Source organism: Zeugodacus cucurbitae, chromosome 4 (assembly GCF_028554725.1).
Source record: "Zeugodacus cucurbitae isolate PBARC_wt_2022May chromosome 4, idZeuCucr1.2, whole genome shotgun sequence".
In the NCBI taxonomy this organism is placed as follows: domain Eukaryota; kingdom Metazoa; phylum Arthropoda; class Insecta; order Diptera; family Tephritidae; genus Zeugodacus; species Zeugodacus cucurbitae.
The window spans coordinates 73,420,079-73,478,090 of record NC_071669.1 but is presented as its reverse complement, the minus strand read 5'-3'; the positions used below and the strand labels follow the sequence as shown (position 1 = coordinate 73,478,090).

The 58,012-nt window shown below is 39.7% G+C and overlaps 4 protein-coding genes across 4 annotated transcripts; 3 read left to right on the top strand and 1 right to left on the bottom strand.

The window, feature by feature from the left end:
- Positions 1 to 3,331: 3,331 nt before the first annotated feature.
- LOC105211228 (uncharacterized) lies at positions 3,332 to 10,845 on the top strand. The gene is made up of 3 exons (XM_054229108.1): positions 3,332 to 3,598; positions 7,944 to 8,015; positions 8,132 to 10,845. Exons 1-3 carry the CDS (start codon positions 3,596 to 3,598, stop codon positions 10,433 to 10,435), a joined length of 2,379 nt encoding a protein of 792 aa, XP_054085083.1. The 5' UTR covers positions 3,332 to 3,595; the 3' UTR covers positions 10,436 to 10,845.
- A 952-nt stretch (positions 10,846 to 11,797) lies between these two features.
- Positions 11,798 to 15,780, top strand: LOC105211236 (uncharacterized). The gene is made up of 2 exons (XM_011182583.3): positions 11,798 to 12,566; positions 13,201 to 15,780. The coding sequence occupies exons 1-2, from the start codon at positions 12,435 to 12,437 to the stop codon at positions 15,490 to 15,492; spliced, it is 2,424 nt and encodes an 807-aa protein (XP_011180885.1). The 5' UTR covers positions 11,798 to 12,434; the 3' UTR covers positions 15,493 to 15,780.
- A 1,167-nt stretch (positions 15,781 to 16,947) lies between these two features.
- Positions 16,948 to 36,329, top strand: LOC105211247 (cadherin-23). The gene is made up of 9 exons (XM_011182594.3): positions 16,948 to 17,110; positions 20,407 to 20,641; positions 30,169 to 30,533; positions 30,619 to 32,116; positions 32,174 to 32,435; positions 32,520 to 34,134; positions 34,218 to 34,520; positions 34,595 to 35,727; positions 35,798 to 36,329. The coding sequence occupies exons 2-9, from the start codon at positions 20,419 to 20,421 to the stop codon at positions 35,916 to 35,918; spliced, it is 5,520 nt and encodes a 1,839-aa protein (XP_011180896.1). The 5' UTR covers positions 16,948 to 17,110; positions 20,407 to 20,418; the 3' UTR covers positions 35,919 to 36,329.
- A 17,358-nt stretch (positions 36,330 to 53,687) lies between these two features.
- Positions 53,688 to 56,595, bottom strand: LOC105211257 (basic helix-loop-helix neural transcription factor TAP). Its single transcript, XM_011182606.3, has one exon. The coding sequence runs from the start codon at positions 56,254 to 56,256 to the stop codon at positions 54,904 to 54,906; it is 1,353 nt and encodes a 450-aa protein (XP_011180908.1). The 5' UTR covers positions 56,257 to 56,595; the 3' UTR covers positions 53,688 to 54,903.
- Positions 56,596 to 58,012: the final 1,417 nt, after the last annotated feature.

Sequence of the window (58,012 nt, the reverse complement as noted above, 5' to 3'; positions counted from 1 at the left end):
CTAGTCTGGGGCGAATTGACCAGCTTCGCACCTCCCCGCCCGCTGCATGTATTTTATGCGCAAGCGCGTATGTAACTCAATTACAAACTCGTACATATATCTGTCTACATTTATGGACGTGTATATTAATATGCCATTGCTGTTTGAAGAAACTTTGATAGGCTCCATTAAAATGCATAAATGATTACATGCTAACTCAGTTGTTGTTGGCTTCTTTGCGTCTGCTTTAGTTTTTCTTACTCATCTCGTTGGTAATTTAGCGTTTTATTGTCATTTACTTTGCCATAAAGCATTTTCATACAAATCTCATTTAAATGAAGCAAATCTTTTCCTTCAAGTGCTAATCATTTGATTGAAACTGCCTTGCGCGCCATGTTCTGCTGTTAAATCTGATGTTAACAGCGCTTTTAATGTAAATTAGTAAATCGCCGTGGTTTTAGACACGTTAGTGTTCATGCCAAAGCAGAAAGAAAGAGCGACAGGTCTGAGAAGCTTCACGAAAACTGATTTCCTGCGCCGAGTGCCAGACATTCGGCATTCATTAACATTCTCACCACAACAACAACAACAATAATTAGTAAACATTTATGCCGTTTGTTTTAGCCATGAACCAAATTTATGAATTCCCCAAACTTTTTACGAGTGAGTTCCGGATGTGGTTTAACGTCATCAACGTTTTTGAACGAATTCAGCCTGGCAGTTCCTGCCAAGTGGAATTCAAATTTTTCATTATATTTTTAGAATGGTGCTAAGAAGGGACGTTTACTGCCCATAAATATTATTTATTAATATTTGTTTACTTTGAAAGTCGTTTGCAATACTGCATTGTAAGTGAGTACAAATAAATTAGTAATATGGAAGGGCAGTTTGACTCTTTAAATTAATTATGTTTTCTATTTTGACAAGAAGCGTAATTATTTTATTATACAAACCCTTGTCGGCAGTAACTGCTTATTCCAAACAATAGACCGCCATAACAGCTACACTTGACACCACTCCTTTGAACATAACGTTTTACTCAAATCAAATGAATGCAAATTAAATCTGTAGAACGACGAAAAGGATAATTCACTGCCATTCATTTTACAATCGATCGTTCCAAGCCCAGGGAGAATTTTGTTAGGCTTGCCCACTGCATAATGCCCTTCATAATTATAGTTTCAAGCCTTCAGTTCATCCTTATGTTTTTCAAGTAGAAGTCGTTTCCAAAACAATTAGAAGAAATCAATAATTCGGACTTCAGACTTCTTCATAGAGGTAAGAATTCGTTCAAGGCAGGAAAGCTTCAGGTGCATGCTTATCTCGAGATTTCAGGGGTGCTAAACCTCTTTATCAACATATTCAGCTACTTTGGAAGAGTTTAAATTGGAATTGTTTTCCATTATTGTGATACTGGGAACAGGTCGGAGATCAACGGGGGTTTGGTGCCCTTTGTTTAACAAAATACAAGCTTATTCTAGCCCTTTGTGTATCATATAATATATAAATAAGTTAACTATTTGCCTTAGTTGGTGTTGGTGGGGGCATTTTTGAGAGGGGTCTGATTGGAACCTTTGTAGTATTGTCTGAAATATGTCCGTATCTCGGTACTTAATTCCTTCATTCATTGTTTGCCTTACTTTAGATAGCACTAGTTCAAAATACCGTAACTCTCGCCAATCATTCATTCAGATAAATCAGTTCAAAACGACATGAATAGACTCAACAGACTCAGGCATAATGGATCGAACACACTTCGCCGATACATGAGGATTCAATTTCTGAAACAGTTAGACTGAAAATACGGCGATGTACTTAATATACTCTTCATTTCATACATAATGGCCTTCTTCGGGAAAATTTTCCAAGTTTCTTTCAAGAAATTAAATATATGAACAGGATGACAACGAGTGAGCGAGCAAATGACTTAGTTTAGAAAAATAACTTTCTGTTAATAAATGAGGTTTGGTGTAATTGTGGGGCTCCTTACAGAGGACAGAGGATAGAGGTCCTAAACACATCACTGTATCCCGAAACATAAAAATATAAATACCGTTGAGGTATCAAAGTTCTATTATATGGAAACAAAAAGCAATGAAATGTTCCGAAACTGCAGGATGATTGATGCCTTTGTGTCCCAACCGCCCTAACTAATGTGGCGGCTAAATGCACTTTGCTGTCAACTGAATTTGGCCTTACTAATTTTACAAATTTACTACAAATTAGTAAAGACAACGGCCGTCCAGCCGAGTTGTTGCTGCCGCAAATTACCAACATTACGGTTGTCCGTCAGCTCAAATTGTTGCCTACAACAACAACATGCAACAAATTGTGTGCAACAAAAACAAACGCATCGGCCCATCCATTTATGTCCACAGGGGTGTGTGTCTGTGTATTTCGGCAATGCCGTGAGCATGACCAAATATTTAGCACTAAGAGCTCACCAGCGCGCATCCGATCCGATCCGGTCGGCGCTGGCAGATGAGCCAGCACCCAAAAACAGACCGAGCCAAGCGATGCTGCCGACGTCAACGACTTGGACACAGAACGGCAAGACCAGATTTTCATTGCAATCTAGTTTCGTGCGAAGTTGACAAAAACTGAAAACAAAAACAAAAAGAAGAATCGTTAAAAGAGCTCACAGTAGTTTTACACGTTGAAATTAAGTTTGAATTAAGGTGCGTTTGCGTATTTTCGGACGCTTTGGCGGAGTTGCTATTGAATATTAATATTATGTGCGATTATAAATTCACATTAATAAACGACGCGTGTGTGCGTGTGCGTTTGAGTGTGCGTCTGTGGATGTGGCCTTTGGTGGCTGTGAATTTGTAGAAACCGCCGAAATAGACGTCATCAGAAGCATTTGGCATGGAGCGATTTGTGTTTTTTGATTGAAGATAATTTGAAGATTTTCTTTATTTCTCGGCAGCACAGCAGCGACGTCAGCAGCAGCGGCAAAACAGCGATAATAGCAAGCGCAGAGGCAACCTGATAATGTTTGGCTTAACGCTTGCTAAGCTGCTGAGCTGGGCGTCTGCTGCGTGTGTGTGTGTGTGACGGTGTGTGTTTCGGCAGATTGTAGCATCTTCTTTGCCACCAACACAAACAACAATGCTAATCGACGACAAAGCATTAACTTGCTCGGCAACAAAGCAACAAAGCAGCCAAACAAGCAACCTGAAAGCCAACCAACCAACGAGACAGCAAGCAAGCAAACCAGCAAGCCAGCATCCAACGCTGAATGAAGCTCTCAAGCATTCCGATCTTCAATCGGTCAGAGTGTACTACCAGTTATCGCCCATACGCTGGCTTGCCGAAACATCTGCTCCGAGTATATATAGAAAATCTATAGGTTTTGATGGTTTAGTTGGTAACCCGCACTCAACCTAGAAGTGAACCACCAACAGAGATTCAACGGCATTGTGGTTGTCCGTTCATAAGTATCTAGCCTTTATTGGTCGTGTCAGATCGATCGATCGAATTCAATAGCAGAGTTGAATTCTGAATCGATACAACGAAAATTTTGGGATAACAATATCCACAAACAAGGACTAATTCAGACATAAGAAAGGATTACGCGTTCACGACCGGGAGTTGTGATTGAATTGTGCTCAAAATGGTAAAAAAAAATTGAAAAAAGTTTTAAAAAAATTTTGAAAAAATAGCAACGGTTGAAAAATACAGTTACATGGAAATAAAATAAACTAAAATAATTTAATAAAAAAATATTAAAAAAATAAAATAAAATAAAACATAATTACAAAAAATTTATCAAATTGAAATAAATTAAATTCAAAAATTAATTAAATTAACTACAACAAAAGTCAAAGGATTGCAAAGTGATATATATATATATTGTTCAAATGATCAAAGGACACTATCAGATCAGAAAAAAAAAACAAAATCAGTGAACATTGATGGGACCTTAAAAGCCAATAACGGAATACCAAAGCGAGTATTTCGAAATAAAGTGATTTATTAGGCAAATGTGAGATGAGCAAACATAGCGAAAGAGACTTGTGTAGAAATGATTTCATGTGGGCAAGACATAGTGTCAACAACAACGACCAATAACGACCAATACAGTGAATATTTCAACAAAATTCAAATATTTGCCAAATGCGATTGCACTCGTTGAAGAATGCAGTCCACTAGAAACACAAAAAAAAATGAAATTCAAATAACAGCGCTTAAGCGCGCAGATGCGCAGGCGCACAAGCGTGTGAAGCAAAGTAAATTGAATTATGTTGTAAATTGCCCACAAACTAGTGTCAATTGCACACATGAGCTGCGCGCACACACACAGATACATACACGCGTGACGACGAACGTCCGTCCGCATGAGTGATGATGAAATCGATGCTGATGGCTCTGGCGATCATTAGAGATGACGCTCCAGCCTCTGCAGATCATGCTATTCGCATTGTCAATGCGCGGGCAATTGTAAGCCTTTGCTGTTGCGCAAAGTTCTTGAGCTCATCTGCAACAGCGCTTGCAAATCTGTGTGCGCTTGAACGCAATGAATGCACAAATGCATGTAAATGCATTGTCTTCTGCACTCAGTGCACCTTAATAGCACCAGATCGCGGACAAAGGCGCTAATGCAAGCTATTAAAATAAATCAAAGAGCACAAACGTTCGTCTCATTGCATTCAGAGACGCCTCGCGCTGGCTGGCAGTTGCGCATGCGCACCGACTGCTGCATTAGACGAGTGCAAATCGCCAGTAATGTCAGCGGTGTCACGTTCGCCTTCATTTTGCCTGAGGCAAGTATAGTGGCAGCGGCAAAGCGGGCCACTGACCAACAGCGGGCAGCAATCGGTGGCTAACCGCCAACCGCCAAGCACCCCCCTCAGCATCAGCGTTGTTAATCACCAGCGCTTGACAGTCATTTGAAGTGTGGGCAATTTAAAGTGTAGTTTATCTTCGTGAGTTCGATATTACAGTAGCCAATGCGCACATAAAGCGACGCATCCACTTTGTATACATTTAGTATGTATGTTGCGCAGTGTTTCGCAGCGAGTTCGTTGCTTAAGTCTTTTGTTTGCACTGCAGTTTGCTCAATGTTTGCTTCCGAGGCGTTCGATATAATATAGTTGGTCGTTATGAAAAGTAGTAAAGCAGCGTAATTCAATTTCTTGATTGGGGTTAAGAAAATTGCTGTTTTGAGTATATTGGAGAATATAAATATTTAGATTTTATGCTGATCAATTTTGAGAGATAATTTTTTCGTAACTAATATGCTCAGGTAGGATTGAGAAGGGACTAAACTAGAGATTGTAGTAGTTGTTTACCGTTTATATGCCATAATATTACTAAGATTTCAATTGGGCGCTTTCATAAAAAAAATCAATATAAAATAAAATTTGGTTGAAACGGACTCTAAGGATGAGAAACAATATACGTATCCTTAATAGCGATTTAGAAAAGTTCAAATCTGAAAACTGAAACTGTCTGTATAAATTTTTATAAAGTTTTTATTTTATAAAAATATTAAGCTATTTAATAATGTTTGAAAGCAGGATCATCAGGAATCAAAGAAATCGAAAATTTTAAAATAAAAAAAATTCAAATCCTAAAATCTCTCAACACTCAAAAGTTTACTATCTGTCACGTCTCAATGTCCTTGAACTAATTACGCATTTGAGTCACCTCAAAAGCCATGCCACGCTTTCGGTAGTCTTGCAACAACACACTTTGCTGCTCATCAATCAAAATTATCGCCAAAAAGTCACATTAGCAATTAACACACTATTGCCAATATGCATACATACATATATATTTATAAATGAACGTTCAATCGACTAATAGCTTTTGCCCTCGGGCATGATTTGAGTATATACATATCTACACATGCGCAGAAACAGCATAAAGAAAGCGAAAATTTGCATAGAAGCCAAATCGAAAATATTTTTCATAAGTTGTTACGAACACCCTGTATTTACGCGAGCAGTTTTTTTACAATGTAAATAAACCATTCCATTATTTCTATTTTTATTGGTGTTTTTGTCTTAATTTCGTCCAATGAAATCGATTTAAGCGTTCGAAATTCGCTTGAAGTTGTCGCACGTGCGAAACAAAGCATACAGTTTGCTCTTCGGCTATTCATAGAAGAGCGTGAATAATTAATAAGGTTGTCACATATGGAAGATAAGGATTTATTAAAAAAAAAAAATATTTATTTAAATATATATTTTTACTCTATTATTCAAAAGAATATTCTGCAGATAGTTCTAGAAAGAAGCCACTCTGGATCTCGATCCTCACTTTAATTGAGATCAAAGAGCGTTGTAGAAAGAAATCAGTGGCAGTGAGTGACACAGCAGGTGACCCGCTAAGCCGCTGATTATTATTTACACCGAATATCTGCGACATTTATTGATTGTACGTTAAGTTCGTTAAGCGCGGTGCTGGCAACCAGTTTCAATTAACCGTTTAGAAGAATTCATTTTCTTTGATCATCTCACTGAGATAATTGCGAGTAATCAATATTCTAATTCCTTTCACTTTCGTTAATGCAAATACACAAGTGCGCTGCAGACCTGCCAGAGCTCATCACAAGGCATACTTATATACATAATTTAGCTTTATTGTTGTTGCGCGCAGTCACATCTGCGTTGGCGTAAAACTAATTTTTCTTCTCATAAAAAAAAATTAGTAAGAATTGCAAGGTCGCCAATGATCCATTGAAGCCCTGACTGGAAGGCTGTGCTAAGACACAGAATAATCAATTAACATAAATTAACTTCAGCCCCGACTGCGAGTGCGTTTCAGCGCCGAAATGGCAGTAAAATGCCAGAAAAAAGCAAACTCGAAATTGAAATGTATAATTTAATATTCTAAAATATTTAAAAGTTCAACACAAAGCGGTCGGACATGTTTGGCCCAAGCCATTTCGGCAGAAACATGTAAATAGCAAAGGCGAAAACCAGAAAGAAATAACAAAAAAAAAAAAAATACAAATGTCCCTCGTTTGAAATAAATTTTGGCGCATCTTTTTAAACCTAAGCAGCCGAAAGACTGGTTCTTTCGATGTCAGCTTTTAGCTCGCCACTTGTTGGTGTTGTTGTTGCTGTTGTAGATTGTTGCTCTGCAAACATTTTATGCTAAATTATGGCAGTCGCAGATTTAAATGCTAATCGAGATCCGGATTCGTGTATAAATTAATTAGAGAAATATTAGACTCTAGCTTTCTTGAATTTTTTTTATATTGTAGATTTGCAGATAATGTCAGCGCACAGAATGTAGGCCTCCGAGCGCTGACACCGCTGGTGACTGATGACTGATGACGGATGACTATGCGCGTCATCCTCATCACAGCCCTACCCCGAATGTGCCGAATATCTCTCGATCTGCGCTGAAATCCCATAAAAAATTCGTTCGTTTTCTCATTATTTTCATTAGTTTTGATTAATCACCGCGCTTGTTCTAAATCTGCTGGCTTGCCGAGTAATTTGCGGTTGAGTTGTTGTTGCGTTTTTGTCACACCGAAGGTCAGCAGAGTAAACGATTTCAAGTACATTTTTAATTACCACGTAAAATTGGACGAAACAAACAAAGAGCTAATTCCAGCGCTATGCGCACAGATTAATGAAGCAAGAACTTTAGGCGAGCAGAAAACTATTCACACTCTGGCAAAGCAACACAGTTAGAGGAAGCAGCTGCAGGTGGCGACACTCCGCTAAAGTAAACATATTAATAATGCAAATAATTAAATGGATGGAAATGAATTCACATAAAACGAAACTAAATAAAATAAATTAATTAAAAAAATATAATAATATATAATAAAAGAATTGATTAAATAAATAACTTAATTGAACATAATGAGTGTATGAACCTACATATGATTACAGAAACTAAATTATTCGTAATGAAGTAAATTTGACGGATTTTTTTCCAGAAGAATCTTAAAATCGCAATCAAAGCAAAAATACTTTAAATTCCAATTTCTTTACTTGCAGAGGAGCGCTTTTATTGTTTTGGCGCTTTGCGTCGCCGGAATCTGGGCTGAAGCCAGCACGGATACACTTTTGGTACGTATTCCATACTATTGCACCCATAACTGTGCCACATGTTATATTTAAATATCAACAAATATCCACACCAGAAGATATATTTGAGCTCAAATGAAAACTGTTTCGTTTTTCAGAGAAAGGCACGTGCTGCTCAAGGTTATGATTACCCACCACCCTCTATACCATTCCCCGAGCCAACGCGGCCACCACCAGTGGTGACCCGTCCACCAGCACCGAAGACAACTCGTCCACCACCCCCACCGGTGACACGTCCACCACCAACATACTTGCCACCCACCAACAAACCACAACCTCCGGCACCTAAGCCAACAACTCGTCCACCACCACCACCGGTGACGCGTCCACCAGCACCGAAGACAACTCGTCCACCACCCCCACCAGTGACACGTCCACCACCAACTTACTTGCCACCTACCAACAAACCACAACCTCCGGCACCTAAGCCAACAACTCGTCCACCACCACCACCGGTGACGCGTCCACCAGCACCGAAGACAACTCGCCCACCACCCCCACCAGTGACACGTCCACCACCAACTTACTTGCCACCCACCAACAAACCACAACCACCGGCACCTAAGCCAACAACTCGTCGTCCAGCACCACCACCAACTTACTTGCCACCCACGAACAAACCTCAACCACCGGCACCTAAGCCAACAACTCGTCCACCACCACCACCGGTGACACGTCCACCAGCAGTTGAGCGTACCACATATGTCTACAATGTACCACAAAATCCATTGACATATCCTCCACCAACCAATAAACCACAACCACCTGCACCAAAACCAACAACTCGTCCACCACCACCGAGAACAACTCGTCCTCCAGCGCCAGTGACCAGACCACCCCCAACTTATTTGCCACCCACCAATAAACCACAACCTCCAGCACCAAAACCAACCACTCGTCCACCACCACCACCAGTGACTCGTCCACCAGCACCGAAGACAACCCGTCCTCCACCTCCAGTGACGAGACCACCACCAACATACTTGCCACCCACCAATAAACCACAACCTCCAGCACCAAAACCAACCACCCGTCCACCACCACCAGTGACTCGTCCACCACCACCAAGAACTACACCCGGACCAACATACTTGCCACCCACCAACAAACCTCAACCTCCAGCACCAAAACCAACCACTCGTCCACCACCACCACCAGTGACTCGTCCACCAGCACCGAAGACAACCCGTCCTCCACCTCCAGTGACGAGACCACCACCAACTTACTTGCCACCCACCAATAAACCACAACCTCCAGCACCAAAACCAACCACCCGTCCACCACCACCAGTGACTCGTCCCCCACCACCGAAGACAACTCGTCCTCCACCTCCAGTGACGAAGCCACCTCCAACTTACTTGCCACCCACCAACAAACCACAACCACCAGCACCTAAGCCAACAACTCGTCCACCACCACCAGTCACTCGTCCCCCACCACCAAGAACTACACCAGGACCAACATACTTGCCACCCACCAACAAACCACAACCTCCAGCACCAAAACCAACCACTCGTCCACCACCACCACCAGTGACTCGTCCACCAGCACCGAAGACAACCCGTCCTCCACCTCCGGTGACGAGACCACCACCAACTTACTTGCCACCCACCAATAAACCACAACCTCCAGCACCAAAACCAACCACCCGTCCACCACCACCGAAGACAACTCGTCCTCCACCTCCAGTGACGAAGCCACCTCCAACTTACTTGCCACCCACCAACAAACCACAGCCACCAGCACCTAAGCCAACAACTCGTCCACCACCACCAGTCACTCGTCCCCCACCACCAAGAACTACACCTGGACCTACATACTTGCCACCCACCAACAAACCACAACCTCCAGCACCAAAACCAACCACCCGTCCACCACCACCAGTGACTCGTCCACCAGCACCAAAGACAACTCGTCCTCCACCCCCACCAGTGACCCGTCCACCACCAACGTACTTGCCACCCACCAACAAGCCACAACCACCAGCACCAAAACCAACCACCCGTCCACCACCACCAGTGACTCGTCCACCAGCACCGAAGACCACCCGTCCTCCACCTCCAGTGACGAGACCACCACCAACATACTTGCCACCCACCAACAAACCACAGCCACCAGCACCTAAACCAACCACCCGTCCACCACCACCAGTGACTCGTCCACCAGCACCGAAGACAACCCGTCCTCCACCTCCAGTGACGAGACCACCACCAACTTACTTGCCACCCACCAACAAACCACAGCCACCAGCACCTAAACCAACCACCCGTCCACCACCACCACCAGTGACTCGTCCACCAGCACCCAAGACTACACGTCCACCACCCCCACCAGTGACTCGTCCACCACCCAAGGATGAGGGCTACAAATACCCCGTGCCAAGAATTCCTTTCGAGTTTTAGATGTCAACTGTAACAGTTGATTTACTCAATTTTATGTTAAGAAAGATAGCCTGCGAGTTTTATTAAAAGTTATTTAAAAAGTGGTGAAGCTCATTAACGCCGAAAGCTGACAATCTAGCGATGTGGTACCAACAATCAAACTAGGGCTAGATTCATCTAGTCAATACAATATGAGAACGTTATTTTTGCTTTCGCCTCTAATAGAGCTCGAGCAAGAATATCAAATGTTTTTCCTTTTTGTTTTATACTTAAAAATACTCTTACAATTAGAAATACGTATTTTAATTGAAAAAAATATCCACGATTTTGTTTTTGTATTTCGGATGTAATTTTTTACCGTTTTTGTAGGGAAAAATGTCATTGTATGAAAGAGTTTATTGAAATCAATAAATTATGTATGTACCTAAATATTTGTTAAAAGTCCCGTATTGATTTCAAATCATTAATTTGCCGTTATTTTGGGAAGCAAATTGCACCGAGAACTCCAAGGGGTATGTACGAAGTTAGGATGATCGCCTGGAAGTGTTCTCCGGTAATGACCTTAAGTTAGTTGTAATGGAAATATGATTTCAGATCTATCTAATATATATTGAAATCCAATAGATACCTACTATATATTGAAAATATTTGACAAGCCCATTGATTTTGAAAGGTTTTGAAACTCAATACTCCATTTTAGGAAAGTAAATTTTTTATGTAGTTCCGGTCAGCTTGTTTTTAAATATTATATATTCGAAGTTTCTGTTGCCTAAGCAATGCGAACGAAATTATATAGATGTTTAATTGCTGCTCCGAGGAAGTCCATTGAACATTGCAATTTAATTTATATTGAAATATTACACAAATATTCGAAGGAGTACTCAATTTCCGTTACAACGGAAAATGCCTGCAGATAATTTGTTTCTCAGTTTAGTCGCTGTCAAAGGTATATATCCGCATATATACCGAGGCTGAAACTTTTAACATATACCTCCATTAAGGTGTGCCTTATTGACTTTCCAAATCAACTGGCATTCGAAACCCTCGGTTCCCCAGTACCTTCATCTAGAGAATTTCAATATTTTTCTGAACGAAACTACCACTAGAATATATAAAATTCTCAATACAGAACATTAAACTCGTGTTTGTTGTCTAATCTGAATCGATGAAGAATAACACAGGCAATGAAAAAGTGGGCACTATTGTGAATGCGGGTTTGGAACTTAGGTTAGCATAGACTCGTAATCAATTTGTTCCATAGTCCTCATCTGAGCACTTCTGAAACAACCTAATGCGCCGATTTTTTAAATGCACCATTTTCACTGTTTAGTGCAAGTAAATCGCTGTATTTAGCTCAAACAAACAAAAAGTACAATCACCATATGAAGAAGATGGTGCCAATGGGGTTTTCTGCAATTTTACGGTTTCTAATTTTGTTAGCAAGTGCGCGCCGCGCTGTCTTTTCTATGCGATCTGCGATGTGCGATCTGCACACAGTAACAGCGCCTTTTCATTTTCATTTTCACCGTTTGCTTGAGTTTTGAATTAAGCATTTACTTGTACGAATAATTATTGCATTCGTTGATTGGGATTAATCATGAAATCATTTCGTGAATCCGAGTGTCTACATACACACACACATATCGTGTATGCAACAACTTCATCACAACAACATCTGCCGACAACTAACATTCTGCTTCGTGTATTTTCAATTACAGGTTGATTACAGATAAACACACACACATACACCCACAGCCGCCCGCATACGTGTGCTTAGCTGCGTGTTGGCGCGCGCCGCCGTTTCGGTGGAACTTTCCTTTTAATCGCCGCGGTCTTTATGCTTTCCGCTGCGATTTTCCACACAGTTATGTTTTGTGTTCGCAATGTGTCAGAAGTCGCACAGTTTTGGCTGAGAATTGCAATCGCGCTGAGCTAATCATTACTGGACTTTGAGGAGTTGAGTCGAAACAGACGGGTGTCAGGAAGGATATTCGACACGGAGTGTGGCCACTTATAGAAAATGTTTCTGAAGGATCTGATACCGTATGCGAAATTGGATACTTTCAGAGAGGAATTGCTGAAGCAGCGTAACTTTGTAAACCTGGGCCTTTTCACCTGGATCGTCGGAATGTTACTCATGTGCATTATATTTGTAAGTCCATATCCTTATTTGATTTTTAATAAACTATTTGGGTATTTGGGATTATGTATTGAATTAAGTTTTCATATAGGAAGGAAACTGAAGTATAAAGTATAAAGTCTTATAAGGTCTCTCATATTAATATGCTTCATCATATGTACATTTTGGTTCGACTAAAACTAGAGTATATTTCTCAGAAAGTGGGTGTGGCTGAATGGCTTTAGTATACTCATTGAATCAAATGAGATCGTTTCCTAAGAGTATTCGCACAAACTGTTGGTTCAAAGGCGTTACCAGATGAAGCATATCTGTTTTTCTTCCGAAGCAGAATTACTTAAATTTTTCTTTGGGACAAGTGGAAAGAAAGATATTCAAAATTGTGTTGTTGCTATTGACTCTATACAAATTGGAGTCCTTTCCTGTTATACAGATATGAGTGTTGGGTCAGGTACTAGTGGTGTTGGAAGTATTTATCTATTTGCCCAAGAATGTACCATAAGAAATACAGATTTATATTTAGATTATATATCCACGTGTAGAAAGAAAGACATTGGGGAACTCACTTCATAGCATGAGGTGTAAATCAATATAACTGAAAAATTTTTGAATTCCTATATTCCATTTGCCTGTTTCCTTCCAACCGCAGATGTCCCTGATGATAGTGAAGGTTGCATCCACTGCTGAATATAACCAGAACCAAACCGCAGCACTGCGCACGCGCAACATACAGAGCTACAACCCAACAAGCGGCGACACAACGCTGCCCACTGTGGTGCAGATTGATGGTCAGGAAGTGCAGCTGCGCACCGAGTTGCCAGCAACGCATGCGGTGCAGCCGCGAACGCGACCGTTGAGAACGCCAAATCACAACAAAATCGACGGCTTGGAGGAGATGCGCGCTCAGGCGCACTTGCAGCAACAACAGCAACTACAACAATACGAACAGCAACAACAGCAGCATGAGCAAGAGGAAAAGCTGCATGCCACCGGCGAAAGCACCGAAACGGCGTACTTACTAGAGCGTGCCGATGTTGGCGTCGGTGGAGAGGCTGCTGGTGGCGGCACCAGTTCGGTATATGAACAGCCGATTTATGGCACATGGCGTACGAAAGCGAGACGACCGCAACCGATACCGTTTATTGGCGCCGCAGCTAGTGGTGGCGGCGCTCCATTCAATATGGGAGATGAGGGGCGGCTCAATGGTATTGACAGCGAATATCGGCCAAATGCGAATATTGGCGCTGGACGTCAGCGGCAATCCATGCATCTGTACGAGCAATTACCGCGACGTTCGTCTACAATGACTCCAGTGCGTAGTGATCTGCGTGATCAGATACCACGACCACCGCGTCTCACCTCACGACAACCTTCGATGTTGCTTAGCAGGCGTCAATACATCGACATACCGATCAATTCGACATTTCCAAACGAGGAGAAACCGAAACCCTTTCACTTTCCTCATGATGGTCCCTTGCCGCAGGAGTTCAAGAAGGCACAAGAGGCGCATGGCGACGTGAGAAATATACAAGATATATTACATCAATTACAGTTGGGAAGTGGACCGAGTAAAGTTCCGCCCATGGTTATGATGCCAACGGGCTTGCATATCGCCGGCTCACTGAGAAATCTCAAGTCAAGCGGAATAGCGAATTTCTTCCGTGGCAAACGAAATAAGAAACAAATGCAATTCTCCATACCCATGCCAATACCGATGAACATGCAAATGATGAAACCCTTTCCCGCACCCATCCTGAATATGATGCCCCATGCGCCGTATCAGCAACGCATTGCTATGGATCAGATTTATCCATTCAAACCACGTTCACCGAACGATATCAACCTGCTGGCCTTGCAACTCCAGAGTAATCTTTCGAAAAACAAAAAGAAGAACAAAAACAATCCGATAATTGCAAACTCCAACATGATGTTACAGCAATTCAGCAATCAGCGCCCATACGCCACGGATCCTTACATGACGGGATATCAGCCATTGTTGGAGATGAGTGACGTTCAGCGAGCAAAAATGACACGAGTGCCCCTCAAAGTTAACCTCGATATCTACCCGATGTTACCTCCCACAAGGGATTTCAAACCTTCTGCTTTCACCTTCGACGAAGTAAAAATGTCGTCGTCCACCCGCAGACCACATACCGTTCGCAATCCCTTTCTCGACCACTACTCTTTTCCAGTGATGCCTTCTACGGCCGCCTATGGTTTCAACCACGCATATGACCAACAGGGTTTTGCTCCATTTAGATTTCCATCGTCTACGCAGCCCCAACTAGCGCCTCACATGCCGCAACCGAGCAACATGCAAATCACTTTCCCCGACCAAATTTCAAAGTCTCAATTCCAAACACCCTTCATGCCACTCGACATTTCACAACACTTACCTAACTCAGGCGGCGTGAGTGCCAGCGGCGCGCCAAATGGCTTTAAAGGCAATCAGAATGAAATAATGGTTCACCTGAATCTTTTCCCGAATCAGAAGCAGAAAGCACTACCGCCACCCACTTCCAATAATCCATTTTATAATCCACCACAAAATATAAATCGTAATATAATAATGGAGGAGGGAGAATCTCTGTCACCGATGGAGCCTCGTCATCAGTCGCGTAACTCGAATTCAACCAATTCACCGGAGCAGCAAATTTCGCGCAGTGACAGCTCCGAACCCGAGGCTCTGGTCGACTTTGAACATCCTATTGTGGCCGAGGAAGTGACCGATCTGCCGCATGCCGAAGCTTTAGTAAGCAACAAGTTGGACGTCGCGGAGAATTCTACCGCTAATTATGATCGCATCGGTACACACAGCAGCTTCCAACGTCGCAGCGATTCGGCGAGTGTCGAACAGTTGGCATCGGAGGCTCAAGCTGCTTCGCTCTTTCGTTTCCCCGTGGAGGATTTGATCAAGTTTCAAGTCGACGATGCGTTGTAAGTGGGAAGAAGACGAACACATATCAAACCGATGTGTGAATCAATCGAACCATTCACAAATGTGCTGAACTTTGGTGTAGTGGGAAAGAGATTACTTATATTCATAATTCTCTGAACAATTGTGTAATGCTTCAACAATTTTTAAAGAATAAGAACAAAATTATACGCGAATATTTGTTAGAATTAGTGATAAGAGAAGTTGTTTTCGTTATTTATTATATTGTTATTAATACAAATGTACTAATATGTCTCATTTAATTATGACAAATAAATGGTTAAGTTTTAATAATTTGGTGGAGTCTGTAGTTTTAACTTTCACATGTGCTTGAAAGCTTTTAAAAATCTTTCGGTAAGAGGTTGTAGAAAGTAGCTACCGAAAAATCTTCACTCATCTAATATAAGACCCTAGTAATCTATCAGAAGACCCGACTAAGCTAATTGACTGTAAATCTATACTTTCAATCTGAAAGCTTATTTGAAGCTCTTCTTCGTTAAGATGTTGTATGAATTGTATTTGAAAACTAGAGACAATAATTTGTTGTTACAAGACAAGGTACGGAGCTAGGTTAATGATCTTATATGATCTTATAATTTAAAAAATATCAACGTGATTGTTCCAAGCAAAGAAAAAAAGGAAGATTTCCTGTGAAAATCTTACGAGTATATCCCTGAATCTATATTTTCATAACATTAAATATTAACTCTTTGGATTTTGATCAGAACTATTGAAATTACTTCCATTAATAAAAATTACTAGTGTTTCTTACTGCAGATCGTGCACCTAACTGTATCACAATTAAATAATCAAAAAAAATTGTTGTCTAACTCACAGCAATGGCTAATGTTTTACGCCTAAAGGTATGCTTGATTGTTTCGTTAGTTTTATTTCCAAATAGCGATGAAAGAAAGACTGAGAAAAGATAATCCAAGCTCGTGTTTTCTGCCAATTCACTTCCCACACTCATTCTAAACAATACCTTAATGAGTACTGCAGAAGGTAAAAGAGATTTGAGCTCTGCAGAAATACTGGTTTGTATGGTGAGAAGAATGTTAGTTCAGGTAGATATTTTATTGCTAGGGTGGTGGAGGTTGTAAGTATTTCTTCAATCTCCAGAATGGTTGTTAGTAAGATTACATTTGCATTCAAAAAAAATTAAAGAGAGACATTTAAATACAAGATTTACACTTAAATAATAAGTAACTCTCAACGATTCATATAGTTTTGATGATTGTGGAACATGTTAATAGATTTATGGTATACATCATATGTATACATCTGTAGCGCTTCTAACACCCGTCGATGAACATATTCTTCAAAACTCAAACACTTTTCACATCGAAACCAGTATTTCTCAGCTCAAAGATTTACTTCTTCTGCCGGATATTCACCACACCGCACAGCACCTTGGCAGCGTCTCGGCGTTGAAGTCTTGCGCGAGTATTAAGGTGAGAGTTATGAATGAGTAACCAACATTGCTTGAGAATGAGTCGTGGCGTGCGGACGTACTTTTCGTGATCGATGGTCGAAGTGCAAATAACATAAAAGAAGCAAAAACAAAAAGCCAACAACAAAAGTGTGGATATAAAGCAGAATAGTGTGTGTGTGTTTGTGGAATCAGGTAATCTTGAAATACATATGTAAGAGCATAAACAAACGGCGGTCAGGCAAATCGAGTTTTTGCACAAAACAACAAAATAACCGACGAAATGTGAAAATGTGTTCAAATGTAAAAAAAGCTGGAGAATGTCTGGTATTGGAAATCAAATGTGTTTCGCAATTAAAATTTCCTACTCAGAATGTAGAAGTTAAATAATCTATTCAAAGTGATTTGCATAAATCAAAAACGGCGCGACGAAAAACGAATTCCAGCTGCCGAAACTGTGATTAGGTGACGCATGCGCAAAAGATTTTAGACAAACAACTCAAATGAATTAAACAAGTTTGATTAGACGAAAAGAAAAAAATATTCAAAACAGAAAACAAAAAAATTTCGTCTTCAAATGTGTTGCTAATATTATTTAACAAAAAGTGTGAGCTTTTAATCGTTTTTTTAATTTAGCAAATCGACGACACAATCACTTCAAACAAAATCGAGAAAGTGAACGGTCTTTTTCTATTTACATATTGCAAATTTACCATAAGCCACCAAAGATCTCTGAAATTTCTCCCATTGAAATTTTGTAAAAATGTGTTTGCTTTTTTCAAACTTGAAATTCAAATCCCCACAAATACATACTCGTCTTCGTCTGAGTGTCGAAGTAGAAATTCTGCTGTAGAGGCTGCAAATTTCTCGGCGCAAAACTTGTTTGTGTTTGCCATTCTCATTCTTGTTGTCCGGCAGCTGCGAAAGGTGAGGAGGCTGTGTGCTGCTGGCTGCTCGCAGCTGCTTTCTTTTGCTGCTAACGCTTGGCATGACCGCGATTTTACCGTAAATTTGTTGCTTGCTTTATGAGTCTCGGTATTATTGGCTTCTGCCGAGTCTGCACCTTAATGGGGAAGGCAGCGAAAAGCGAGGCTGTTTTCTCCACACAATTTGCACTTCGCAGCTATTAGGTGCTCATATCATAAAGGTATAAACAAATATTAGGAAGCTGCGTCATAAACAGTGACTAGTTTTGCATAAGAGAGTGCCGTACAGTAGAACGTGCTTTGTTGTAACTTAATATCTTACTTCAGCTAGATATTGATTCCGAACAGATATTGCATTGAATTGAGCTGTGGAAGTTTTTTTAGCAACTGAAAGAATAATAATTTGAACTAAAAGGACCAAGTATTTGACTGAATCTGTATATTTATAAATTAAATAGCAAAGATTGGTTTAAGTTGGGGATGTCTCACTGTAGTCAAGCAACGCATCAAAGCATGTCTTAATTTGCCACTCATAGATCAAGTCAATTTGCACATGTATGCGAATGAGCGGTTCATATATATGACACTATGAGGTTTGAAGTCCGTTCTAATATTCATATTTACATACACACATATGCCAATATCTTTTATTAATCATAATAACAGCTAAACAATTAATATTACAAGTTCTAGGGTAACCCTGTTTGCAAAAACTGAATATTGCTATCTCTCCCTGCTTTTTCTGAGACTGCGAAGAAAAAAGTACTTGATCGTAATTTTTCTAACTTCAACTCCGTATGTTAATATCTTTTTCAAGGTTGTCAAGACTATACATCCACAAATAAGTTGATTTTTGAAAAGATATTTTTCTATGGAATTCAGTTTTATTTCAAGAAAATATGATTTTTATTTCAACAAACAACAACAACAAACAAATTCGATACTCCAACTATTTCCGAAAGAGTTTTTCAAATCAAAAAATCAAATTTACATATCACATACTTATAGGAGGATTTTTAGCCCACCTTGCCATAATCAATAATGTTGAAATTCATGCCCTCCATCCGAAAATTTTCATGAAGATTTTAATTAATTTACGTTTTGAAAATTTTGCAATTGCAAAGCACTTATTTTCTATATTTCAATTGTATTTCTACTCGAGCCATTTTTTATTGAAGAGTTACTTATGTAACTTCATTGAAGATGATCAACGTGCTGGTTGTCAACGCTTTTGTAAATTTGCGATTGCTCTTCAATGTAATGTTTCTCTTCATAACCCAACCTTTAAGCAATTGTTGTTTTGAAATAAAAAGAAAATAAAATGATACAATTACCAAGGAGTATAAAACAATTCAATGGCAGTTTCGCAATATGTTTTGGCGCAAAAAGATATTGTAGAAATTAGTTCAAATATCGTAAATGAAGACTCAACAGTAGGTTTAAGTCCAAGACAGTTTACTGATTACGATCTCTGCATTTTTCATTGGGTCATCTTGAGCCATTTTGATGTTTGGAGTTGTTAGTGTAAAAGTACAGAGCCACAAAAATGAAGACTGTGCAATAAAGAGCATATAAATAAAAGAAGGAAGAAACCACGATAGGAGGAAGAGTATAGTTCTATATAACTTGTATTTATACTCGTATAGATCAATCCAAAAAGTCCAAAAGTTAAAATAACTACTTCTTGTAAAATACTTCTAATCAAACTAATTCAATGCACAACTTGGCTCAACTGTCGGTGCAATGAGTATGCATACAAACACAAATCTCACATAAAATTTTACAACCAAGAATTCTACAAATCGTTCAAGAATGCAGTGAGACCAACATGCAAATCAAGTTTTGTAAATAAATAACCAGCAATTACGCGCTACAATACGAATACAATCGGCGTTAATTAAAACAAAAAGCCATTTGGAAAAAAATCGTGACTTCACTGCTCGAAAGCAATGACCAATAATGCTTAACAACAGAAGTGTCTGCGCAAACAACAACACAAATGGGAAAATGTGAATAGAATGCATAGAAAACAATAACAAACACAAATCTGCGCCACTCGAGGCGCTACTTGGCCAATGAAATCAGATCGAAACTCAAGGTTAACACCAGCAAAGAAGCCAAGACAAGAATGTTGAACTCGTGAAGTGCGCGATTTGGCCGATATGCGAGCATGCGACAAAGAATTAATAAATAATAATTTAGTAACTAATTTTAAATTAGTTTGAGCAAAACTAAAATTAAAAATATTTATGATAAATTAATTACTTAATCATTTATTTAACAGCAAATTTTAATTAACCGCTTTAATTTAATAATTTTTCTTCGATAATTGGGCACACAAGAAATTTTAACAAAATTAAATAATAAACTAATATACAATAAAAAAACTTATATATAATAAAAAAAATTAATAATAAAAATAAAGATTTATTTAATAAATAATAAAAAATAATACGATAAAAATAATTTAAACAAATATTTTGCAACAACATTTGCAAGTCTAGACTACTTACTCGCTTAAAGCAGAATAATTCAGAAAACATTTTCTTACGTCTAACCCCCCAGAGGTGCCGAAAAATGCGGAATTCCTCGCCGACGTCAACCCATGGGTGCCATCTTTACAGTAGGAGCACCGCTTCACTATTGGCCGCCCTTCTGCTGCTGCTCCAACTCCTGGAGCATGGGGCGCATGCGCAGACGCAAAATCAAGCGCCACACTTTGTGCCCGGCAGCGGCGATATGTCACGTTTCAGCTTGCTCGAGAACACGCCAGTCGGCAGTCCGGTCTATCAGTTGCGCGGTAAGTTTATTCCACTTGTTGCTGTTATTGCTGTTATTGTTGTTAATTTATGATTTGGCCACATTTACATTTAATGACATTCGCATAAGTGAGTGCTAACGAATGCGCACAACACGAACACACATCTACACATCTACTTATCTTAGTAATTACGACGGCTGGCTGGCTGACTGTAAAAGCTTGTATTTATGGACTCGTGAGTGAATATGTGTGTGTGTTGAATGCGCTGTTGCAAGCACCTGTCGGCGCCATCGTCCGGCTTTGGCTGACGGACCGTTGCCGCTAATGTGGATTTAGTTGTCGAGTTTTTTATGCTTTGCCATGGCGGGCAAGTTCTTGCGCCAAGTTTCGCCATTCCCAACCAGTTTTTCGTGAATTTTAAATGGATTTTCATGTCCACTTTATATGAAACGGATTTGTTTTGCAATTACTTTCAAATAAAATTGATATTTCAAAAGCGTGCAGTTCCTATTATATTGCAAAGACAACTCGTTAGGTGACTGCCTTTAAATCAGTTTGTAAAAAATACTTCGAAATAATCAGGGTATGATTTCTTTGTATCGCTATTGTGTATCAATTATGCCACAATGAGATTCAGAAGAGTGAAGAGTTATTCCCTTTGCCGCCAACAAAATGTTTAGAATTCCAACATTCTCCTGACCATTCGCTCCATTAATGGTTTTGGTTGATGCAGCAAAGGTCAAACGAAAATATCGGGCAAAACAATCATCTCGAAAAGTAAATAAACATGCAATAACAAAAACATAAAAAAGCCTTGCATGCCAACAACCATTCGAGTGAAGAATTTCCGAAAAAAGCACGTTCCAAATAAATGCACACTCAGCGAATTTCTGGCGGTAAGGCCTTCGCCCGTCGGCCTACTATTTACAGAGCAACATGAAAGTCAGCCGGTGCTGGCAGTCAAAAGTTCACTTGATCACCTTTGTGCGTAGCTTTGTAGGCATCTCTCTCTCTCAGTGCAGTGTGTGTGTGTGTGTATGAATGCTTGAGGAAAAAAACTTCTGGCAATGACTTGAAGTAATTTTTTAATTTTGGTCAGCTTTCACTCAACAAAATTCAACTGCGTCAGCTCGCAGGAAAACCAAAATAGAAAGGTGCTTGAGACCTCCGTGAAATTTCATTAGAAATATTTTGCTTTACACACACACACACATATATATGTACAGTAATGCATTTTTTAATGGTTCGTACAAAGTATTTTTCTACACATTACAACAATTACAACACATTTCTTGGCTATCTTCATTTGTTCAGCAAAGAACAGCCATGCAAAGCAAGTGAGGAAAAGAGTAAAAAAAGGTTAATTACTAAGCGCATGTGAGGCATTGTTCTGCCATAACTGGGTTATGATGTGGTTTGGCCTAGTGGCGCAAGCCATGTTGCTTGTACAATGCGGACTTCAGGCTGTGCCACCTAGACCTGCTAGACTTTGCACATACCTATGCATAGAAGATGTGTGTAAAAAAATAAATAATAACATTTGAATGAAATACTAATGACAAATGAGTATCACTTGTCAATCATATACATATATCATATATACCTGTGTAGTTTTGCGGACTTCAGATGATGTTTATGATTAAGCTGATTGGTCGATTATTTTTCATATGCCATGTTTTTATGATAAATAATTGACTAATGATGAATATAAATTCAGTACCATTCTATTGAAGTCGCTGTGTATTTGCCGCTCAATGGTTGAAAACCAAAGGAACCTGGTAGATTGAGCTCGAATAAATATAGGTCGACATTCTGAATATTTTGCAACACGTAAAATACACCATACGTACATAATTTTCCATTTATTGCCTTAAAAAAACCAAAAACATCGAAATTATTTGCGCCACAAAAACTTTCACGAACAAATAGTGATTAATTTCGCAGCACTCCTTAAAATAAATCATATTAGCCAAATTGATTTCGAGCTCAGACTCTCAAGCCAAGCGCGTATACGGCTTCAGTGTATGTGTGTACGTGTGTTTATGAATATGCTCGCTGCTGTCGAATCTCGACTAGTGGAATACATAAGCCACACAGCAACTTCAATGAAACAATCAGAGTACCACAAGGTTAATCGTGTAGGTGCACCAAATACAAAAAAAAAAACTGAAAAATAATAAAAGTAAAGTAAAGTAAAGTACATAAACCAGTTTGGGAGTTGGACTCGACGCAAAATGCAAAGCAAACTTACAAACTCAGCGAATTGCTGAGATCTAATTACGTGAGTTATGTGAAGTAAGTAGTAAATCGCATAGCACAGCGTTGCACACCCAAAGCCAATACAAACAGACGCTTGCGCATACAGAGACAGAGCGGTTGCAGCATGTAAATAGAGCTTGACAATTAGAATTAGACAATTACACTTTTTATAAGGTACTTTAATAAAAAGGTGATAAAAAGTTGAAATTAAGTTATATGAACACTTTTGAAATTTGGAATTCTTTCAGTATGTAGTTGTAAAATAAGTCACGGAATGGAATGGCAAAATATTCAAAATATTTTGCAAATAGATTTATATATACATATGTATATTTGTTGAGTGAGACTTTAGCACATTAGTAGAACCGAAAACGACTGCAACGAAATTGTGTTACGAAACGAAATTCCGTCACGCTCCCTGTACGTGTCAGCGTCACCATGGTGAAGATTGACACGTATTTGAAGGTATTTGGGTTTGTTCGAATTGATATTCGAAGCTTAAAGATAAAAAAGTTCAGTGACTACCTATTTAAATTCTGCATTAACTTAATTAACAATAAAACTTAAACAAAATAAATAAATAATCAAAGCAACAGCTGTTTAAACAAAACAAGTTTTATAAATAATTTTGTCGGAAGATTTTATAATTTTTTTGAAAGAGTTGCCACTTGTTTGAAATTTTTTATTCTAAAAAATTAATAAAATTTAATCAAAATTCTAAAAAGCTTCACATAAATAACTAGAAATATTGGGCTAATAAAATAACTTTCATAAATTTTCAAAAATGTATGTAACACTCCGAAAAATTAGAGCTCAAAACTACAATGTTTGGCATATTTACCATCACCGGCTATAAAATAAAAAAATATTCCAAAATGTGTAATAAAATTGCTTGAGCATTAATTTCGTTAAATGCAATTTTAGATTGATTTTTATGGCATCGCAATGCAACTCTGGAAACATAAAAGCAAAAAAGTTTAGTTCAGGGTAGTAAAGTCAGAGTTTGTCCGTCAATGAGACAGTCACTTCAAAGATTATTTAATAATACATGAAATGTCAATGGGTTAGCAATTAAAGTTGAGCAAATAGGTGAGCAAGTAACAAATACACATCTCCTGTCATTTTTGTTTCAAAAAACGAGGCTATCAGTTATAAGTTGCTCAGGAATGGACGAATTTTTTTTCATTAAATTTTATGAAATTTTTTTAAATAAAATGTACCGTGCAATTTAATGTACGTTTGTATGTACTTAAAAACAAAGTGTGTCACTCCCAACAACAACACAAGCGGTGGCGCAACAATCAAGCCGCAACAATCAAGCAAGTGCCCCTCTAACAACTTTGCGGATTAATTACATTTATTTCTTTGCAAGCAAATTGCAACACAGAAGCTTTTAACAACAAAAAGTGTGAAACACACAGAGAAAAACAAACACAAGCCATTTGTGGGTAAATTGCGAAAGAAATATGCAAAATATTTGCGTAAACTTCTTTTCTGCAAACACAAGCACCTACCAAAGCGCAAGCGCATTTCCATATTTACATAATCGTACACACACACACAGCAGGTACTTGTCGAATTGCGAACGCGTAACGTGAGAACTTGGTGTTGTGCATTTACACTGCCGTCGATTATGGCAGGCAAGCGCAGCATTCTGCAGAACTGCAAGGTGCATTTTAATTAGCACACAGACACATAAAGACATAGAACGGCTTGAATATAAAATAAATTATTTATTTTATTGGACGAATACTGTGGGAAAAACGAAATTGAGTTGAGTATGTAGAACTATGCTAGAACTGCTATATCTACAAAGATGTATAAATTTATTAAGTTTGCCATAAATATTGAATTTAATAAAACTAGATATAAATGTTAAATAAATGTTGTTTCAGACTTTAAAAATATAAATAATATATCCTGTTAACCTTGATTAGAATATACTTTTTAATATAGCAGTTTTGAACTCCTTCAATTTATTAATACTTCATCTAAAAACATTTTTGGAATTAAAATCAAACAGGTTGTAACTTTGTTCTCAGCCAACCGACTATTACACCGGACAATCCATAGGAAGTTATAAAAACCGCTTCAGCATTCTTTATGGCGGTGCTTTATATATTTATCGACCTGGTTCCGTCGTTTACGATTCAATTATTCAATTTCGAGAAATGTTTTTACCTTATAATTACTGAAAAAAAAAAATTACTCAAAAAAAAATCACTTTTTAACCTTCCAAACTAGACGAATTAAACCAGAACTTGGACTCAACTTGAGATTAACTTTTGAAACCAGAAGACAAATCTTTTTACCTTCCAAGTCGAAATGTAAATTCTAGTTACTGATTCACTTTTACCAAGTTTCTTAGAAGCTCAAGACTTTCCAAGATCTAGTCCATAGTAAAGTCTACGGTAAAGTTTCCAGGTCCATAGCTACTCTGACACTCTGAACAGCTACATAAGGTCCAATCAGTTTCTTTTGCCGCAGACTTCAATCATTCGTGTTACAAACATTTGTCGTTTCACTTCCTTCCTATAAATTTATTTGTATGTACACAAAACAAATACAAAATCTGATGTTTACAGCGATATCAAAAGCCTGGGAAAAAATGCAGCATGTCGAAGTATATTTCAATTGCATATTTGGCTGCAAACTTTTATGGCGCTACTCCTTTACTTTATTCGATTTTTAATTTGTTACATCAGCGACATCAGCGGAGAGACAAACAACCTGTTGCCACAAATTAATTCATCAACACACTTCCTTTGCAGCCGGTTTCGGTTTGCCCGTCTTTTGTGTCGCGGCGACTCCATCGCACATTTCATTTTAACCGCCGTCTTGGCGCAACATCTCGCCGTCGTCTTTTTTATTTATCTACCACCTATCATTAACATATTTTCCATTTTCTCGAGTATTTCAGTTTGTATTCTCAGTTTTCCACTTTCCATTTCAACGGCAGGGAGTGCAGGTTACTCGCACACGCGGCGGCTGCGGCTGCGACCGGTGGCAGATTCGCTATCTGCGCGGTGCGTCGCGCCGGCGCAAACACACACACTCGCCCATTTGTGGTTTTCTTCAGACAACTGGCACTCGGTCGGCTCGCCGGTTTGTCAAGCTGTCAGTTTAGCGTTCCGTCACTCCAGCGGCTTGTCACTTGTTCATTAAGTCACATTGTGCGCCACACAAACCCACACACACACACCTAGTGCAAGTGGTGTATAATTTATATTTTCTCATTGTTGCCTCAGAAAGACATCAGCTTTGTTGTCTTCATTATCCGAGGCAACACGGTTATGTAGATGGAGCGCTACTAGATAGAGACATACATTCATCTTTCGTATTATTCATTATAATAATTATTATCTCAATGCGTCTGAGTGTGCTATGAGGTGCTTAAAAGAGGCGTTCGAATCGGCCTCGTCTATCAGCGAGCAGCAAATTAAATAATTATGCAATGAAATTTAATGTTAACACATAGACAAACACCTCATTGTTTGAAGTCACAATGAATTTACAGTTAGTCACATACATACATACACATATGTGTGAGTATACACGTGCTTGTGGTGTTTTATATGGAAATGGGAGCGATCTCGGCTTGAGCTTGATTTAAATATCAATGAATATTCCCAAATTTATGAGAAAGATATTGAATTCAGAAAGCAGGAGAAGTGAAGAAGAGACTTAAATAGTGATGAGTTCGAAGACTATTTCTGATAATATATTCCATATAGGGCAAATATGTAGATAATGATAGCGTTTTGTGCTTGGAGAAGCTTTCAGGCGTAATAAGAGAACCAAAGCCGGCATAAAGCAAATTCATTAAACTTGAATCTAAAATGTTCTGTATTCTAAGATATACGTAACAGTTAAGTGGGGTATTCGCTAGCAAAGAAAAGCTTAATATTTTGATTTGTTATAATATACCACAAATCTGAAAAGAAAATATTATTTCATGCTCTACGTAATTTACCGATTCTAAAGTAATGCCTCCACACGATCTTACACTTACTAACTGGTAATATTGACATAACTTCTGTGTGCTCATAACGGTATGCACACATACCTACATGTTAGAGAGTCTAAAAAATCTGTTGTTACAAACAAGTTAGAAGATATTATTCATGATTATGCCTCACACTTTCTTTTAATAAAAATACACGAATGTGCGCAATTTGTGTTAAAGTACTGGAAACAACACAAAGAAAAGAAATAAATAACACGCTATGAAGATATGTGGCTCCAAGAAGACACAAAGAAATTGGAGCAAAAGTACACTGAATGGAAAATTATTACTCACAAGTAAACACTAGAAGTTGAAGTCAGGTATGAGGTTGAGAGTTATGTTAGATAGATGTATATAAATTTCTCAAAATATGTTTATGCAATCAACTCACAGGGGAACCCATAACAGTTTAGGATTAAAGCAACTACTAAACAACAATCTTTATATGCATATATCTTTCAAATACAATCTCTTCAAATAATTTGATTTCCATCTCTGAGTGTATTTTAATATTTTACATTCTCATATTTGTACTTACTGTTGTTATTAATTTAGATAATAATACTAAAGCATATACATATGTTAGTATGAAGAGGTGAATATAGAGTAAACTGTGAATTTAGCGGCATGCTTCGCAGAGCATGAAATCAAAATTCTTAACAACTTATTAGTTGTTGGCTACGCATGAGGAGAGCGACTCGCCTATTAACCGGCAGGTAGATAGCATTAGCCGTTATAAATATATATATATATAATATCGCTATAAATTAAAATATGAAATACTCAAGTACTCACTAATTGAAATATAATATAACACCGTTTTAATAAATAATATACAACAAATGCATAAACAATTTTTTTTTATTTTTAATTATATTTTAAAAATTTAAAGTAAATTTAAATGTGCCCATGCAGTTGAATGTTGCACTTAATACCTTAAGAAATACACGAATGAACGAAGAAGAAAGTACTAAAATATTATTTGAAAAAAAAGCTTGTAGTTATATTTACTTGAGCCATTCCCCTTCTAATAATTCAACTTCATTAACAACCGCATAAGCAAATTGATCTCACGTCATTTGATAATTACTTTATCAAAAGAGCCAGCTTCATTTGCGGACTCACAAATCTATTTTCATTAAAGTATAATTAGATTAACCGTGAATCAAGTGGCGATTAAGGCGAGGAAGCCAAGTGAAAATATAAGTAATTAGAAAGTAGTCTTTGAAAGGCTTAGGCGCTCGATTGGATGTCTGCGGTATCTGCCTTTGGGAAGAAACCAACTTCGATTAACTCGTCTGCAAAATTGTACATAACAAATGAGCACGAATGCAAGTACACATGTACTAGTTAGCTACGCATGCGCGCCTGGAGAGACATGCCCAAAAGAGGAAGCGCGCCTCAGCCGGCTCAACAGCATTGTCAGACACAGCATTCCGGGCTTCTGTTTTGGTCATTCATACCAAAAGCGGCGGACACGAGTTGGCCACATTTATAGAATGCACATGTCGGTAAATATTTGGTTGCGTTGCGGAGCAAAATGTGTGAAATGCGTAGAAACTTATTCGCTTCAAACATATTTTAGTTGGCTTTTCTGCACTCTCTGTTCATTGTGCCGTTGTTGTTGGATTTTATTATTTATTTGGTAACTTCTTTGTACCGCAAAAATTGAGGCCCATAAACCGGCCGTCTTAAAGGGTGTTTGGCCAGCAATTCCGCCTCCACTCACATACATAATTATTTTCATTATGTCTCTTTCGTTTGTTTGCTTTGCGTCGCGCATGCGCTTGCTCCCCTTTTGACGAACCGCGAGTTGGTGAAAAGCTTGCTGTACTCCATCGTGAATAATATGCCAGTACTTGCTTTGGTGGCGTCTTTTGAGGTTCGGTTCACGTTTTGACAACTTCAACGACAATCCAACTCAGCTTGATCGTTGAACCAGTTTTCATTTTAATCATTTGTTGTTGTTTTTGTTGTCACAAATAATAATAAAAGACCGCACGCTCCATTTTTCTTTTGTTTGCTTGGCCGCAAGAGACATGATTCATGATCTCATAACTTTTGGTCCATTTAATGCATCACACTTACTCACTTGCCTCCTAAGTATCTATTATTTATTAGATTGTAAGTTTGTAAGATTTTCATTTTAGATTTGAGTATAAGTTCGTCTTAACACGTTTCCTATTTAATCGTTATATAAATTTTGAAATTCTACGGCATTTCTTGGCACAGACTATGAAGTTGTCCAGTCAAGTTGTTGGTGTCCCGTAATCGTAAATCGTAACAAGACTTGACTTGGCTAAGCTCTACTTAGACATTTTTTTTTGGTCTCGATGATATGATGGAGAATTCAATAATTTTAAGGAGATTATTCTGAGACACATTTAACAGTTTCGTGATCTTAATGAGATGTTTACTAAGGATGGAAACCACCTTAAAACTTGAAGAAAGGGGCTTAATTCACTAAAATGAATCAGAGAATATGTCAAATTATTCAAAAGTACAACTTGTCTTAATAGCCTGCATTAAATCATCGTAACACCTAAACTAGCTACATATAACGGTTTGCAATGAAGTTTCTCTTTTACGGTTAAAATGTAAAACAGTGGCAAAGACAATTTATTTTAACACCTACGAGTATGAAGTTCATTGCCTCAACCCACGCCAATTTTTCCAGCAGCACCAGCAACACAAGTACACACACTGGTGGCGATGCATGAGCCGAAGCAATCAATTATGCCGAGGTTATCTCAATTTAACTGAACGGAACCAAGGCGGCAGTTACACTTTGACTGCCGCACTTCACGTAGCACAATTTCCACGCTTCTTCCGTCGTCTTCACCGCAATGGCCAAAGTGCCGGCAACAATCTGGCGGTAAGTCCAGGTCAGAACAAAGACAATGGAAATATAGAGCAATGAGTTTCTAGCTGATAAAAGTGTGAACAAGGCTATGGGAAATTCGTAAATTAGCATAGTTCACACGGCTTGTGTGTTTGTAAGACATTAGGGTGGTCGCCTTTTAACTTAGACTTCTTCACAACGGTTTGTTAAAAACACCCTTTTTTCTCGAATATTGATGTTATCTTTTAAATTATTAGCTTTTAATGTCTCTAAGTTCTCATCGTAAGAGAAATAATTTCACCAGAAAGACAATGCTATGTAACATAGACATGTATGAATATAGACTTGCCACTTCTCAACTCAAAGCTTTGAGCGAATGCCATTTGTATCCATGGAATAAATCTAAACTTGATGACCCAATTCTCATGTTCGCCATTCATTGTTTTTCTTTTGCTTCAGGTATCGACCCGGAGGGCAGCCGCTTGAAGTACAGCATATCTGGGCCAGTGTTCTCAGTTGACCGTGAAACGGGTGTTGTGCGCCTACGACAAGAACTTGATCGCGAAACGCAAGACACCATCGAGGTGATCATTAGCATAACAGATGAGGGCATCTATGGCACCGAACCAAACACGATTTCATTGCGTCGCGAAATACCGGTGCGCGATTACAATGACAACCATCCGACCTTCATTGGGCGTCCCTATTCGGCAAGTGTTAGCGAATCGCTGGCGGTGGGCGGGGAATTGGAAATCAAACCACGTATTATTGCCATCGATCGTGATGAGGGCATCAATGCCATTTTGACCATCAAATGTGTACAGGTTAGTTGAATTGTAGCACTCATTGTTATTAAATCAAAGCGCACTGCAACAACTCATTTGCTGAACTTGTTTATGTCCCCCGTAGGAGAATGATATTTGTGATACGTTTGATGTGCGTGCGGAACGTATCTCTGATGGTAATTACACAGCGCGCGTCACGCTGAAAAAGTCGCTCGATTACGAAAGCCGTCCGTCATACATAATGACGGTGGCCGCGTCGGATGGCGCGCTGGACAACCGATTGACCTCATTCGCCAGTGTCTCGATCAACGTGGTTGACGTGCAAGATCAACCGCCAATCTTCACGAATGCGCCGTACTCTGCCACGGTGGCGGAGAACACACCGGCCGGTGTGAGCGTATTGACCATTAAGGCGGTTGACGGTGACGTTGGCATACCGCGTGACATCACCCTCTCGCTGGATGATGAGCATTTCGGTCACTTCGAGTTGGAGCCATTTGGCGATCCCAAGGAAGGCACCGCCACATTGAAAACCACAAATGTGCCATTGGATCGTGAGAATCCGGAGATATTGCAAAACGGCGGCGTGTATGTGTTCACCGTACGAGCCACAGAGCTGATCGACGGTCAACCGCAAGCGGATTACTCAACAACGCGCGTAACGATCGTGGTCACTGATGTGGATGATCATATACCAGAGTTCAATGAAGACTACTTTAATATTTCCATACCAGAGAACTTGGGTAAGGGTATGGCATTGCCGGGTTTGTCGGTATTTGTAGATGATCGTGATATGGGTGACAATAGCCGTTATGAGTTGGCATTGAGAGATGTTAGAAACTCGAAAGATATCTTCACAGTGAGTCCTAAAGAAGCACAGGGTCGTACACCGGTAGTTGTACGAGTACTAAACTCTACGAAGCTGGATTACGATGTTGACGATGCCACACTGCGACAATTTGAGTTCGAGCTAGTTGCTTCAGTGAATGGGGAGGAAAAATCAAAAGCGAGTGTTCGAGTCAATTTACAGGATATCAATGATAATGCGCCCATATTCGAACAAAACACCTACCGCTTTGCCGTTCCGGAAAATGCCACAATGAACGAAGAGTTCGGTGTGTTCAAGGCTACTGATAAGGACTCCAATGAGTTTGGCAAAATCACTTATTTGTTGAAAGGCTTTGGGTCCGACAACTTTTTTGTGAACCCGGACACTGGTGGTTTTCATGTGCAGAAGCCATTGGACTATGAGAAACAAAACAGTTACAGTTTGACAATTGTAGCCAAAGATGGTGGTGGTCTCGAGTCCAACGCGATTCTCTATGTAGATGTGCTCGATGTGAACGACAATTATCCAATATTCGAAAGCGATGAGTATACAAGAATTATTCGAGAAGGCACTGCGAGCTTCGAGCCTCAATTCTTTATACGTGCTCATGATTACGATGGACCGACGCAGGGTGGCGGGCGTGTTAAGTATGCGATTGTATCTGAGAATAGTATTTCGGGAAATGTCTTCCAAATTGATGAAGATAGTGGTGAGATAACTTTACATAAATTGGCAAAATCCATGGACACCGAACGAGGTGAATATGAGCTCGTGATCTCAGCAACCGACTTCGGTAAGTTGCGTCTACTTCTATATAGTACTGTATATTAAAAGGTCTCCAATATTTTAGGTATCCCACCCTTAACTAATACAACACGAGTCTTAATAAGGGTTGGTATTAGTGGAAATCAGCGTCCAATATTCAAGGGACACTTCCAGAATATCGAAAATGTGCCAGTGCTTGGACCGCCTAGTTATCGTGTTTCAATACCAGAAAATGCTCCTGCTGACTATAATGTGACCATGGTTTCAGCACATGACCCCGATGGATTTGACGAACTCCTAAGATATCGCATTGTGGGAGCAAATGATAATTTCGAAATTGATGAAATGTAAGAGAAGTCGCAAAGCTTAGAATTAAGCGATTGAGGTATTTCTTTGCTTGAATGACATTCTCTATTTGTTCTTTCTTCCAGGTCCGGTCTTATTACCGTCTCTCCTCACGCGCATATCGATCGCGATGCCAACATGGATAGTTTTGAGATTACTGTAAACGCCGTGGATGCTGGCACACCCATACCGGAAACAGCCACCACCACGGTATATGTCAACGTCAAAGACATAAACGACGAGAAACCCAAGTTCGAACACGCCAGCTATGCGGGTTACGTGTCTGAGCGCACAGAAGTGGGTGAGAGTGTGCTCAAAGTGCGCGCTATCGACAAAGATCTCTTCTCCAAACTGGAATATAGCATCACTGGGGTGGTAAAAGCGACCACAAAAGCCGGTGTCAGTATAACGAATCGTAGTAACTACAAACCGGAGGAGGCCTTCCGCATTGATAGTGGAACAGGCGAAATATTTGTGAACAGCACGCTGAGGCATGATGTGGCAGCCGTGATCACATTCAGTGTACAAGTGCGCGATCTCAACGCCGAAGTGGATCCCGAAGGACAGATTGATACGGCGGAGATAACAATTTATGTACAATCTTTCAAAGACACAAACCCGGTGTTTAACAACAAAGGCTGGACCAGTTCGAAGCCGGTGATACATATTGTGTTGAAGGAAGAAATGCCAATCGACAGTGCTCTCTTTATACTTCAAGCTGAAGATCCCGTTACGCAGACAGCGATTACTAGCTTCCAACTCGTTGAACCCGACGAACTGGAATACTTTCAAATCAATGAGCGCACAGGAGAAATTATATTGAGAAAACGATTGGACTACGAAGCACTCGAGGCAGGTAAAACTGACTTTGACTTCCAAATCAAAGCCACTTCGGCCGATGGTCAGCGCTCAACGATCACCAGAGTTAATATAACTGTAGAAAATGTGAACGACAATAGTCCCATATTCGAGGAATCAGCTTATAAGGCAACAATCATTGAAAATAAAATGCATCCAGAGAAAGTGGCGCATGTTAGAGCGATTGACAAAGACGCCGCGCTCAATGAACGCGATCAACGACTCGGATATCACAAGATCGTGTATTCGTTGCAGGGCGAATACGCAGAGCTCTTTGAGATTAATAGCACCACCGGAGAAATAGTTATTGCCGTAAATCAGACCGTTGATCGCGAACGTACTCCACATATATATCTGCAAGTAAAAGCCGAGGACTCACCCGGACGACCTACAGACGCCAAACAGAGCACCGTCGACTTGACCATTGATGTGTTGGATGTCAATGACAATGCGCCGGAGTTTAGTCAGAAGAACTACACGGGTGTCATACCGGAGAATGCGCCCGTCGATGCATTTGTGCTGAAAGTTAACGCTGACGATCCTGATGATGGACCAGGTGGTGAAGTGCGATATGAACTGCTGGATGAGGGCGATGCAAAAGATTTATTTAAGATCAACGCAGTAAGTGGAGAAGTGAAAAGTAAACGAGAATTGACTGGTAAGGGCCGTTCACAGCCTTATGAATTGGTGATAAGGGCACAAGATAACGGTAATCAAGTACCGAAACAAGAGTCGCTGGCAACAGATGTGCCCGTCATTGTGTACATAGGCGACGTGAGTGCCAATGATGGTATACCATATTTTGTAGCGCCCAAATTGGGGCAAATGGCTAATGTGACAGAGGTGAGCTAATCTTTTTTTCCCGAAACTCTATGGAGTTCATTACGCAAATGTGTGTTTATTTCTATTATTGTTCTACTCTTTAGAACTCTGCAATCGGTTCACCAGTGTTCCAAGTCATAGCGAGTGATCCTGACAATCCCAATATGCCTTCGGGTATGCTCACCTACACAATATTGGAAGACACAGCTGACGCCGAATCTTTTGCGATCGACGAGAAGACTGGTCTTATAACGACCCTGAAATCCTTGGACCGCGAAGAAAAGGACACATACAACATAATTCTAGAGGTGTCGGATGACGGGCAGCCACGACAGTCGGTTACACGGATATTACAAATTACAGTAATAGACGTAGATGATCACTTGCCACATTTTGTTCGCGAAGTTGTAAGATTAAATCCTTCAGATATACTTTAACTTAGTTGTTTTATCAAAATATTATTTGTATTTGCTTTTTTCAGGACGCTGTGCCCCTGACTTTTAGCATACTTGAGGAAGAGCCTGAGGGTACGGTTGTGGGCAATCTCAGCGCCATTGACGAGGATATAGGCGCTAATGCACTCATAAAATACTCAATATTAGAAGGGAATAACGAAAATGTATTCGTCATTGAACGCACCGAGGATAACGCGGCTATTATCAAAACCACCCGACCAATTGATAGAGAATCAGTCGAATCATATACATTAACGGTGAAATGCTTCAAGCATAGTGAAAGCTTCTACTCATTTGTAGGCGATGAATACGAACCTAAAGATCTGTCTCACATTCAAGTGACCATCAGAGTGATCGATATAGACGACAATCTGCCGAAATTCACGCACAAAGACGCCTCCATTGGCATACGCATTAATGTGCCCATCGATACAGTTATAACCACAGTACAAGCGACTGATCTTGATGCCGAAGCGCCGCCGATAGTCTACTCCATCGATAACGTCACCTTCGTGCCACAATTCTACAAGCGTACGCGCAAGATCGACTCGAGACCGTTGAAGAACCTATTCACACTCAACAATCGAACCGGCGAGCTGCGTACAGGCGGCTCTTTCTCCGACTATGTAGATGGCTACTTCCAGATGAAGATACGCGCCAACAATTCGGAACGTGTGAAACGTCACACCTTCAACAATTTAAAGATTTTCGTTATACGGGACAAATCTTTGTTGAAATTCGTTTTTGCCCGACCACCGTCCGAGATTCAAGGCATCATACGTCCCTTCCAAGAGAAACTCCAACAGAAGTTGAAGCCGCTCGGTTTGGAACTGCACATACTCGATACACAGGTGTTGACACGTGCCGACTACACGTTGGACTTCACAGCGACCAGTTCGTGCTTCCAAATGTTCAAAAACGGTGCGGCGATCTCACTGCAAGAAATGCAGAAGCTCATGCATTCCGAGCAGATGAAGCAAGAACTCTTCGACACATATGTGGAGTACGGTGTGAGCGAGGTGGAGCTGTGTACGGTGCGTAAGCCGCAAGTCGCGGCGAGTATGATGACCTCAGCCGGCACTTGGCTAGTCATATTGGCGGCTTTTATTGGTCTGGCTGCCATTGTTGCGGCATGTACGGCCTGCTGCCTGAAGAAAAAGTAAGTGAATTGTGAAAGCGAAAAAGTTCCATTCAATAATTATCTAATTCAATCTTCGTCTAACTTTCAGATACAAAAAACACTCGAAACGCAGCTTGCAAGCCTCACGCGCTCCCACAGAACCCTATACGGTGGGCATGGGTGTGCCCACGCTCTACTATTCGGAACCCATCTACGGTCCCCTGTCATAGCAACCAGTCATTTGGACTAGTGTAGGCAAATATTAATTAAATTAGCGCATAGAATGGTTGACGCAATTAGTCCTAAGATTGTACTTTTAAATTTCAATATATCTAAGTCTATAGGTCCCTCTATTCTTATGGTTAGTGAGCAAGACTGCGCATATTATTTAATTTTATTGAACTAAGTCGGTGTGTAAAAATTAATAATATGCCTGTGATTCATTGTTTGTACATTTATTATCTTTATTATTTGTATGGTTATGATTTACTATGTAAGTAACTTTAAAACGGAACATGTCAGTTCTTATAAGTTTTAAGAAATCAAATATGTATCTCCAGAGTGTAAATAAAGAATAAGTCGACTTAGTTAGCTAAGCAAGACAAAGTAATCAAAAAAGAATGCCTAATTATTATAAATCTTCTCACAGCTTAGATGATGTACTCCTCATCTGCCAAACTAGGTTATGTGGATCTTCCTTAATAAATAAATGAAGATTGGTGAATTCGCTAGGCAAATGCGACTGTGCCTCAGAAATTAGCGCAATCCAAAGTGACTTTCGAATAAAAATATCGATTTCAATTTTTATTTTTTATTTTGTGCCCACATGTCAACCCATCCGTTTTGCTGACATTTCCATTAGAATTCGCACTTTCGCGCCCGTACTTTACACTGCACGCTCTGTATTTTGCTCCTGTATGTTCCCTGGTATCATTGCCTGAATTTATCTTATCTCCCATTTGCTTAATTTATACAGAACAAGTGCACTATAAATAACGGAAAATATTTACACATTAACCACGAACAATTCTCCAAATATTTGCCACCGAGTTGAATGGCAAAAGCCAGCCCTTTCCGGCGCGGCCGTCAAAATGCTTTGGAAATCAAATAGAATTCTGCGTGTTTTGTAGAAATTAACACGTGTAATTGAGCATTTACATATGTCTCACTCGAAATTTGGAGCATATGTACAAATATGCTTAGGCAAGGCATTTGCCCGTCGTGACTTTTTTATGCGAAGTCAAACAATATTTATCACATTTTGATGGATTTCACGAAATATCGTACAAATGTCACATTTGTAGAAAAGTTTTGCGATGTGGGGGAGTATTCACTGATATAACTGGAAAATACATAAATTCAGTGCAAATAGCACATATTATTATTTGTGCTCGTAATAACCCATAAACAACAATGACGTGATACTTCATATCTTGACTGTTTAACCAATTGTTTTAGAAAAAACATAGTAAAAACGAACAAAAAGGAAAATTTAAAGTTTCACTGGTTTTGAGATTCCAATTGTAAAATTTTTCAGCAGTGCTTTCACTAATATTCCCCACCAAGCTACATTATATACAAGATTACACTCTGACTCAATTGTCCTAAGATATCTCATATATTAACCGACAAATATGTACGATATAAAGTCCACCGGAAGTTTAAAAAACCTAATATTTAGTATAAGGGTATATTAACTACCCGATTTTACTCATTTAATTAATATTTACAGTATTAAAAGAAATTGATTCCTTCTGAATTTACATAAACTATTTGAGATGTTTCGATATTTTCGGTAAAAAATTATTCATTGGCACTGAAACCATCATGTTCGATATGTGAAGCCTTGGAAAGCCATACTTCGTTTCGAAATTTTTTAGATGTGCGATTCCAAAAATCAAATGCGAAATATAAGCAAAGTTCAAATCCGATATCTTCATTGGTTCTTAATTGAAATATTGTAAAGTAAACGAATCTGATGGAATTCAAAATCATGTCGAAAGTGTAAGTGAAGTAGGCGTGGTTGTAAATCGATTTCGTCCATTTTCCATCGGTAACATCTGGCTGTCAAGAAAATTTTAAGTACCAAATTTGGTTGGAATTGGGTGACCATTCCCATCTTCATTTTTTTGTACTAATATCTACTGTTTTATAATTGAGCTCTTTGTAAAATTTAATTTATGTGTACCAATTTTCATTAAAACATCCGGATTTGAACTTTACTCGTCATCACTTTGGTATATATAACCCTATAACTAACTCGTTTAGTTTAAGTTTGAGGAGCCTAACGGTTATGTGAACAAAGCTATTGTACTCTGTGCCACGTGTTGCTAGAGTAAAGAAATTTAAATTCAGTGCAATTCCCCAAATGCTGAAAATGTCCTACAGTGTAATTAATGCACTGAGAGTGCGGGCAAACGTTAATAAATGAGAATAAAATTTAATTGAAAAATTGTAAATCCAATTACAATGTCAGCTTCATGATCTACCGTCCAGTGGAACAGACAGTGGCGCAATAAAAAAGTCAGCAAAAAAACCATCCTCCGTGTACTTAGACTTGAAGCCTCAGAGAATGTGTACATTCGCCAGCCAAGCGGAGTGTTCAACTAATTGATTAATTTGTGATTGAGTTTGTTTGTTTGTATGTATTTACATAAGATGTGTATGTACATATGTTTGTATTTGCATAACAATTAAATGGTGAAACATACTTCACTTGAATTGCGCCATATATCAAAGAACGTCTGAGCCGCCCGCCAAAGACCCGTTTGGCAAGCGACTAATCCTGACCGCCAACAGTAGGGACGCCAAGCGGTATTATAGCGGCATTCCGTTGGCGGCGCGCGAGCGGCCACTTGAAAGTGATTTATGATGTTGCGACATTCATCAATCAAATGACAAAAGTGGATATGCCATGTCAACACACACACACAGACATATACATACACGCGTACACTCCGCAAGCGATTGATGTTGGCATTTTGATGGCAGGGATTAACTCGAGTGCCCGCGATAGGAGTTGGAACCAATGACGACTACGGAGTGGCACTTTGATTGGCAAACAAACTATTAAAACTGCGGGGTTATCGAAAACTCCGTGTCTGCAGGCGATTTGTAAGAAAACTGCGAGCCGAAAGAGACGCACTGCTTCGGAACTCTCTTTTGCACTCATTCGCCTTTATGGTTTCAAAAGGTGAAGTTATATTTAAATATTTCTGTTGTTTTGCTAATTTACCACCCGCAAATTATGGCGGACATATTACTTTTGCCTCGCAATTTCATCCGCTAAGTCTCAGGCCTTCACAGCTTCGGCTTCGGGGTGGTGGGTGTTTGAAATTGTCCAAAGTATACATTTTAATGACTTGCACCCTTGTGGCGCGTTTCAAGAGCGCTGGCATTAGCATTTATTATTTCTATTCCTGCTTCGAAAGTAAAAGTATTCGCTGGCTTAATTTAAAATTTCATGCTGATCTATTAAGCGGGGGCAGGGCATCTACAACCATATACCGGTTTATATATGCAGATGAGTGCATACTCTTTCATTTGAATGCAATGTGTGTGTGTAGTTAATTTTCGGTTGATTTGCCTCATTCAGAAAATCCAATCTCACTCACACATGTTTATGGGCGAATATTCAAATAACAGACAGCTCAACAAACAGTATGTGCTGAAAGTATGCGTACAACTGTTATTTTGTGTTTTCGCTTCATTTTTTTCATCAATTCTCCATATAAAAAACATATTTTTATGTAATTTTCATTTCTTTGCTAATGCAAATATTTGATAATTCAAAAATGTTTTGTCTGTTAAATTATGCGCTTGACTGTAGGTACAAGCACGCACTTTTTTGTTCCTGCTGCAAGTGTTTTCATATTTTTCACTGTTGTCTCTGTTATTTTTGCATTTCCAAAAGTTACAAAAATATCCTTGTAGCACTCTATTGTTATTTTTGCTGGTGCTCGCAACATAATTTTCGATACCCGCATAAGTACTTTCCTCCCTTGCATGCAGCTTTGCGATTCTATGCTGAACAAGCCTATCCTTACTCACTTTGAATTGCACCCTTTTCTGTGCCACAGTTTCCGTTAACCCTGTTGATTGGCGTCGCTACTTTTTCTTTTTTCTGAGCACTCTAAATCTCTTCCACCCCTCATCCCTATGTCTCCCACTTCGTTTAAGTAACGCTTTTCATCTCGACTGCTGGGGTTAAAACTCTTCATTATTTTAACTACATTTCATATTTATGGGTTTTTAGATTATATATTGTTGTTGTTGCTTTGTTTTGGTGGCTTTGTTGCAATTCGACTATTCTTGTTAATTGTGGTTGATTCAACATGGACAGTTAGAGAATTGTCATTATGACAGCTTAGTAATTTTTGTAATTCTCAAAAGCTTATCAAGCCCAATGTGTTTTCGCTGGAGTAGAGAAAGCGTTAAAATCATAGGCTTAAAGATTGTTTCCATTATGTTTTATGACTATTGTAATTATAAAATATTTTCGAACAATATTATTCGAACAATGAATATCTCAAAAGTTGATTAGAATGTATAAATCTCTTGAAAGCTTTCTTTACTTATTAGCGAAATGTTTAACACAATTTTAGGGTTTACAATATATTTCCTTTTAGACCATATAGAAGAACCAAGAATGATGAAGACATAGTTTGAGGAAAACGACGATGAGCTTCCCTAGGGTTACCCGGATTTAATACTTGTTTAACGTACTTTTAGCTGACTGACCTAAGTATTCGATCTAACGTAAACATTATGTAAACTCTATAATGTTGCCGAAAATGTACGATCTCTATATAATCAATTTGGAGATCAGAAAAGATAATGTTGAAAGTTCAATAACTTCCAAATTAATTCAGTCTCCGTTGCGATATAATTGGATTAGAAGAAATCTTGTGTAAGTCTTCCTTTAGTCTTCGACCAAAGGTTTGATACCAAACAGAATCGCTTTTCAGTGCACTTGGAAGTGGGCCGTCAATATATACATATTTGAAAATATTTCCAATAATAAGAAAATTGTCAAAAATAAAAAACGCTAAAAGAGCTTATTGCTCATACTAAAATACGGCAGATTCCAAGCCCTATGTAATGAAGTTGTTGTATCTATTGATCATAGCAAGCCTTCAGCCTGCTCTAAAAGTGAATATAATTATTTTTCGATCTGAAAATAGTTTAGATATTGTGCATAGTATATTCACTAACATGTCGATCTATATTATGGAATATGGGATCTAACAACGACAATTTTTATAATTTACTCACACCCACAGACAAAGCTACATGTACGATCGAGATGATCAGCCTACAAATAATATTATTTAACACATTAATATTTACATAACAGCATGTACTCAAAGGAAGGTAAATGGCCATTCGTACGGGTATTTAAGTTGTTGTAAAAAATTCACATTCGCCTGCACGCGCTTTCACGACAAAATAACGGAGAGAGGCGGCGGAACAGTTCATTGTTATGCAAATGCAGTTAAACGACCTTTTCCGTAGTGAAATGCCAAATGATTCTTCCGCTGCCGCGGGGACTATTTACAACCTACAATTGCATACATATATGGTTTTGTGTGTGTGTGTGTCCTATAGGTGTCCTGCATGAGCAAAAGACAAAGGGTGTTTATGGCACAGCACACATTTATTTCATTTCATTTCTATTTCGACTCTCGCTTTGCATTCTGTTTTTACAGTAATTTTTTATGGCTGACCGACGGCAAAGTCAAAATTCAACATTGTCACTGAAATTGTTTTCACCGCTTTGCACAGTGGTTCAAGATGAAGGCAAAGTGAAATGAAAATTCAGTTCCTCAATTATATTTCAATTCTAGCAGAGATGGCTCGATCGAGTTCCTTTCCCCTTTTGCGGAGCGAGTCTCCAAACAGTTGATTCATCTTATGAGAAACTTTTTTTATACCAGAGCTGCAGTTCGTGCTTTTGAACTGAATGACGACCGCTCTAAGATGCTGGTGAGAATTAAAAAAGGTCCAACGAATTGGTAGTGGGGCCTCTAATCACTATACAATGGCGATCGCCACCTCCGTTTTCTACCCTAAATAGTCGAAATACAATTTATTAATCATAAATTAACCGCTCAAGTTATGTATCACCATCTCGCCGAAACTAAATCTTTAGAACATGGTGAATGAGAATTTTTTTGTGAACCAATGTAAGAACAGCATTTTATTTGTTTAGTGAATATTTCGGCCGCTAGCCAAGAACTTAAATCTGGTCCAAAGATTTATAAGAGTTATAACCACATTTTGCAGATATGATGTTATTGTTCATCGGAATGAATGATCGAGGGTTCCGGGGGAACAACTACTCTTTTTAGAAAATCGAAGTTCAAATGAATCTAGATCTAGAGATCTAGTAACTGCTACTGGAGCTTGTAATTTAAAAATATTTCTATTTTTTCTGTCTTTGACTGCTGTGAGAATAACCCACTGTGCCAATACAGCAGAGAGCAGCGTACGTAGAACTGTCAACTATTTTGCATACTCGAACAATAAAGTGTTAGAAAAATATTTAAATTTCCATTTTTCATGGCATTGTGCGTGGAGTGGGCTCAAGCGGAAACAATTCACACACAAACAGACAAGAAATAATTCAAACGCTAACGCGATGCAACAGCATAAGCGACTATGTTTACTGAGCGCTGTTAATTAAAATGCAATGTCACTGGCAGTACGAGCACCAGACAGGCAGCAACAACACTTCGAAGATGCATTGCGACGCCTTTTTTGTATTGCTCGTGAATAATTAATGTGACATTCTTAATTTATGGTTGATTCTTGCAAATTAGGTGAAGAAACGGGCGCAGCCGCGCTTCAACGCGTTCGGAGCCAGTGCTGAGGACATCCTTGTTTTACCGACAAACGGTTTCATGCCTAGTTAGGGCGAATATAAACAAGTTGGGCATAGTGAATGCGCTCCTCAGGGGTGTTGTCTTGTTAGTGGCATTGTGATTTCGATGATATGTGGCATATAAATGCAAATCATGCGCCATGTTGCAAGGCATGATTGTTGTTGCGCCGTGCAACGCTGAAAAGTAACGTATTTTCTGGCACTGATTGGCGGTAGCCAGTTATTGATTACAACGCCATCGAAGGCGATCAAGCTGTCGAACTTCATTTAGGTGGCAATAAAAAGAAGCTTAACTGGGATTATCACACCAGCGCGCGGCACAGCAGCAGCAAGTACAATGATGAAAAGGTCGGTGGATTACGAAAGAAAGCAGTAAAACCCATAAAATAAATAAAAATGAAGTGAAAAGCAGTAAAAAGCACCAGAAATACGCGCAAAATTAATTACCAGCCACACAAAAAACGAAGTAAGTACGAATAAATAGCGCATTAATCCCCCTCTCCGCAGGCAGTTTTCCACAATGTAGTCCGTTTTTTCGCGCACCACTAACACAGCGTTAGCCAGCGCGCCATTGTCCTGCGAAATTGCACAAAGGTGCATTATCCTGCCACGCCATTATGGCCGAACCACAACAGTTGCTGCGAAATGTGGCACAATTTTTAGACAGTTTCCTTCTCTTTTTTTATTATTTTCCCTGCAACTGTGTTGATTTAGTTGTAATGTCCTACTCTACATTGTTGTCATATCCTTATTACTTCCGTTATTGAGACACCCATTCATTCGCTTACTCATTAATTGCTGGCTTTGGCTTTGACTTGAGCGCGTGCTCTGTGTGTGTGTGTGTGCCTCGACATCTGCCGCCAAAACGCTTGCCACGCGAAGTGTGAACGAGTCAAAAAGTCCGTTGAGGCTGTACTGTACCGCTCCTCTCGCCAACTCCACACACCTGCCGCAATGTTTTGTGATTTTTAACCGTTTCCTAACACTCTTTATTGTTGGCTTTGCTTGCACTGCGCGTGCCACCAGTGACACATTAGTGACAACGTGTCGTTGCGTGTCCTGCATGCCTGAGTGACTTCCATGTCATGTGACTGCCGCGTTTAGTCTATGCTGTAAACATAGACAACAATTAATTGTTGGCACAACGCAACGAACGGTCTTGTTGATTGTTGGGTGCATGTGAAGCCGGGTTTATTTGGGCACAGGTAAGTTGCGGGTATGATTTATTTGCAAGATTGGTATCTACATAAATATGTGATGGCGTGTTACTTCACAAGTAAGGTTGTATTCATAATATTTACTTTATCAGATAAGTATGAGTGTACTTCGGACAATTGGCTAATTTCCTAAAGCATAATTTGTTATATATTTAAAGCTTGATTTTGTATCGAATCCTGTCGTTAGATCAGTTGAGTCGATATTATGCATTAACTTCAGACATGTTTCACCCTTACAGCGCATTATGTAATTCGCTTTGTCAATGCTTCGCTAAACACCGTCAGCATAATATTTTCGCTTTAAAACGAAAACTGATGTCTACCTCCAGAAGAGATTGGGGATTCATTCTTATACAGATGAGACATATCCTATCAAATTAGTATTATCAGGAAGTTTCTCGCACAAGACTCTTGACCCACTTAGTAACAGATAGACTAATGCTCCTTTTTCCATGAGCATCTCTTGTGACCTTTGCTACAGAAAAATAATATTTAACGCTCGATTTTTTACGAAATCATTATAATTTAATTGGTTTCATACGGACAAGTTTCAGTACTGATGGTTGACGGGAATAAATTCTTAATTTGTAATAACTTTCTATGGTACTATTTTAAAAGACAACTCCGATCATTGTATGTTAGTGAGGTATTAAGGAAGTTAGCACAGTTTGATTTTAATGGCATTCAGAACGGCTCTCAAAACATCATTAAAATTCCTGAGTGGGCAAGGGGCTGCCACACTATAAATGTAGTATTTATGCAAAGTTCTGTTCCGATATCTTACTATATAGTGCTTACTATATATATTGTAAAGTAAACGATTCAAATCGTCTTCAAAGTTCTGGTATATAGGAAGTAGGGGTGGTTGTTAACCGATTTGGACTATTTTCACAACATATTATTAGGATGCAAGGAAAGTATTATAAACCAAGTTTCATTGATATTGGTCGAGTAGTTTCGGAGATATGATTTTTGACCCATAAGTGGGTCACACACTTAAAATTTTTTATACCAATTTGGGTGGAACCCTTCTGTACCTCCTTTATAATGAAGTTAAAGGTTTCTGGTGTTTTCCCTTACTGAATTAAAGCATTTTTAGAAAGTTTTCAACATAACCTTTGTATGGGAGGTGGGCGTGGTTTTAATCCGATTTCCTCCATTTTTGGACTGTAGTAGTACTTAAAAGAAACGAGTTTAGAAAGTTTGGTTTATATAGCTCTATTGGTTTGCGAGATATGTACAAAAAACTTAGTAGGGGGCGGGGCCACGCCCACTTCCCCAAAAAAGTTACATTCAGATATGCCCCTTCATAGTGCGATCCTTCATACCAAATTTTATTTCCATAGTTTTATTTATGGCTTAGTTATGGCACTTTATGTGCTTTCGATTTTCTCCATTTTGTGCGCGTGGCAGTGGTTCGATTTTGCCCATTCCTATGGTGCCAAGAAAGAAGTGTGCCAATTTTCATCGAGATTTCTTAATTTTTACTCAAGTTACAGCTTGCACAGACGGACGGACGGACGGACAAACAGACATCCGGATTTGAACTCCACTCTTCACCCCTATCACTTTGGTATATATAACCCGATATCTAACTCGTTTAGTTTTGGATGTTACACACAACCGTTATGTAAAAAAAAAACTATAATACTCTCTTAGCAACTTTGTTGCGAGAGTATAAAAATTAATTTACGTATTAGTGTAAAATACTTGTATGGAGATATAAAAGTATGTGTGGAAATCGGTGTTGAGAAAGCAAAAATTCGTCGATAAACAACTTATGGATAACGAAAGACTAACAGCATAAGAAGAAAGAGGGAAGTGTGGGCGGGCATATTGAGAATTCAAAAGTGTATTAATCAGCTATCAATAACGAACCTAACCTTAATATGGCAAATTTATATTTTTTACGAAATAAAATGGTTTGAATATTGTTAAAGGTGTATATCTCAGTTTTAATTCTTCATTTATTTTATTTTTATATTTTTCGGCGTGTGGTGTACTGATTACCCCCCATTATAGCTACTTTGTTTCAATGTTTATTGAACCTTTGTAAGAACGTCTAACGAATCAAACGTAAATGTAAACATTTGAAATCCTCAAAGTCTCGACTTCATTATTTCTAGTTTATGTTGCCAAAAAGTTGCTAGTCTTTTATATTTTCGACTGACACTGATCCTTTAAATATTGACTAAAGCGATTTTAGCGGATTAAATCCATCAATTGAAATTTTAAACAAAAAATTATCACAACTCAACACGCAAACGTCACTGTCATGCATACAAATTGCGACTGGTAACTGTATTTAGTGCACAGTACAACAACAGCGACGTCAATGTGACACATCAAAGGATTAAAGTTGAAATAATAAACACACACACGCGCACACATACACAAGCGGACGCTGTAAAAAATGCAAAGCCGAAAGGATACTTGTTAGAATCACTCGCAACTATTTGTTTATCCGATGTTTTTCGGTTGAAAGGATACACAAACCAACTGCCGTTCGTGAGGATGCGAATAAAAAACGCGAGAAACAACACTAAATACCACACGTGATGCCAACTTTTAGGCGCTCACACACATGAACACATGTGTCCTCGCGCTAACGGGTTGAAAGTGTAGCAAAATGCTTTAACCCGAGAATGCAAAACCGAAATCGAGAACAAACAGACAGACAGTTAGAGCTGAGAGCTAAGGGCTGCGGGCTCGCGGGAGGGCAGAGTGCACAGTGCACATTTCACAGATAAACCAATTCGAGCAGGGTAATAAAACATCCGATAAAAAGGTGTGTCGCGGGGTGCGGCAATGCGGCAGCTTCTGCTCATGTAACTCTACAACCAAAGCAAATTTTAAAGTACGAAAGAAATGCGTTCAGTTTATTTGCGAAAGGGTTTTATTTGATTTGATTTCCGGCGCCGCGCAGCACTCACACACGCACAAACGAGCATTCAGAGGTTTTTGTTTTTCGCTGCCATTAAAGTAATAGGCATGCGAGTGTATCAAAGTTGCATTTTCGCCACTTGCTCGCTTCATTTGTCGCGAAGTTATTTATTGGTGCAGTGTTCGCCGCGCGCTGACACTTTGATCCTGCGGATTGAACTCGCTCAATACCAATTTCGATCATTTTCATTTTGCCATTTTCGCAAATGAAGCGTTTCATGCACTTTGTTACTTTTTTAGTGACTATTTGGCGATTTGGTACGCTGCCAAATGTCATGTTTACACAGTTATTGTGGAAGTTTGAACTCATAAATTGTTTTAGATTTATTTTTCATATTACCGTATGGTTCGTTTTGATAGATTGACCCGGAAAACTCCTGATTAATTTTCAATATTTGGGTTCACTTTACTTAGTATATGTATATCTTATGAGACATATGGAGACACTTCCAAACTGCTGATGGTTCCTTTCAAAATTTTTTATATGTTAAATATACCTGAAGGTTTATGTTCCAACTCTATAATAAGAAATAAAAAAGAGAAATTTCAAAAATCAAATCCTTTTCTGCTTAAACTTCTAAGATATATGTTCTAGCACTAGCTCTTCTACCAACAGCTAGACAGTATTCTATATTTAAAGTCTGTTCCGATTTGGAGACACCATCTTCAAGAGTTCACGACCATCAACACAAAAATACGTCGAAAGACTAAATTTTGTTATCATAGGAAAAAGAGAGTGAGAGACTCATGAAGTGATAGTTTTTTCTTTCGATACATATTATTTTAAAATGATGAAATGTGTTCTTTCTATTGTTCTTGGTAGTGGTTTTCAAGATGCTCTTGGCCTCCGATGCTAACAGAGATGTGTACGAGCTTATTTTTTACTTGGCAACATTGTTCCCAACTATACCCGTCCATTTTGGAAGATTTTGATTTTCCAACTACTAAGTAAAGTTTGAGAAGCCATAGTTTTAACTCTTTGCGATTTTGACGCCTATAAATTCCACATCCATTCTTTCTTGCCAGAGTTAATGCCATGCCTTGTTAGGACTAATCAGCAGATGCATTGACAGCAGATTTCAGTCATGCAATCACACAACGCCCTTATAGAACCTCAAATGTGTGTATGTTCTGGCCTCAGACGCCAGACCTCCGCATGAATAAAAGCTCGCGTTTGCAATTTGGCGATTAACAAATTTCTATTATCTTTGAGTAAAAGTGCGTGACAGAAAGTAAATAACGCAACTGTTATGTGATCAATATGAAAGGTAAATAAAGACTCAAAAGTAAATGACCGAACACCCCTTTGGCACTGGAACAGACTTCCGGTTGCCTGCGCGCGCACACACACTCACACCGTTTTCCATTAAAATGGCATTACTTTACAGATTTCATTATCCATTATCGAGAGAGCTCCCCTCAGAGCTGCACCCCCATTATCGGCAAGGAATTTGCCAAAAAGTTTACTCTGATTGATTCAAGTGCCATTGTTAGCCACAATGTAAAAACAACAACAAATCTGTACGCTTAATTGCTGTTGAATAATGCATGAGCGCCTGCTGGCAGCTTGTATGTGTGTGCGACTGTGTGCCATCAAATACATTTGCGGTGTTTTTATACTCTCTCAACAAATGTTGCTAAGAGAGTATAATAGTTTTGTTCACCTAACGGTTGTTTGTAAGCCATAAAACTAAACGAGTTAGATATAGGGTTATATATACATATATCAAAATGATCAGGATGACGAGACGAGTCAAAATCCGGATGTCTGTCAGTTCGCCCGTCTGTCCGTGCAATGGATAACTTGAGTAAAAATTAAGAAATATTGACGAAGCTTGGTACATATATTCCTTGGCACCCTGAGGAGGTTGGTATTAAAAATAGGAGAATCGAACCATTGTCACACCCACAAAATGGCGAAAATCGAAAATTTATAAAGTGCCCTACCTAAGCCATAAATAAGGCTTCAATAGTAAAATTTGATAAGTTTGCATAAAGTATCGTACGAGGAGGGGCATATCTGAATGTAATATTTTTGGAAAAGTAGGCGTGGTCCCGCCTCTAAGTAAGTACATTGTGAATATCTCGCAAATCAATCAAGCTATATAAACCAAGCTTTCTACAGTCGTCTTTCTTATGCACACCATAAAAATTTATAAAATCGGATAATAACCACACCCACCCCCATTCAAAGGTTAGGTTGAAAACTACTAAAAGTGCGATAACTCACTAACGGAAAACATCAGAAAGACCAAATTTTACAGGAGAAATGACAGAGGAGAGCTACACTCCTATTAAAAAAAATGGAAAATGGGCGTGGCGTCGCCCACTTATGGGTCAAAAACTATATCTCAAAAATTCGACCGATTTCAATGAAATTCAGTACATAACACTTTCGGTTCTTTCCATATAACTCAATTTAAAGTTCCATCTGATTCCTTCACATTATAATGTATACATAAGGACCGATGAAAACAGCGGTATAAAACTTTACTAACAAAAAATTGTCGAAATCGGGATATAGCTTTTCAAGGCCTCGGATATCGAAGATGAAGAACTCAGTGCCTAAGGGAAATTTTTCACCGAAAATATCGGTGAATGTGATTTTTTTTGTTTCCGAAGGGGGAATCTTCCAAAGATACTGTCCATGTGAACTGACAGCATGCACGATTCATACTGTCCGCTAAAGGTACACCTCATTCGGAACCACACCCATCCGGTATTATCTTACTATGCTGGACTTGCGAAACTGTACGCCTACGTACTAAACCCTTAACTCCGTCTGCAACGTTAGTTTCAGCAATATTTTAACCATAAGGACTTGCTTCTTTTGATCGCCATTTTGAACTCCTTACGTTTGCTATTAAAGCGTTCACGAAAGCTTTTATGATCTGGTCTCTTTAGGGAGCGGAGTCTTGCTCTATGGCATTCTCTTCTCAGTATGCTCATCTCTTTGTTCCACCAGTATGCAGGCCTACGGCGCGCTTTGTTTCCGCTGTCTCGAGCTTGTGCTGGCTGGTCGACTTCTAGCATAACGTCAAGGTGATCGCTATGCGTATAGAAATTACACAGTTTCCAACTTGCTGATCGAATCAATATGCTGCTGGCGAACGTAATATCTATTACCGATCCACGGCCTATCGTCTCGAAAGTATTTCCTCCGCCGGTATTGAGTAGCACGGCCCCTATCAAGGAGAATGTTTTGAGCAGAGCTGTACCCCGCCAATTTGTATATTTACTACCCCATTCCTTCGCCCATGCGTTGAAATCGCCTGCAATGACGTTTGGCGTTCTAATACCGGCATCATGGACTAATTCGTCGAGGATCATTTCGTAATCGCTTGGCGATAGACTCGGGGGGAGATAGCAACTATAGAAGTATATTCCACATATTTTTGCTCGCGTGTAGTATGATTTCTCTAAGAACGGAGTGTCTTGGATGAAGTTGCCCCCACAGGACCATATGGCAACTTTGTTTTCTTTATCAGAGATGGAGGTAGCGTCGCTTATATTTTTATATTACTCACAGTCTATCACCACATCTACCTTCTCTTCGTAGATGGTCTGCGTCAGTAGGTCTTGAGCAGCCTCACAATGGTTCAGGTTGATTTGTAAAACTTTCATTTGGTCTTTTATATAGGGGACATTTCGAGCTTTCGATTCGGTAGCCCGTATATACTTTCCATGCTGAACGGTATTTTGTTACACTCTTTTGCGAAGTGTCTTTCTTCCAGCGCATAGTCTGTAGGAGGCGGACCTGGGACTGGGAGGCCTGGCCTACGCTTTATCAGTCGCGGAACATTCCCTGCAGATCAAGTTCACATCGCACTTTCCATCTCCCCAGCGGAGACATTGCTGCCAAGACAGGCAGAGAGCACCGTATGCTACTACGTCTGTGTTCAATACTTAACTTGCTCATGCTTCGTGCTTTTCAACAAGTGTAGCCTCATGCAGAATACGATAAAAGAAGAGCGAGCGCCAGCGAGTTCGATTCCGCAATTTTTCTGAATCATCTCTCGACAACTTCGCTCGGATCTTTCGGCTCTTGTCGATTCAGTCTCCCTCAGCCCATAATGAAACGCTCTGGTGCGCTCGTACAGCTAAGCGCACGGATTCGTCTGCGTGTGTGTTGGACTTGCCCGTCAAGAGCCAGCGGTATTTACGCGTATGTTGTCCAAAATATTTTTGCTCGCAGTGCGCTTTATTTTTATATAGTTGAATTGACGTGTTCCTCTTCCAGCGCATAGTTTGTAGGAGGCGGACCTCGGTCCCTGCATCCTGGCCTTCGCGTTACCAGTCGCGGAACATTACCAGCATCTCAGCAGAGCTTCTGGCTTCATCGAGCTTGCTGGCTTTTATAGCGCTTGCTCCGCTGCTGTCGCTCAACGTCGGCGATTGCATATTCATTTAAATATACTTCGCAACGAATTTGCTACTACAGAACTCCCGACGTACGCTCCACCGCACTGCGAGTGTGTGTCTGTGTTGAGCAATTGTGAGTACAAATCGCCTCGTATGACTGGCCCGCTATTATCAATCTCTGCATTGTAAACAGCAACAATAGCAACAGCAATGAGCAAAGTGATCAACTTAATTCCCAAAAGTATCAGCGAGTCGGATGATTGGCACAAATGCGATGTAAATGTTGGATAGTAATTTGTTTCCTTTTGGTTTTCTTATCGCTTCATTAAAATCGGAAAATTGTTTTCTATTAATAACTTCAGCTCAAATGCATTAGCATACTTCGGCGCAACAGCAGCAAAGCGACAGCAAAAAACTTTTAACTGAAAGACGAGTCGCCACGTAACGGATCAGACGTAATTTGGCGGATAAGAATCTACCCCAGCAAGTAGCAGTGCATTAGTCCCTCGCCTCGCACATTGCAAAACCCGCTTTCATTTTATTTTATTTTATTTTGGTTTTGAGCAGATTGTGATTCGCAACCCCTGCTATTTCGCCGTTAATGCGGCGACCTGACAATCCCAAATCCGTCCTGCTGTGCATCTGTGCATGTGTGTTTTTGCGTGACTTTGTATGGATTTCATCGAATGATGACAAAGATAAATCCTAACACCTTTGACAAAACCTCGCAAATGGCATTTTGTGTCGCTTAGAATAGCACAGCACAGCACAACACCGCGGCTCATCGAAGCACCACACTCTGCGCGTCTTATATTGAAGTTGTGTACACTTTGTTGGCTCTAGCGCATGCTAATGTGGATCAAGTCATTCGATTGGAATAATCACTGTTTTACTACATGTTTTAGCATCGAGCATTTCTCAGTCAAATTTTGCTTACGAGCAGGCAGCTCACGGCTCAAGTGAGAGCGTTAAGCTTTTTGGTATAAAAGCCGCGCTTCGCATTTCGCTTTTCAACAAGTGTAGCCTCACGCAGAAGACGACTGCGTTCGAAAATGACTTGCATCCCACTCCTTCCACAACGACAGCCAGCGAGTGCCGGCGATTTCGCAATTTTTCTGAATCATCTCCCGACAACTTCGCTGGGCTTTTTGGGCTATTGTGGCTCTTGTCGATGCAGTCAACTAAATAATTTGAGTGCCATTCAAGTGATTCGGGTCCAGTGCTCATGTTTCACGATTCGCATTCTTTCTCTCCAAGGCTGACGCGCTAAGTGTGTTTTCCATGTGTGTGTGTGTTCGTGTGCAGTAGTGTTCTGTCTGATGTTTAGGGCAAATCTTTAATTCAGCGCCCGGCCATTGTGTGTGGCAGGTGACGTGAAATCGTAAAGTTCCTATTGTTATCGCTTCGACTTACACACACACACACAAACTCATGTCAACTGACTGAGAGACTGACTGCTGGTTGGCTTACTCACCCCATAACGAATTGCTCTGGTGCGCTCCTACAGCTAAGCGCGCGGGTTCGTGTGCGTGTGTGTTGAGCCTGTCCGTGAAGAGCCAGCGGTATTTACGCGTATGTGGTCCGCAATATTTTTGCTCGCGGTGCGAAGCTGCTCGTTATGATTATTCATTTGAATTTGACGTTTCTTTACTTAGACGAAATCTGTTGTTTTTGGGGTTGCTGTTATTGCTGTTGTTGCTACTGATTTTACTGTTATTATTGCGGACGGACAAAAGTGAATAAAAACTGTTTGCCGATTTAATGACTTACATCGTTTTATATACATACATACATACGTGTATACAGGATACATATATGTGTGTATATATACGGATTTTCGAGGTATCCCCGAGCGTTATACAATACTCGTATCTAGAAAAATTATAACTTAAAATAAATAACAAAAATTATTTAAATCAAATCAAATTCGTAGTTTTATTGTTGGTTTAACTTTTCTAAAGCCGTTAAAAAGTGTTCTGTTTAGAAAGTTCCGTTAGATGTTTCCATTATTAGGAAATGTGCACTTTTGGCACTTTATAGATTCTTCAGGATAACGTTCTTCAAAGTATGCAAATTCGTAAAGATTTTGTACCTTTTCCAATCTCTATTGTGGAAAATGCCTTCATGAATTGCCTTACTACAAGAACTACATACACCTCGGTCTATATCTTTTACTCCAAGACACTATTTTATAGTTGAAAGCGGAAGACTACACATTTTTTTCTACTGAACGGGTGCGAGAACTCCTCTTTCTGGATCGTAGTATCGCAACCACATCGGTCCTCACTATTGGAGCCACTTTTATGCAAAACTCCACAAATAAAACATTGATGAGTTCCAAACCATCAAACTCCATTGTTTGGTTGAAAAAGTTTTGTTGGAAAAGTTTTGAAAGATCTCGTGATCTCTCGTTTGAACATTCCTTAGCATTTATTTTTCCACTTTGGGTCGCTGATTTTAATATATGTACTGTATGTTGCTATTCAAGCGATTATTCTTTTGTCCTTCGTTTGCAAAAGAAAGTCCATTAAATGCTGAAGTTCATATCAAAATAATAAATAATCCATGTGAAAATAATAAACATAATACGAAATTCCATTTTCGTCGAACTTTATTTTCATCAGAGTACATTTATTAAGATAACTGTATACATTTCATTACATTACAACCTGTATTAATTGATCCGTTAGTAGCCTAACCTTACTCACGCCAAACTTTAACCTCACTTAAAGTTTAATTTTATTTTAGGAAATGACTAGCCCCTGTTCATTGTATTACAATAAAACTCTACCTTACAAAAATATATATTCACTTATCTATTCATAAATATTTCTCTTTGGTAAATATCAAAAATCTCACATTTCATAAAGCTTGTTAACAACTACATTAAGGTACCTGATACTTTGAGTTAGTCTAATAAAACGTCAAGAAGTCGTTCTTCCCAATCCGATATTGTGAAAACGAAGTATTGACATGTTCACGTTGACAAAATTTCGACATTCCAAGACAAAACAGTTAACGATTAAATGTCAAATCACAGTGACACCCAAAAATAACCTTTTTGCGGTAAAATAGCGTAATCTTGTCTTGATACTTCTTCGAAAAGTTAAATTGAATGACTATCTTAGAGTCGTTGATAATTGACAGTGTTTAAAGTGACATAAATTGGAATTTTCCAAAACGATCTTCGAGTATAAAGTCTACTGAAGATCACTTCAGATAAATCCAATTTTTAGTAAAAATAATTATTTTTGAACAATATTAGAATTAATTTTTAATTTTTCAAAGAATACTGAGATGCAGATCCGTTACTCAACGGTAAAGAACTGCATAGCCGTTTCTTTAAAGAGATCGAAGCAAAATATATTCATTATAGAAGAAGCATCGTTAGGACAAGCAACACAGATGGTTGTCTCATCCGAACAAGACTTCGGTAAGTATTGCTTTGCACTTTTACTAAGCACAATCGTCATCCACCATCATTTTGGAGTCTTCGTCAGCAGTTCTTATCACGAGAATCAGCGAAATGTGCGAATAACTTCAAGATTTGTGGATGAGTTCTCGTTAAGAATTAACATTTTTAAATGAATATGTAAATTAGTTAATGGACGCTTTGAGTTCTATGAATGACTGTGAAGCTATTGACGCCGATCCTCATCCATAGAGCTCAAAGACTAAACTAAATATTATTTTCTGTGTACCTAACAATTGTATGATAACTAAATGGAAAATAAATACTCTAAACTGATCCCTGGCTTTCCCCCAATAACCCCTTACTATATACACTAAAATACCTAAGAGCGCCCGTTGCTATACGTGCGAATACTGTTCGAAGCTACCGTGGCTGGTGTTCAACATCTGCTCGTTGTAATCGATCCAAGGTGGCGTCTGAGTGAAGAAACTGCTAGTCTGGTGCAACATTGACGGCTGCGCGTGCTTACCTCCTTGCCTCGCCATGGGTGGTGATGGCGCAATGATTGTCGTCGGATCCTCCTCGCGATAGCAGTTGTCGTTCGTCGGTAATTGGTGGTTATATGCAGACTGCGTCGTGAATCCAGCTGATGTGAGGTCCGGTACGTTCCGCTCTTCTTGCATGCAGATACCACCCGTGTACATGGCACTTGATGTGGGTTGTATGTTGGCTGCTGCTTCGAAGGTACTTTTATACAGCTCGTACTTCTCCTGAGAAAAATGGGGATGCGTCGTCAAACGGTCGACTAAGGGTTTATGTGTTTCGTGTTGCACATTGTAGGGGCGCATATCACTACCATACGCATAGCCCTGTGGGGGACGACCGCGTTGCAGCAGGTGCTGTTGTTCCAAGTAGGGATGCGCTGCAGACATTGGTTCCTGATGTCCGTATGGCACCCGTCCGCCGCCCAGCCCACAACCCATGCTGTATATGCTCGTGTAGGGTTGTGGATTAACGAAAATCGCATCGAATAGCTCTTTAGTGATACGTTCTCCACTTAGTGTGAAATTTTGAAGCTTCTCGAGGTCGAGGTTGATTGTGCCACCACTCTCCAGCACCTGCTCGAGCGCAAATATGTAGTTATGCGCGAAACGTAAAATCTCGATCTTCGTCAGCTTCGTCTCCTCCGGCAGTGAGGGTAGCGTGACACGGAGCCGCTCCAGTGCGTCATTCAGCGTGTGCATGCGATTGCGTTCGCGATCGTTTGCCTTCATGCGGCGAAACTTTTTGATGCGCACCACCTGGGTGGGGCTGCGCGAACGCGTTACGCGATTCTTGCCGACGGCATATTTGCGCTTGGGACGCGGTTCAGTCGGTTGATCACAATTTACGGCGCCGGCGGCATTCTTTGTCGGTGTCGATGTTAGCGTAGGCGCGAACTCAGATTCTGTCAGCGGCGCTTTGCTGATCACATGTTCTACGAGTGTGCGTCCACTGCGAGTACTATGGTTGCTGCTGGCATCGAGCAGTGCAGGAAAGGAGGAGCGCTCCAAGAGTATGCCGCTGTTGTTGTAGCAGCCAGATGACATAGGTGACTCGGCGGCCGCATAGAAATCGGCATTAGCATCGAAGATGAGCTTTCGCGGCTTAACTTGGCGATCGGTTTCGAAACTTTTCTCGTAGCCGCTGTCGTCGGACGAATCCTCAAACTCGAATGAGCCATCGTCATAACCACTATAGCACGAGGACATTTTGTTGGTTTTGCTGTTATGTTTAAATTGTTTCTTTTTCAACTAACAGTCAGTTTCGAACACTTGTCACTTCGGCGGCTATGCGCTTGACACGACACGCAATGTTCGTTCACTAGACGACCTAGTAACGGTACGATTATATTTCGAGAGTATGCATTTTCAATGAACGCAAGCTTGTATGGTTTTGTTTTTGTCGTGTGATCACTCGTTTGTGTTTCGGTTGTTGCCCGTTGCGCGTTTCTTTACCAACTAAACGGGCTTTAAGGGCACTCATTAGTTTTATACGCGATGTGCGACCATCCAACAACCCGTTGGCCGGCGTTCGCTCATGAGCCGTTTGAGCAGTGCAACCCTCTGCGTATTGATGTCGGTCGTGGCGGCGCCATCTCAAATCCTGCCGATTATTGCAGGGGGTTGGTCTAGTTTGCAACAACTACAACGATTGCAGTGCTTTGATGCCGCGCGGTGTGGAATGGCGTTGTCAATGACGTTACCACTGCCGCGCCACCCTTACAACCCGCCCAATGCTGAGGCGACGGCGACGTAAGTTGTGAGCGCAGTCACCAATCGGAAGGATGACGTTGTCGAGCGGCACTAATGCTTGTTGCGCGATCAAAGAGATTTGGCTGCAATCAGTTCGGTGGTTCGGCGGGCATGTGTGTGCGTGTAATGCCTGTGCGTGCAAGCCAACAGTGCTGACTCTTGGTCTGCAGTAAAATTATAATTGTATATGCGTATGTAAATGCAAGCTCTTTAGGGTTGCCAAATTTAGTAAACTTGATTTTGAGGTATTACTGATTAGAATAAATACTTGCTGACTTAGTACTGATTACTGGTACGGTTTTACCAGAACAAATCAAAGAGTCCAAGCGAACCCAAACTGTAGAACCCTCCTCTTATTTAAGGAAGTTAACAATACCTGTTCAATACGAAATATTTAATATCTGTTTAGTTCGACGTTCTCTTGTATTCATCTATGGCTCATACATAACTCTTTCTAACCTAGAAGAAGGGTTTTAGACCATAAAAAGGTCTGAAAGTCTGAATTCTCCTCGTCAAGGATAACTTGTAAACTGTTCCTACAGACCTGGCTTCCATGTTATTCCACTTAGAAGCCTAAAGAAGCCAAAACTCCTGTAGAAGCAGAAGAAGAGCGAGGCGGGAATAAACCTATATATAATATGTAGATTAAATAATTTTAGACTAGTCAATAAAATATATCGCAAAAAATAAAAAAATTGAGTGCTTCACCTATATCGAGATCTATATTGCTGTCTGCATAAATGTATATATTCCTGATCCATGCGATATTTTTGGGAAGAGTCCAGAAAGCCATTACAATGCAGGATCTTTCAGCTGAATTCACATATTTGTTTTTTTCCCCATGGCAACCCTAAATTAACAGAATATGCTTAAGGTTTTCTTTGGTAATTGTTTTTGTTTTTATACCTTTTTATGTTAGTCGATGAAATTGCGACGCGTACAAACAAACGAACTTATATCACCCATACGCACACATACACACACGGCATGCAGAGGTAAGTCCACATCAACGTGTCGCCTCGAGGCTTATCAACGGCAATGTCGGACGCATTCTTAAGGGTTGATACGTTTGATTTACTCTCGCTTTTTCGCAAGTCCAACAACTGCCGCGTGCGATGAGTGGGTAGCAATTTCACTGCGCCCCCGGGGGAAAACACACAAATTTGTTTATTTCAACACAAAGAGTCCAAATGGAAACCGAATCGGAAGCCGA

Coding starts and splice junctions, on each gene's coding strand:
- LOC105211247 (XM_011182594.3), top strand. CDS start 20,419: ATGCGGAATTCCTCGCCGACGTCAACCCATGGGTGCCATCTTTACAGT. Junction 30,534..30,618: donor TGACCATCAAATGTGTACAG/GTTAGTTGAATT, acceptor TGTCCCCCGTAG/GAGAATGATATTTGTGATAC. Junction 32,436..32,519: donor AATTTCGAAATTGATGAAAT/GTAAGAGAAGTC, acceptor TCTTTCTTCCAG/GTCCGGTCTTATTACCGTCT.
- LOC105211228 (XM_054229108.1), top strand. Junction 8,016..8,131: donor CCAGCACGGATACACTTTTG/GTACGTATTCCA, acceptor TTCGTTTTTCAG/AGAAAGGCACGTGCTGCTCA.
- LOC105211257 (XM_011182606.3), bottom strand. CDS start 56,256: ATGTCCTCGTGCTATAGTGGTTATGACGATGGCTCATTCGAGTTTGAG.
- LOC105211236 (XM_011182583.3), top strand. CDS start 12,435: ATGTTTCTGAAGGATCTGATACCGTATGCGAAATTGGATACTTTCAGA. Junction 12,567..13,200: donor TACTCATGTGCATTATATTT/GTAAGTCCATAT, acceptor TTCCAACCGCAG/ATGTCCCTGATGATAGTGAA.